This window comes from Camelus ferus, chromosome 1, assembly GCF_009834535.1.
Source record: "Camelus ferus isolate YT-003-E chromosome 1, BCGSAC_Cfer_1.0, whole genome shotgun sequence".
NCBI classification, from domain to species: domain Eukaryota; kingdom Metazoa; phylum Chordata; class Mammalia; order Artiodactyla; family Camelidae; genus Camelus; species Camelus ferus.
In genome coordinates, this window is record NC_045696.1 from 14,753,421 (window position 1) to 14,825,509 (window position 72,089).

The window sequence follows — 72,089 nt, forward strand, 5'->3', positions numbered from 1 at the left end:
AACTAAGTAAAGAAACTTTTGTTCAAGGAAGCACTTAAATGTGGAGCACAGTGTACCATGTTCTGCTGATAAAAGTAACAGCTATTATTTAATATTTCTACCGTAATATCAAATAAAATATATTTGACAGGAAAATGAGAGGTTTTTCCTTTTAAAACTTAAATTGATTAGGTTTCCACTAAGGTTTCAAATTCCATTCATACTCAAAAGGCTTTATAATACTTTTTTTTTTCCCCAAGTGAATACAGCTATAAGCAAAGCTCTACTCTTCCTGAAAATGTCTGTATAATTACAAAATCCCAATTTCATTAGATTAATTGACACCACTCGGCAGATTTTAGATGGAAAGACACTTTGGGTAGGGAATTGGTTAGGAAGGTGTTAGAAAGTCTGGAGGAGCAAAGGGAGGAGTTTTACACAGAGATTAGGAAGGTACGCCCATCTGTGGATGGCGGGTGTCAGCCTTGGGCACTGAGCTGCAGGTGGCACCGTCCTGTCCTTGCTGCTGAACAGAAGGAACTGCTGACGGTGCTGGCACCCACAATCCCAGCTACTGCACATGCCAATGCCAGAAGCATAATAATATGTCCGTTTCCCCCACTTCTAGTTTATTACAAGTATTTCCACAGGCCAAATCCAGCTAACTTCCATTTTACAAGGGAGACGCGGGAATTTAGTTTTCAAGCTTCTAACCCCTGTAAGACTTTGAAGAGCACAGAAAGGTTAGATTGGGACTCAGTGCTCAATGACAGACAATATCTAGCATACACTGTCTCTCCAAAAGGGAATGATATTGCGCTTGAAGACACAAAAGGACGATTTTAATGATACAAGAAATGTTATAAAAATACAATGTTATAACTGGCTGCATGTTTCCTAAGTTGTGAGATTCGGCTTTATTTTTCTGCCTTTTTTCATTATATTTTTCTTGGTGGCCTAATCCAGAGCTTTTTTGTGACTGCTGAAACACACACACATACACACACACACAAACACACCTAAACACATCTATTTATCTATCTACCTACATATCTATTATTTATTTATGTGTCTTTATATTTGTGAGGCAATTCATCTTTTGAGAAACTTTCTGAGAAGTAGCTTACTTACACAAGGGCCATAGTTTAGATTTGATAACTCTGTTATTTAGGAACCATTTATGGATAGTTTGCGATGTACATTTTACTAGGTCCGATGGGAAATAAAATCACCAATGATGTCAGCTAACATTTACTGAGAACTGATTTTGTGCCTGGAGCTTTTCTAAGAGGTTAACATGCAGCATCTCAAGGCATCCTTACAGCTACCCTATGCAGTAGACACTCGTTATACCCAGGCCCCAGGTAACAGCAAAAAATAAAAACAAACAGCAGCCAAAGAGGAAGCACAGAGAGTCCATGTAGCTTGTCCAACATGACTTTTCATCAGTGGTACAGTCAGGACGATAAGGACTTAATAGCATTGTAAGGAAAATGCATTACACATAAAAACATCTTAATAGAAAGTAAAAGCTTCTATGTATCATAAGAATTAAACAGAATGCATTGAGCAAGTACTTACTTAGAAACAACTTTTTTTCCATGTCAGTATGAATTACAGGTGTGTAGTTGACATTCAAACATCCTAGTTTACCTTCAAATCTATTTTATGAACTGTTCTTATTAATATCACCTGAAAGGCATGTGATGGAGCATGTCCATGTGTGGATGTGTGTATGTTTGTGTGTATGGCAGAATATCCATATTTTTTCAGGATCACTTTTCTGATGTGCCTACTTGAGAAGTGATTGGAAAAATTTGCAGGACACTTTTAGGACAGTGATATTATATTTAATGCTGAAACCACTATCGAATCTCTAAATTTAGAAAAAAGAAATGTTTTTGTATACTTTAAGGTAGTTAAGATTTTGCTGTGTGGTGCAGAGAACAGCCACAGATGAGCACAGGGTACCTAGCACTTTACCATTTTGAGAGTCTCCTATTCTCTGTAGGTTTCTCCATGCTGAACTTGAACGTCAACTAGCTTCCAAATCACCATCTTAGACAGGAGGAAGTTGTTTGATTTAATTCTTTTTGACAGTTCCTTCAAACATCACGTCAGGATGTCTCAAACAAATTATCCAAATAGTATTCAACAGTAATTTTTCTGATTAAATCACAATATTTAGACAATCAGATTCATGCAATTTTAAAACTAGGATCATAATTTATACACCAAATCATGGAGGCAGATTTCTTTCTTGTTATGTAGACAAAAAAAACAAACAGAAGCAGTTATTTACATATATTAACCCTATAGAATCAGGTAATTTTGGTTAAGAATCAAAATGGATAGTAAAACTTAGAAAAATTGTGGAAGAGAAAAGAAAGTGGAGGAGAAAATGGTAAATCTAGGATTTTTGAGAGAAGATGGAATGGGGGTGGAGGCAGATGTGTGCACGTGGGTGTGAGGCAAAGAGTATGTGCAATAAAACATTCAAGCGTGTATATTTGTCCAAAGATTAAAAACTATGAGTAGGCTTGAAAATGAGAGAGGAAGGGAAAGTGAGAAATTTCCTCTGAAATTTTGATCTGATGTAACTGGTGTTTTGGTTTTTCCATCATCTCAGAACTTGGGTTACATCTTACGTATAATGCCTAAGAATGAATCATTAACTTGGAGGGTTTCTAACCTTCAAAGAAAGGACCTCTTCCTTTTAAGGATAATAAGATGGGGTCTGAAGCATTTTTGACCCATAGAAGGGCCAGGAGAATCAGTATTAATGTCTGTTCTATTTTATATATTTCTCTGGGGAAACTTCACATCTGTTTTTCTAGTTTATCCTCACAATAACCCTGCGAAGTAGGAAAGACAAATATTACACTCCTCATTTTATAGATGGGAATCTGGGGTCCATTAAGGTCAAACGACTTGGCCAAATTTGAACAACCAAGATTAGAACCCAGGGCCCCTAAGGCTCCATCTAGAACCCTCTCTGGCACACCCTGATATCCCCTATTTAGGCCTCTTGAAAGCAGCTTTGTGACATAAGTATAAGTCAGGTTTTCTTCTTTTGGACAAGTTCTGTTCATTCGCTTTATTTTTCTGAATTAGGAATTTTGAGAGCGCTAACACCTTAGTGTATGTACAATGGATTTTTCCTATTAGGTAACGCTGCCCTTTGCTTCACCCACCACACAGCTGGGCTAAGTAATTCTAAAGGAATGCTGTCATGCCAAAGACTCAAGGAAAAGTAGGTTGAGTAAAAAATCAATTTATTAAAACAAATCCAGGTTTTTTTCATTGGTTACACTTTTTAAAAGTCCCTTGCTTAAACATTAAGGTGTTCTTCCCACAGAAATAAATAATAAGTTTATGTGTTTGGATAAATAGCAAAAAAGTAAAAAAGATTACGCTTTCTGAAAATGTGACTATTTACCAAACCCTAGAATGTGTACTTTCAAAAAGCTTAGAAACCAAACTCATAAAAACAAAAACAACAGTGCTTTGACACATAGAAGTATTAGACTGTAGAAGAGAGTTATTTTGACTATTAAATAATAATGCTATAGATTTTTTTTTTCTCTCTTAATGACTGACTTAGTTGATTTGTTTGGGAAGTTCTACCAGACAGCTCTCAGAGACGGATTTGTTCCAGGTGCTCATTTAAAAGAAAAGATATTCATCAAGCAAAGATTAAGGTCTAGTTTTGTTTTCCTCTGGCCTAGAACTTGGCTTGTTTTGCTCCACATGAGCTGAAACTCATGGCATTTTTTTACCCCTGCAGTCAAATCTGTTAGTGTCCAGGGTTTCAGAGCAGTCAGTTCTAAAAGATCTGTTCCTCCCAACAGATGGTTCCCTTTAAATAGAATCCACTTGAAATGACACTGGGGTTTATATTTCACTTGTGGCAGATAAACATTGACAGGTTTGAATTAGTGGACTAGGTTTTCTTAGATGTTTCGGTGAATTTACAAGGTTGAGGGAACCTAAAACCTAAAAATGGAGAGAATGATACTGCTTCTGTAACAAGGAAACAAGGTGTGTCCTTTTAATTGTCCGAGGATAAGTGGTAACATACAACAATTTCCAAACACATGCTATGACTCTAGGACCAAACTATCTACCAGGTGGTATATTAAGCTTTAGCATTTGGAGAGCTGGGTCAGTAGACAGCTTTATCCAGGATGCCCAGAGAAGGGAGTGATGGACTGTAAGAACAGAATGTAGACAAAACAAAAACTCAACAAACTGGGAAATACGGTGTGGGTCTGTGTGTTTGTTTTGCTTTGGTTGATAAATATGTTTATGTTCATGGAATAAATGAAAAATAGTGAATTGAGGCACTGCAACTTGGTCTTCTATTTGTTTGCATGGGTAATAGGTAAATGGTGAATTTTGTAGCTCATAGCACAAAGAAGGTTTGGAAGCATGACAGATATCCCTTGGGGATAATACACTCCTAGAGAACACTACAGCTTGATAGATGCAAAAGAAATTTCTATTCAATATGTAGTAGGAAAGAATTCTCAGCTTTTGTTATTCTCAGAAGTCATAACTGGGGATAGTTTCTAATAAATCTCTCTGCTCACTTGACAAGAATCTTAGCTGGAGATTTTCAATTTTCCCTCTTCCTCAAGTCATCCCAGCAGCTCTGAGATGTCAGCAGCATAATTCTCTGGTGGAATAAAGACAGTTTTCCCATTGATGGCTCATCTTCAGTTTCCTGGCGTTTCTCTCCACTCTTGAAAAGATCTGTGTATTATACCATGAGATTATAGTGGCTTGGGTAACAGGCACTTCCACTTGAGTCATTGCATGGAGGTCAGGAAAATGATGGTAACTCACTTAATCCCTCAAAATGACCCCATTTTGCAGAGAAGGGAGCTGAGACACAGGGAAGTTGGGGAGCTCGCTCAAGATCTGACAGTTAGTAAATGCTGGAGCTAATGCTTCCTCCCAGGCAGTCTGGTACTAGAGGCTCTGTTCATCCCCAGTGGTCTACAGCCTTGACTGTAGAGGTTTCCAACATTCTCCATAAATGCAAAACAAAGGAAGACACTATGCCCTCAGTAAATGGAACCCAAGTCGTAGGAGGGAAGAGGAATTTGGATTAAGTTAATTCACCCTGATTGAGAAAAATTATGCACAAGCTTGTATTTGTTTTATCAAAAGGAGCAAGAGTTATTAAATTAATCCTGAATTGATTGCATTTCAGGCCAGCTCTACGAAGTTTAAAACACATAGGAATATTAGGCTAATAAGCTATATTTAGCAGCCATTTTTAAGACGAAAATGATCAAATATCAGCTATCCTTTTTGGTTCAAGCTGATAATGTAAGATCAAGAAGGAGTTTCTTGCAGTACCCTAAAACCAGCTACAGCCAATCAGATTCACCTGATGACATGGCTGGAGGTTAAAATCTGTCCAGGCACAGGCAGAAGCCTATGGTGCTGTCTTCAAGGTCCTCAGGTGTTTTGGGGAGCTGCCGTTTTGTTGTACACACCTGCTTCATTAGCCAAGGGAGAGAGAAGTGATTATACGCCTGGAACTAGCTACCCCACCAGCAGGAGGCTGCCTTGAGAAGGGGTTTATGAGTTCTGCTTACAATGCTGAACCCTTGTTCTGATCAGAGAGACACTTCCTCAAGAGACCGCTAGCAATAAAAGCTGCTATTTGCCCAGCTATCTTACCTGATCTGTTGGAAATGCCTCCAGTGGCATGTGGATAAATTTGTAGTGAAGATTATACAGGGATGTTTGTAAATGTGTTAAAAGAGAAAAATATTTCATAATGTCTGGCCCCAAAACTGAGAGGTAGACATTCATGCATCCAGATGTTCAACACCCCAACCAGACTGTTCTGCAGTTTGTACAATGATAATCTAGCTTCAAGAGAGTAAAAAATGGTTTTGAAAGCCTGTTGAATCACCGAAGAAAAACTAAATTGTATGCCATAAGACTTAAATGCTAATTCTATTTTGAACAACAGGATTTAGGGTTTTGAGAGGATTAAATTTTCATCTACTTATTTCTGTCCCTGAATCATTCTTTTTTTCTTTTTAATTCTTTTTTGGTAAGGGGGAGGTAAGTAGGATTTTTAGTGGTGGTACTGAGGATTGAAAACCTAGTGCATGCTAAGCATGCACTCTACTCTCCCCCTCTGAATCATTCTTGATTCAAGAGCCTTTTGTTCTGTCTTTTTCCAAAGGTAACTAGATTGCAGCTGAGTATTCTGGGTATGGTTTCCTGACATCTTCTTTTGGCCTTAAGAAGACTGTCCACCCTTTATCTTGTGGAATATGCTTCACTTTGACTACAGGCCACAATAAGGAACAGATCAAATACTAGTAGTAAACTCATAATTCCAGAATAAACTAATATCCACCCAGACGAACTTTTAAGAAAAAAAATCATAGGTACAGAGTCAAGAAAATAATCATAAGTTATGTTTTTTTATACATATACTGCTCTAGTCAGCCACTCCCTCGAGTCATGTTGGTTTCTTTTAACATTTTCTAGATGATTTCTCATGAAAAACATTCCCAGTGCTACTCGGCCAACACGACCATCTACCGAGACAACATGAGGGGCCATACAATTTTTTATTTTTTAAATAAAGAAATAGCTCATTCCAAACATGTAATTTCTCAAGGCTTATTCAAAGTGGGGGAAGTGTTCGCTTTAGAGGAAAGTAAGGGAAAATCTCTGACTCTGCCTTTTTTTTTCCCCCCCTGCCCTGCTTTCTCTACCAAAATGAGCATGTGGTAAAGTGCTTGCTGCCAGAGACACTGGCCTTTTCTTCTGGTGGAAAAAGGCGCTGCTGTTTTACGGTGGCCTGGAGGCTGGGAGCAGCGTGCTGCCAGGGGCTGCTGCTTAATGGCTTCACCAAGCACGCAGCACCAGCCGGGGAGCCCAGGGGGCGGAGTCTGCGCACCGTTTGTTTGCTCGGTAACCCGGAGCGCAGGCTCTCTGCTCTCCAGAACCTTCGTCTCTCTTTCCTCTTCCCTTCCCTCTCTTCCTCTGGTGCTTCTTAATCAGAGACTTCACAACTAGTTTATCACAGGTTTCCCATTGCAGCTGGAAAGGACAGTTTTCTTGCATTTATATTAGACTTGACATACCTGGAGATGTACATACAGATGCACCAGGTTATTTTATTTAAATCCACAGATTTTTAGGCCACATTAAGAACTTTGATTGATCTGCTGGTGAGGCAATTTTATTATGAGTATTTGCCATAAATTTAATGAGAAAATTATTTACAGGAGTGTCAGGCTCTGAAATAAATCTTGGTTCTGCTACTTAAGGATTTTGTCAACTTTTCTGGGTCACTGTTGCCACATTTGGAAAATGCAGGACTAATATAAATACAAAATGAATATGCATGAAACTGGATTATATCTGGCACTCACACATCTTTGTTATCTGTGTGATTATAAAACTGGCTGTATGATATGCTTAATAAAAGTGGAACTATACTGTGGTTCTTTTAAAATATTAACTAAATGCATACAAATATCTAACCCATCTAAACTCACTTCATTTTACGATGTTAAAATATTAAATGAGGACATATTTTAGCAATACTTGAAGAAGTAAAGGTTATTTTTAATTAGATTAAACTTGGAGGTTAAAATATCAAATAAATAATTTCCTAAAATTAAAAAAAAAAAATCTTAAGTGGATTTTTTTTTTTTTTGGCCCTAACTCCAAGCAATTTATATCTATAATTTGCAAACAGATTTTCAAATTTGGAAATTTATTTAAAAATCTCAGAAGCTAAGAATGTGTTTCATATTACCAGATCCTTGGTGTTCAGAATGTGATTCCAGAATCAGCAACACTGGCATCATCTGGGAGCTTGTTAGAAATATATTATTTCAGGCCCAAATCAGGACCCAGTCCTCAGACTCTGCAAGTCCCATCGGTGATTCATATGCACGTTCTTCAACTAAGTACAATATTAGAGCGTAAATGGGCACTGATTCAGCATTGCTTGAGTATAGCAAGTGATGAGAAAGTCTTCGTGTCTTGAGGCAACTCATATCATTAATGGATTATTGGAAATTTCCTTCATGCTTGTCAAAAGGATAAAAATGTCTAGCCTTCTGTGACTTTGACTAATTTAGTTGTCTTCTTATTTCTGAGCGAAACAGTTAACCATCCTATTCAGAAAAACGGCAGTAAAGCATTTTAAGAGAAAAACAATTACAATTTCAATTAGTCTTTTTGGTTTACGGTAGAATAGGTAAGCTACTGCCCAGTGCCAGATCTGGCTGGCTGCCGACTTTGTAAATAAAGTTTTATAGAAACACAGCCACACCCATTTGTTTACATACTGGCTCTGGCTGTGTTACCATGGCAAAGGCAAGTAGGTGCAACAGAGACAGTGCAGCCCAGAATATCTAAAATATTTACTAATGCCCCTTGAGAGGAAAAAAAGAAAAGATTCCGAACTTGGTCTACACAAAGCATTGCCATTTCTCCAAATAAAATTTTTATCGAACTTCACGTGTAAGTCAGTAACTGTGCTCGAGGTTAGGGTTTCAAAAACGGAATGAGAACCTGCCTTCAAGCAGATTATCCTCAGTGTAGTCTTCCTTTTATAACTATTACTTGTGAATGTTATTTTAAATATGATGCCTAGGTTTAAACTTCAGATGAGTATAAAATAGCTGTTATCTCTATTAAGACACAATATGTACAGAAACAAGTATCCATTCTGATTTAAATTTGCAACTTCTCTTCTTAACATCTAGTACTATTTTTGTATATTTAGCTTGTATCCAAATTTTTGAATGACCAACATTTCTAGTTGGTAAATGCATGTGTATGTGTGTGTCTGTGAAATTCATTTTAAACCAGTTCTCTTTTATCGTATCTTTGTGGAATTATCTTTTTTTTTTAAATAAAAGCAAAATAGTTAAATGGAAAGAACCTGTGGAATCAGGTAGATCTAAACCTGGGATGAGGGTTAACTGTGCCCCTTGGCATTTTTCACTTTGGAGGAAAATACTTAACTTTCTAAGAAATCAGTTTCCTAATCTGTACAAAGGGAATAATGTTAGTAACTTCCTTACAGGATTTTGGAAAAGAGCAACTGAGATGGTTCCCACTTGTCTGAACTACCGCCTGGCCCTAGGAAGACTTCAATAAACACAAGTGATCTTAACATGTTCAGACATTCTTTTTTCCTATTCTGTGTAATAACTGTGGATCTTGAATGCTAAGTCTGTTAGCTTTGGATGCCAAACTGGATGAGTTTGGTTCCTAAATATTCAATCAATTTAGCTATAAATGTTCACTGAAAGGACCAAGAGCAGAAACTTAAAGTATATCAACTATTTATTTCTTCTAGCCGGTGATTTTTTTTTTTAACCTTTTGTTTTGATATGATTGTGGATTCACATACAGCTGTAAGAACTAGTAAGGAGAGGTTCTATACCTATTATCCAGTTTCACACAATGGCAACTAAGTATAGGACAGTATTACAACCAAGAAATTGGTATCCATTGACTTACTCAAGTGTCACCAGTTACATGCATTTATTTAAGTATGTGTTTATGCCTATGTTTAGTCCTACGCCCTTTTACCCCATGTATAGATTTGTGTGATTACCCTCAGGTCAAGATACAGGATATTTTCATTGTTTGCTACTTTTTGTAGTTGCATTTACTTCCCTGCCACCCCCACTTCCTTTTTAACTCCTGAAAACCACTGATCAATTCTTCATTTCTATAAGGTTGTCATTTCAAGAATGTTGTGTAAATTAAATCACACAGTAGGTAACTTTTTGAGGTTGACTTTGAGATCTATTGAAGATGCTATGTGTATCAATAATTCATTCTTTTTTATTGCTGAGTTAGACTGGTGATTTAAGAACACATTTTCCTCTTATTCAGAAACTCCAGTTATTAGAGTTACTCCCCTGGGTGGTGCTCGATAAAAGGCTTTGAACCCAGCTGAACTGCTCCCTCCTAGCCCCTATTCAGGAGTACAGCACTCCTAGACAAAACAGGATAATATCAACTGCTCTAGGCTAATTAAGATATATTTCATCTTGAAATTAAGAAACACAATGCCTACAGTATTCTCTGTTTCATAAATTTAATGACTCTCTTAAAAAGGTGGGAAAGGTTAGTTTGTCCTGACTTTTTCTTGGTCAACCCATCCCGGATCATAGTGACCTTCGTATTTCTTTCTTCAAAAAGAGGGTTCAAGGGATCATGAGAGAGGTCCTGGAAATACTCAACATTGCTCAGCAACTTGCCCAGAGCGATGCTCAAGATTTTGACTCCAACTACAACATGTGGGGATTTCCCCCACACCATCAAGCAAGTCTCTAGCACCAACTGGGCATCTTACAATTCAACCCAATTCTGACACTATCTGCCTGGGGGCAGCATCATAATCTACAAGGCAAGAGTCCAGTCCTACAAGACCAGCCTCCACTTTAGATGCAAGTCCAGGTTCTTATCTGTGCTTCTTATCAACTGTTTATAAATCGGAAGATTATATGACCCCCTCCTTGGGTTCAAGAAATTTGCTACAGCAGCTTACAGAACCCAAGGAAACCAGTTTACTTATATGGCCAGTTTATTACAAAGGATATCAAAGGATACAGAATCAACAGCCTGATGAAGAGATACTGTAGGGTGAAGTCCTGAACAAAGGAACCTCTGTCCTCATGGAATCCTGGGGCTGCCATGGTGGTATGCAGAAACATTCTAGTTCACCAACTTGCAAGCTCTCTGAGCCCATCCTTTTGGGGTTTTATGGAGGCTCCATTACATAATATTGATTGATTAAATCAATGGTCATTGGCAGTTTATTCCACCTCCAGCCCCTCTTCCTTCCCCAGTGGTCAGTGGATGGGAATGAGAGTTCTAATCCTCTAATATAAGGTTAGCTCCACTGGCAGCCAGCCTCAATCCTTAGCTAGTTTCAACAGTCACCTCAGTAAGGTAACAAAAGACAGCTTTATCACTCTCATCATAGGAAATCCCAAAGACTTTAGGAGCTTTGTGCCAGGAACCATGACTATGACCAAATAGATATTTTTTATTATAAATCACAATATTGCAGATGCAGAAAGCAAATTAGTACATCTAATTAGGCTCAGTAACTTAATCTATAAATGGTGGAAATAATTACTGCTTTATGAGGTTACAAGGATCAGAAAAATTAATATATATGGAACCAAATTATTGGCTAAAACTTGTAATAGAAGTATGAATATTGATATACATAGCAATAGTAGTATCTCTTCAAGAACTGTATGTGCTTACACCCCCAGCTTACCTCTGAGCCCCAAGCCAAGTCCCCCCATCCCCTGCAGGAAGGGGATTTCCTTTCCATGGTCCAGGGCTCGCCTCCCTCTTCTCCACGCCTGCCTTCGTCTATTCTTATCTCTCTGCCCTCCTCCCTTAAAGGCTGGCTGTAGAGTGACAACCTATGTCTTCAGTTTCCTCTCTTTGCCAATCCCAAAGGAATACCTAAGAACTCATGTTGTTTCAATAGTTGTAATTTATAATCAATCCCAACTGGGAAATAGGCAATAAACTACTGGCAGTATCTACAAATGTAGTTTCAAGTTTGTAGAATCTTCTGAAATTGTCTGCATTATGGATCCTAGTTCATAGTTCTTGAGTTCTTTTTGAAGCATCAAAAGGGACCCCTGTCAGGTCTGTCATCCCAGTTGTTTTATTTTCCTGATGGTACCACTTGCTACATTAAGTATCCACCCATTAGAGAAAACCATTGCCTGAATAGGAGTTAAATTAGTTAAAGAGGTAAAAACAGATTATGTTCAGGGATATTGTAATAGGGGAAAGCACCCTCAGTGCAGAACTGGGATGAATTTTGAATACAGCAAGAGCAAGAGGGGATTTATAGCCAAAGAGCAGATGAGGGTGAAAGTAAGGGTCAGTGAATGGAAAATGACTAAGAGGAGGCATCCAGGGTAGGAGGGAGTTCTTGCTAAACTGACCTTGCTGAAGGCAGAGCAGGGTGACCAGCTATGGCAAATGCTCAGGTACTAAGAGTTTTCTATAAGCAGATTTAGCAGGATTCTTGCTAAAACAGTCTCTGCAGGCCCAAAAAGGTTGGAAGCTAAGGTCAAAGCTTAGTGGACAAGTGGGCCCAGAGGAGCCTGACTCAGGTTTGTTTGGTCAAAGAGAGAGTCTTCATTACAATGCAATCTAATTGTACCCCTTGCCAGAAGCTGAGGCTGAAGAGTGAATTAGGGGAAATAATGGCCAACCTTTTGTGTCACCCAGATAATTTATAGTTCTAAAGGTCTTCAGAGTGAGGGACACCAATCTAAAAGTGATAGTGGTGTTGTTGCTTTATGATAACTCACACAAAGGCTAGAGGGTTTATTAATTATGACTTAAAAAAAAGAAAATTAACCTCCCTTTAAAAGGGTCTAATATGGATGTACTGAGCAACACAATTCATCTCTCAGAAACCTGAGCTATGAAAGAGTATTATAGTAAAGTGGCAAAGACACATAGTTTGGAGGAGTTAGCTAAATAGGATTTATCGTTTTCTAAATTATTATTGGCAGCTGGCTATCAGCACGTAGTTATATCCCCAAATTGTATGTTAACAGGCATTGAGCTGCTTTTTACTGATCTACTACATGCGCCAGATCCATCCTACTTATTATCTCATGACTTTTACAAGAACCAAGTTAAATAAATGCCATCTCCATCTTACAGCTGATGGTAATGAACAAAGCTGGCATTTAAATCTAGGTTTATAGACTCTGAAGGTGGTCATCTTATTTTCCTAGGCTGTCCTCTCGTCATAGATTGGGCGGCTGGACCCAGCACCTCTCTCCTCCCGTCCTCTGCACCCGTAAAGTAGCCTTGTTGTGGCAGAATGTGATTGTTCATCTGTTTTGTTCTCATGGCTTTCGACTTGGCTGTGTGACTTGCTTTGGCCAATGGCGTGTGGGTGGAAGTATTAACGCACGGTGCTGAGCCTACGTGCTCAGAGGCTTTGTGTGCTTGTGCTTGCTCTATTATACCTCTGTCTGCCAGGCACTCTTCTGGTCCAAGAAGGATGCGAGACCCAACTGACCCAGAAACCTACAGCGACGGGCAGAGGTGCTCACTGCCTCAGGATAAAGCGGAACCACCTAGCCCAGCCCAGACATGGTCACCCGAAACTCCAGCTGGTCTGCCCACGTGTGAGAAATAAAAACTTACCTACTATCATATGCCACTGGGATTTTGTGGATGTTTGCTGTAAAGTATTGAGAACAACAACAAAGTTATATACAAGAATTTGTATTAGTATGTTTTATTAATATTAGGGATATATATATATACCCCCAACTGGTTCTGTTTCTCTGGAGAGCACTGACTAATCACATGCTTTTAAACAAAATAATGTTTTATTCAATCAAAAGCCTTTAAAAAAAAGCCTTTGCATAATATATGTTCTCTCTCCTAATTTCAAACAAGGAAAGTCTAATAAATATTAGTTCAACAAAAGGATATTTAATTTATTCTCCTCTCTAAAATCCACAAGAACAACCTAAAGAAAAGAAAAAATAAGGGTACAAATAATAAATCAATAAATCTAGGAAAATTCCAAATTTTCTAACATTCAGATGTAATTATCTTCAAGAGAGGAAAACTTGGACTGAATTCAGACAGGTTGTCTATCACTTATCCAAGTTCACTTGTAAAAGACTAGAAAAGCATTATGAGTTGGACAGAATTTATACATCTTTTTAGCATTTGAAACCTTTCTATTTGGGGTATTCCCCACTTATTGCAGTGGACACTGAAGATTGACTTTCACTGTAGAAGTTAAATACAAAACAAAATCAAACAAGAAAACAAAACAAAAGAGACACTCATTTCTGCACACATGTATCCCCACTTCTTGCAGTTGAACATGGTCAATTAAACAAACCTGGCTCAGATTTAGAATAGGGACCTGGGGTACATAGAATTTCTACTCTAACAATGATGACATGGAAGCAACAACTCCTATATTATGGAGACTGCCATGGCCATGATGCCCATGATGGAGTTCAGTGGTTAGAGACCAGTGACCAGGGCCAGGGTCAGACGTTGGAACAACATGATCTGCAGTATCTGGGTTTTGGTCATGGTAGTCATGATGTCCTCAATGAATTTGTCCTGGGGCACCCTTCTGCCTGACCTCTCTGGTCCCTACCTGTGTTCTCAATCTGTCTGCCACTAAATTTTCCAGCCATTCTGTGAGCTGTTCAGTATCCTCTTAATAAATTCCTTGTCTGCTAAAATTAATTTTGACATTTACAGCTAATAATTTTACATCTTCTCATGAATGGCGACAGAAAGAAAAAAATTTCCCTCTGTAACTGCTGTAGTTGATGTCATAATTGATGTATGCTCAATGCACCAAAAAGCAGGAAAAACAAACAAAAAAACAAGTGAAGTGTCATTCCATAGTCTGAAAGACAGGTAGTTCCCAGGGACTGGATGGTGGGTAATGGGGATTTGTTTAATAGGTATAGAGTTTTGTTTTGCAAGGTGGAAATAATTCTGGAGATTAGTTGTACAACAATGTGAATGTACTTAATATTACCAAATTGTACACTTAAAAATGGTTAAGTGTAAATGTTATGTTATGTGTATTGTACCATTATTTTAAAAATTAAATTAGAAAAATATTTGAAAGACCAAATTATTGTTATTTAAAAAATATGTAATATATATTTTTTCTAGAATTAATCAACCAGAAATATGAACAACAAGGGACATAGGACAAGAGATGAAATATCTAATATAAACAGATAACTATTCTTTAAAAAATAATAATTGGCTAGATAATATAATGAAAAAAATCCTATTTAAAATAATACCCAAAGAGTTTAAATACCTATTAAACCTGGTGAACTGATAAGGTAAAACTCGAGTAAAGCAAAAAAGAGTCCTCATTCTTATTTAGATTCATTCTTAGGTAGATGATTCACTATAGTAAAGATAGCAGTTTGTAAATTATGCAGTAAATTCAGCACCATTGCAGAAAGACTACTTACAGATGCTTCCTTTTGGAATTTGAGAAAATAATATTAACATTGTTTAAGAAACATGAACATGCAAGGTAAATAAGAACTTTCAAAAAAAGAAGAAGAATGGAGTCTAAGTAGGCAATAAGCTATACTATAAAGCTATCAGATTAAAACATGTTAACACCAGTGTAGATGTAAACCAGCTGACAATGAAAGAAAAAACACTGATCAGAAATAAAAACCTGTGGGAATTTAGTATGTGATAAAGATAGCATTTCAAATAAGTGGAGAGGGAACATATTATTAAGTAAGTGATATTGAGGCATGTGATTGGACATTTCAATAAATCAAATATTTACTTGGAAAATATGAGGCCATAAAATTGCTAGGGAAACGTAAGTAGTGAGTTAAAAAAAACCCGTAAGGGGAAACATTAATAAATATGACTACTACAGATAACAACAAACAACTTGGAATAATAATACTATAAACAACTCCTCCCAAATGAACTGACAGCTGATAATCCAGTATCTATAACATATATCCAGGCAAAGAGCTGATTTTCTTTACCTACAAAGAGTTAATACATACAACTAGGGAGTTCATATAAACATGATTTCTAATAAATATACAAATTACTTAAACTTATGTATCACTTACTATAATATCCATAAAACATGCGATATTATTGTATAGCATCTCTGAGAACTGACAAAGATGAAAATGTCTGCTAGTCTCCCGAATCAGGAGTGTGAGAGAAGAAAACCTTTTTATACCAAGTGATGTAAAATTTTGAGAAGGAGGAGGGAAAATTGCATTATTCATCACATTAAAATTTTAAATTTTGAATACTCCCAATGCTAATTTGAGATACCCACAAATGTACCCACACAAATTCGTCAAGTTGTAGGAATAAGGCTGTTCACCAGCATAGTCTGTATTTGCAAGGAACGCTGATCCCACCCTGTTCTCCATAACAGAAATGAATGAAAGAAACAGAAATGAATGAAAGAAACTGACATCCACATGCTGCTCCTGTTAAAAAGAGTGAAATGTATCTAAAAGATCAATTTGCTAATATGCCAATGACATATGGTTGAAAGAATAAGAAGCTTCAGAATAATAAAAGTGTAACTTTCTGAAAAGATAGACAAAAAAATGAGAAAGCTTTGGGATTTGCACTAGATTGACAAAAGAGTGAATTTCCTTTTTATGGTCAGTACATTTAATATTGTGTATTTTTCCCAAGGGGCTGTATTATTTTTTTCATGAAAAACGTTGATGTATGATTAATTCTTTTAAATAATCCTACAGTCACCTAATTACAGTGCCTGAGTGGTAGTCCAGCAACATGGACTGATAATCACTTGTCAATGTTTGCAACACGATTATTATAGAAAGTTTTAAAGATGGGGATATATTTGCTTTCTCTGTCTCAACGTATCATAGTCTGTCTTGTGGATCACTTGTAGAGCATTTTTTCCTCCTGTATTTCATGTGCAGTAGCTAGTACCACTTAGAGCCATTGCTCAGCAGAGCACCACTTACCTTGCTGAAAACAGAACTCATGTCATAATACACATACTTCCTTTGTCAATAAGTTGAACTTGTTGTTTGAGTTTGTAAGTCCACTGACAGTTATTTGTTCTTCTAGTCTTTGAATGAGATCTGAATCATCTTACATTCTTTCCCCGCGTATGTTTTTACCACTTCTTGCTCTGGAAACAATTCTGAAAACAAACTTCTGACCATCAACATCTTTGCTTCCAGTGCCGTTATAATATTTCTTTTTGTTGACATCTTGAACCCTTTAAGATGTCTGCAAGTAGTATATCTTTTCTTGCTGGACGTTCTTCTTCAATTTATGTGAAGTGTGCCTGTACAAATCCACCCTTCTATACTTGACTGTGATACTAGCCTGGCCTCTGGGAACCTCATTTCTGCCTTGGCAAGCGGCTCACTACTAAGGTCGGCCAGTAGGTGTCACCGGAGAGAGACATTGAATTGGTTGAGGAGGCTATTTGTTTACTTTTCCAGTTTTTGCTTCCTATTTCTATCAGCATCACCCCAAGAACACTTCCTCATCCTGCAGTGGCTGTTATTCCAATAGTAGCATTGTGGTCTTTCCCACACTCATAACCATACCTCCTTGGTTTTCCTCTGAGACACATGCACTGGCTGATGATCCTCCTTCCTTGGAGATCTGAATTTCAGTTTTCTGGGGCACTTTCCCCAAGATCCTAAATTGTAATAATTTCAAATGCCTCTCTTTGCCCTACAAGCCCTAGGGGTAATACTTTCTTCCTACAGCTGCTGTCTCTGGAATACTTTTAACTTTTTACCTTTCCAGTTCTTCATAACCCAATGAGCAGCTCCTTATGTTAACTTAAAACACACACACACACACACACACACACACACACACACACAAGCCTTTTTTGGGGTATGAAGAGCTGTACATATTTAATGTATACAACCTGATAACTTTGGATATAAATATACATCCAAGCAGCCATCACCACAATTAATGCCATAAATATATCCATCACCTCAAAAGTTTCCTCCTGTGTCCTTTTGTTTTATTTAGTTTTTTTTTTTTGTTTTTTTTTTTTGATGATAAGAACTATCCCCAAAGATCTACCCTCTTAGCAAACTTTTAAGTATACAATATGGAGGTGTTAAGGAGAGGCACTCTGTTGTACATAAGACGTCTAGGACTTACTCATCACTTTCATCTTAGGCTGGATTGCTGCTGGGCCATCCAATCTTGTGACAGAGTTAGGCTGATAGAACACACCTTGTGTTGGGCAGCTCTGATTGAACAGTTCCTTGCTTTCCATGGACATTTGGTCTCTACACATCCCAGGAGCATGACAAAAGTTACTTTTCAAGTGACACTTAGTTTTCTACTGCTTATAGCTTCTATGCATATGTTAAGGTTCTATATTTTTATTCCCTTATTGAGACTAGGCATAAACTCCCCAGGGTATCCTTCTCCACTACAGGGACCTCTAGAACAATAGAAACTCCCAGGTCTTAAATGACTGGTTGGCAGAGATGCTGGCCTACAATCCACTGCAGGGTCTTTTCTTGCTCTGGTTTACTCAGAGCCTTCCATTGCCAACCAAAAAAATATCCACAGAAACAGCACATTCAAATGCAGCATATGGTGCCTCCCAAACTCTAGGGTACCTAGAGTTTACATAGGTACAAGATTTAGTCTTCTTTTTTAGTGCTGGTGGGGACAGGATGCAATAATCTGTTCTTTTCTTTGGAAGGTATTTCTTGGAATGCCCAAGATCACTTAACCCGAAAAAGTTTACTGATATGACAGGGGCAGGAATGGATGCCTCTGTCTTAAAGGCAGGATCTGGGTGACATACTAGGGCATCCACTACAGTCTTACAACTTCCAAGGTTGTATTGTAGATTCTTGTATGTTTCTTATGTCCTTTACTTGATTAAAGAAAGATTTGTTTCTGATTTACTGGAGAATGTACCAAAATGTTTAGAATATATTTTCTTATACATGGTAGGCACTCAATGGAAATTACTGAATTAATATTAAACATCTTCCCAGACAGACACTTAACTAAATAGCCATGAGTTGTTCTGTAATTAGTATATATAAAATGAGAGATCATGTAAATATATGGCCACAGCCAGATAGTTTATTAGATATATGCATACTAATGCTATAGAAGTTGAGATGAAGTTAATTTAACTTTGTTTTCGGTGAGTATACTTGTCTGACTATTATTTTTAAAATACTATTTTAGGACTGACTTAGATTTACAGAAAAGTTGTGAAATAGTACAGAGAGTTCTGATTTACCCCACATCCATATTCCCCTTTATTAACATCTCGCACTAGTATGATACATTTGTCATGATTAATGCATGAATAATGATACATTATTATTAACTATAGTTCACATTTGATTCAGATTAATTTCCATAATTTTTTACCTAAGTCATTGTCTTTCTGTTCCAAGATCCCATTTGGATAGGCCGTTTTACTTAGTCATGTCTCCTTAGGCTCGTCTTGGCCATGACAGTTCCTCAGATTTTCCTTGTTTTTGACGACCTTAACAGTTTTGGAGAGTACTAGTCAGGTATTTCGTAGAATGTCATGTGAATAAGCATTTGATGTGCTGAAGTGTAAAAATGATGACCCAACTCCTGGTTTCCCATTCGGCAACTTTTCGTCAATCTTCGTGCTCTCTGAGTGGGGATTTCCTGTTTTATTTTGGCTCTGTTAACATTTCTGGAAGTGGTCACAGTGAATAATGAAATAAAAGCAAACCAGCTGTTACACTGACTTCTGCAGTCAACAAGAGCGTCTAAATCGTAAAGGAGTGAGAAACTTTGAATGTTGTGCTCTCTGCCCCAGTTGATGATCAATAAATGTCTACTGATTTACTAAATAAGCAACCCTTTCCCGGCGTCTCAATTCAAAAGCCAAAAAGTGACTTTCGTTTTTTTTAAAGGGGCTGCCCCTTTTTTTGGTGACAGTTACAAAGTGAAAATTGCAACCCTTGCACAACTCACATTGCTTGTAAATCCTCTTCCATATAAAATAATTACTCAATATACTCATATCTTACAAAAACTATTTCAATCTCTTTCTCCCATTGACCTAAACACCTTCTTAAAATATGTTTATCAACATATTTCTTCTCGCCATTGTTAATATGCTATTTTTAGAGCAGTTAGCTACTTTGTACACAATTTTTAAATATTCTAGTTTCCACCAAATAAAGAACCTTATGTTTTTGGAGTGCTGGTTATTTATTATCATATGACATTTCAGGTGAGTTTGGAAGTGGAAGCCTACTACTCATGTGCCTTTCTCTCCAGCGTATATAGGACCATGGTGTTTACAAGTAAAGAACTGTTGTCAAATGGGTATTATGGCATAAGATTTATTCACAGTATCCATAGTCTCTGTTACATTGATCCCTTTAGCAACAAATAGATGGAGGAATGTGATGGAGCTTCAAAGCTTCCAACCAGAGTTGGATTTAGCTGACCCATTGTCCTGAGGTTTGCCCTTCCAATATGGTGAAGTTGGACAAGGTGGGCTTGCTGAAACACATCCTCCTTATTCTGTCTGCTGTAGAGAGAACCCAGCAGCCACATTGCCCGGATATACCTGTGAGTGTGCTGTGTATGAGTAATGACCTTTCTTACCTTAACTCTGTCCATTGGGAAATGTGGCCCCATACCAGCCCAACATTGTAGTACACAGTTAATTCCCTCCCCCAGGGTTGTGGAGTGCTCAGCCTGCAAGGCCATATGCAGAATCTTAAACCATATAGTCATTACTTAGGAATAACTAGGAGACTGACTCAAGAACACAAGTCTATGTAAAAAGATTTATTTTACTATAGTTGAATATTAGATAGGGTTATTAATACCAATACATTTGAGCCAATAAATTAGAAATTTTGGATGAAATAGGCAGATTCCTAGGTGACACAAGGAGAAATAAAAATGTGAACAGTCCTAGATCTATTTTAAAAATTGAGCTCATAATTTAAAACCATTGTACCAAGAGCATTCTAGACCCAGGTGGCTATATCAATACATGCTTCCAAATATTTAAGGGAAAATATAACATCAGTCCATACAAACCAAAATCTTCCAAATAAGAGAAAAAAGAAAATATACTCCAATATATTTTATGAGGCCTATACTTCTTAAAAACAGACATAGATAATATAGGAATGGAAAATTACAGTTCAGCTTTTTTTTAATGAACATATATGCAGATATCCTAAACAAAATATAAGCAAACCAAATGCAGCAATATTAAATCAGTAGTGTCTTTCAGTATTAAATAGCATTTATTCAAAGAATGCAAGGTTGGTTTAACACTAGATAATTAATTTATGCAAGTCACTGCATTCACAGAATGAGAAAAGAATCATAAGATTGTTTCAATGCGGCAGAAAAAAATTGACAAAATTTTACTCCCATTTGTTGTAAACTTATATAATAAATTGGAATAGAAGAGAATTTCTTTAACCTGACATAGGTAATTAAAAATAAAGTAGCACAAATATCATACTTGCTATTAAAATATTGAAAATTTATCAAATTACATAGCAGTCAAGGATGTCTTCTGTCATCATTCACTTTTAATGTTGAAAGCTCTTCAGGGCCAGACAAAAGAAAAATAAATGACTTATAAAGATGGGAAAGCAGAAAAAAATATTGTCATTTTTCAGAGGCGAACTTCAGTTTTACCTAGAAAATCCAAAAGAACCTAGTGATTCATTATTTGAATTAGTGAGTTTTGCCATCTTCAGGATACAAGATTAATTAACAAGCATCAATTGCACAAACATATTAGAGGTCTATTACAATTGCATCAACCAATTAAACTATTACTGTATATAGTAAGAAGGAAAAGTTTCACAAACATAATTTTATCAAAAAGTTCTAGACAGGAAAGTAGTTTAATGTTGCATGCTTTAATTTGCAAAACATTTTAAAACATGCAAAACCAATATATGTTGTGACAGGTCAGCACAGTGGCAGTAGCGGAAGAGATACTTACAGAGGGGAAAACAGAGGAGGCTTTAGTAACACTTTTTGGTTCTGGACAACTGAGAAACTCATGGGTTCAGTTTGGAAAATCTCCTCTAGTTAAGCATTTATGATCTGAGCAGTTTCTTGTGTTTGTGTTAAACATCAGACAAAAATTTTCTCAAAGAAATGTATGTTCTCTCTCTCTCTCTGTCTGTCTCTTTTACTCTCTCTCACTACTTTCTTGTCTCAATATATTACCCAAAGCAATCTTGTTAAACCACAAATCAAGTCACTTTACTCAATTGTTCAAACAACCTTGGGATTTCCCATGTCACTTAAAAACCAAATATCTTACTGCAAGGCAAAAGACCCTCCATGATCTGCCCCCATGCTTTCTGTCCTCATCTCTTTGGACACTGACCTTGTAGCTGTTCCTCAAACCCAGCTCCACTTGGAATTTCTTTCCCCAGATAGCACAGCATCCATCCTTTCTCTTTTAGTTCTTGACTTAGACTTCAACTTCCCACTCAAGTGCCACTAAGGTCCAGCACTGTACTGTGACCCGCCACATGTGCTGCCCCAAATTTCTTAACACCCTATTCCCTCACGTTTTTCTTTTACCATTTATTATCTGATATCTAGAACTTACAGTGTTTATTTTCAGTCTATAACATAAAAGTACAAACTCTGTGAATACAGAGTTTTGTTTTGTTTTTTTCCTGTTGTGTTTTTGTTGTATTTTCAATGCACCAGGTACAGAAATGTTTAAAAAGCATTTGCAAAGGTTAACCACTATATATAAAAATAGATAAACAGATTTCTTCTGTATAGCACAGGGAACTGTATTCAATATCTTGTAATAACCCTTAATGAAAAAGAATATGAAAATGAATATATGTATATATATGCATGGCTGGGACATTATGCTGTACACTAGAAACTGACACATTGTAACTGACTAGACTTCAATTTAAAAATAAATAAATAAATAAATAAAAATTAAAAAAAGCATGAGTTGAATGAATGAAGGAGGAAAGGAGCAGAACAAAAGATTAGACACGGGCTAATGTTAAGAGTGTGCAGATGATTACTTCCAGATGTTGTGATAAAACACCTTACGGGCAGCCTCAGGTTAGAAGCATTCTAGAAACTCAAGCAAGAATAAAGCTTTAACTGAATCATTTGTATACTTTTTACTGTTAAAGGAAAAACAAGTGAAATGTTTTGTTTACAGCTTTTAACTTTATTAGCTACAGGGGAGCCTCCTGAAGGGAAATTCAATGGCTTAATTTTACCTTTTAATAATAAAAATGAGGATAAATTTCAATTCTTATTAATCTGGGATTCTAATTTGCTGAACTTGTTTTGAACTTTAAATGAAAATACTCACCACAAAAAAAAAAAAAAAAAAAAAACAACCTAGCAAAATTACCCTACCTTAGAAGACTGCCTATTCTTGGAGCTAAATACTCTTTTCACACATATGACAAAATCCCAAAGTAATTGAATTACTAGAGGGATTTTTAGTATTAAAATGATATTTTTTCCAGGCTCCAAAGTGCCACTTTGAAAAGAATTGATAATATAGCTCGAAAAGTTCTTTGCTAAGCAGAATCTTTCGAGAGTGGTAATTTGGATAGGACTGAAGCAGAATTTAGTCGCAACAGGAGTTAGGGAAAAAGAGCCAAAAGCCAAATAATATGAGCTTTACTGGAATTTGGTTAGGGAGTAGCTGAGAAGCTTGTCTGATTCATTTCCAGTTATAAAAGAGATTTTTGCATTGCCCTTTCATGGAGTTTAACTTCAAAGACTTTATTAGCAACTGTCACCGGGATGGTGAGGGAGAGACCCGTGTTCACACTGTCGTTTTCAAGAGTATGAACCCCTCACTGTTTCATAACAATTAATTAGATTGTTAGAACAGGAGCTTGGCCCCTGTGTGCATATTTTACATGTAAAACATTCTTTAGAGCAGTAGTTCTCAATCCAAGATGCCAACATGCACACTTGGGGAAGTTAAAAAAAAAATTTGCTGATGGCCAGCTTTCTACCTCTTTTTCTGATTTTATATTTTCCGGGAATAAGGCCCAAGTATTAGAATTGTTCTCAGGTCTTTGAACACTTCAAAACTACAAACGTTGTTTTTATTTATTTAATTATTTTTATGTTCAGCACTTCGAGTTCTTCAAGGTTTAAAGAAGCATCAGAAATTGAAATCCACGACCTTCATGAGAGTTGTGATTTCCTTTCTGAATAAAATATTTGATACTCTTTGAGGGTTAAAAGCCAATTGTGGTCAATACACCTGTATGTGTAAAGGATAAGATGTAATGATATGTGATGATAAATCTATTACATTTTAATGTAAAATTCTAAAGAATCTGAAGTTTTCTCAAACATGTTAGTAATTTCAGTGTATAAAATAGTTTCTGTCTATTGACTTTTTAATGTTTGTCCCCTAAAACAGTACATAATCGGTTTTTAAAGGAGATGATGAGGATGATTTGTTTTTGTAACAGTTTAAACATTTTCTTTTCTCATGTATCATCATGCATTCTTACTTAGTAATGAATCACTTTATTTATGAGAAACATTACTTGAGTCTTTTCCTAGAATTATTATAATTGATTAGGACTAGAATTTAATATAAAGCAAATTGAATCAATGGCACAGAAAAGCTACCATTAGTGATCAGCTAGCAACCTTGTTTTCATCAGAAATGCAGGCTGTAACTGAAGACACATGTGAGGAAATGCATTCTTTCTTGGTGGTATCTTCATAACAAGGCTCTGCACTCTTGAATCCTTCCTAGTAAAACGGTTTCATCCTTGTTATTAAATTTCTCGTCATGAACACATTACTCAGGGCAAATCTGTCTCTTCAGCCAATGGAAAAATCCTCTGAATAAAAGTCTTAATGCCTTTCTATGACATAAGACTCTCTTTTGGAAACTGCTTGCATTTTAGATTTCTTTCATGTCATAGCTCCTCCGTGCCAGCTCTTAGGCCACGCGGTTCATTAAGGTTTTGAGCGTGATTTACTCTTCCATTCGCTGGCACCCGTGCTTATTCTTCACCTGGTGGAATGCTTTGCGTTGTGAGTCTAGTTTCTGTCTCTGCCTTGTCCTTGGACATATAGTTGCTTTCTAAAAATCTCATGAGAAGTTGGATGGAAATTGCTATTTTTCTCTTCTGTGAAGGAAAGTTTGGTATGTAGAGCAGAATGTTATTATTTAATTTGGAATTTGGTCAGACCTCTGGGACTTGTGACCTGGTTTGAATGAAGTGTTGAAGGATTTTTTTTTTTCCCTAATCACAAATAGTCAAAGATGATTCATATAACTCCTGGAGTGCTCTTACAGCATGCTAGGGATCTAGTTTAGTGCTAACTTGAATGGGAAACTTTCAAAGACAAGGTTATACATATACCATCCCCTAGAGGAGTGAACTTTGCTGTTTGAGTTAGGTGTGCTAATTTACTACCCCTTATGGGATAATTGTTCCAGCTCAAGTATCGTAGGTGCCCGGTGGCATCTGGGGAGTCTAGGAAATGTATATTTATTGGTATCTACAAAATTAAAACAATTCAGTTATGAATGAGACTTATGATCATGAAAATAATACTATTGAAGAGACAGTCTGTGTTTTAGTATAATTCAGGCAACATATTTGTGTTACTGTATACATTTACTCAATCTAGATCTCTTTCCAACTTTAATTACCTGGAAGATTAGGGCAATGAAATTAATTGTAATAATAATGAACACTAATTTTATTGGGCATTATGATAAGTGTTCTGCATTATTACTTCATTTATTCTGTTAAAGAAGTCCCATAATAGATCTTTATCTGCATTTAAACATGAAATTTTTTTTCTGCAAAAAGATAAAGGAACTTGCACGATGTTACACAATTAAAAATGGATGATATGGGCTGAGGATGGCTTATCTGACTCCAAAGCCAATGCACATTTCACAATGGGATTCTCCCACTGTCTTATGTCCTGTTTCTCATGTTGCCAAGGGGGTCTAAACATTGAGTGTAGAGACTCCTCTAATCCTGGGAGCATGGCATTTTTTAGTGAAAATCTGTTTACAGAACACAAAATCCATAATGGAATGTCCATTTACTGACATATGGTATATATTCAGTAACTGATTGGACAAACGATTAATTAGTGGTGAAACAGTGTCAAGCAATTTACTTGATAATGGTAACCGTGATAGTAAAGAGCCAGAACTAGAACCCTGAGTCATGACTTTTAGCCCAGGACAGTATTAATTTGGATAAGTTTAGTTTGGTACATGAGACTATCAAGTATTGGCTTAAAAAAAGGTAGACTTGTGGTTCCCTGTCATGTAAGTGTCCAGATAGAGTGTCCAGGGCTTTCTGGTGTCAATGACAGGGCTCTTCTATGACCTACTCTATTCTTATCTTTGGAAAAGTCAAAGGTGAGGCACACACCATCTGCTGATTCAGCATTACAGACTGCAGGATGGAGAAGAGGGGCCACGGAGGGTACACGCTCTTTCCTTTAAGATCAGATCCAGAAACTGAACATCAATGTCATTCACATTCTAAAGGCCAGAACTATATCACTTGGCAAATCTAAATGCAAGGAAGACTGGAAAATTTTAGACCTTAAAACAACGAACTATCACAAATAGAATGAAAGATACAATGGATATGAAAGCAAACAATTGTCTCTACTGAAAAGCTACTTATTATATGAGGCATTTACTTTGATGCATTTATTTTCTGATATTTGTACATTCAAAAGTACCACAGTTATGGATTGTGGCTAGAATGCAAAAAAACAAGTCATTCCCTTTAGCATTCCACCCCCCCAATTAATTATCTTCATTGCTTAGCTTATTACCAAGTGGAAAAGATGAGGAAAGCAAAACTTGTGAGAAGACTGATAAAATTTCATGTCCAAATGAAGGACACATTTACCATCTACCTTACCTTAACATGAGTTAAATTAGAGTATTGATTTCAAATAAAATTGTAGTTATGATGCACACGATGTACTAGAATCAAGAATCATAAAACAACTAATTTCTGGAAATTTTGTATGTTCACTTATGTGTGTGTAATACTTTCAATACATTTCTAGATTTTATTTTGTAAGAAACTTTTTTTCTCTCTTGTCTGACATTCCTTGTTCTTGAGTATCAGTTTATTTGTTTATTCATTTATTCAGTAAATATTTATTGTGTACCTCCCATATTCTAGGCATACTTCTAAACACTGAAAGTTGTCTGTACACAACACAAAACAAAAATCCTTGTCCTTATGAAGTTTACAATCTGTGAAAATGTAAGATATATTCTATGTAGAAGGTGGTAAGTGTGTGGAAGAAATGTAAAGCCGTAAAAGGGACTAGGGAATGTCAACAGTAGAGGAGAAGTTAAAATTTATAAAATATGTGTCAGGGAAACCCTCACTGAGAAGGTGACATTTAAGAAAAGATCTGAAATAGATTTGATATCTAGCCATGTGAATATCTCAGGTAGAAAAAACAGGTTGAAAACGCTGAGGCTGAAGAAGATCTGGAGATGTCGGGTCCACAGTGGAAAGAGCCAAGGTGGAGAAAAGGGAACATGAGACCCAGGAGCAAAAGGAGAGTGGACTCATGTGCCTAAATCATACTGTACATTTGTGGTTTTTCTTAACTTTTAATTTTTAAGCTTTTTTCTATTTTATTGAAGTATAGTCAATTTACAGTATTGTGTTAATTTCTGGTGCACAGGAGGATGTGTGTTTTTGATTTGAGTAAGTGAGAAAGCCACTTGCAGCAGAAGAATTACTCAGGCTGACTGGTATTTTTGAAAGTTTACTTTCTCTTTTCCATTGAGAATAGGATGAAAGAAGGAAAGATCTGTAAGGTGCTGAGAGGTGATGGTGATTTGCACCAGGGTGGTAGTAGTGACCACGGTGTCATGTCATCAGATTCAGGACTGATTTTGAAAACAGATGCAAAGGAATTGATGGTGGCAAAGGAGCAGTCACAAAGTCTGGAAGAAAGCTTTGAAGGAATAGTAACAGAAGCTGCGGGAAAACAGCATCTCACAGAAAAAAAAAGTCAAGAAAAAGAAGTAACTTGGAGTAATCAACAGTGTAGAGAGAAGCTAAGAAGGACATATTGATCAGTATATTTAGTTTTCCCTCACTGCACAGTTAGAGGTCTGATTTGCAAATCAGTCAGATCTTAAAGATTGTGTGAGCGAGAGTGTGTGTGTGTGTGTGTTGTGTTGCATCTGAATGGCTGGGAGAGAAAGACTAAACATTAAATGTATAATTTTGACAGTGATGGGCCACTCAGGAAACAAAGCTGGAGTACAGAGGAATATGATCCAATTTTAGGGAAGTCCTTAGCAAAGCTTAGTGAAGAGCTAACATTTAGGCAGGTCATGAAGGGAGAGAGAGGTGTATGTGACTGTCAATCTGAAGGATGAGTTTCCAGGCTGAGGAAGTGGGCCTCTGCAGGGAGTCCTATGGGTAAGAAGATCTGTGTGGCTGGAGTCAGTGGGGAATCACATGAGGTCTGAGAGGTCGCTTGGGACTAAAGCACTGCAGAGTTTTGAAGTCTTGGTGTTATTCAGAGCTGGATTGATTAGTCATGGGAGGATTTTATGGCTGGTAGGTACGTGATTTTGTTACCAGAGGGTAGGTTTTTGCCTCACACAATAAAGAATTTAAGAGTGAGCAGTAGTAAAGCGAAAGCAAGTTTATTTGGAGAGATACACATTCCATAGACAGAGTGCAGTCCATCTCAGAAGGGAGAGCAGACCCAACCTGTGGGAGTGGTCTGTTTTTATGGTCTGGATAATTTCATTTCCTAACAAGTGGGAGGATTACTCCAATGTTTTGGGGAAAGAGCAGGGATTTCCAGGAATTTGGCCCCCCACTCAATTTTTGGCCTCTTATGGTCACCTTGGGAACTGTCATGGCACCTGTGGGTGTGTTATTTAGCACGCTGAAGTGTTACAATGTGCCTATAGTGAAGCTCAAGGTCTACTGGAAGCCAAAACTTCCACCATCCTGAACTTAGTTGGTTCTAACTAGTTTTTGTTGTATCTTCAACAGCTATGTCATTCTTTTAATGGTTGTGCCCTGCCCCCTTCTCTCCTATCTCAGTTTGATGTACAGAGTTAAATTAAAACTAAAAATAAAAACAACTGAAACACACTGATAAGCATCTTGGAAATATCTTACTATCATTTTATTAAACACACAACTTCAAACTTTTTTTTTTCATGACATTTGAATTCTTTGTTAAATGCTCAAAAAATCAGTTCTCTGAAGGAATTAATTTTAGTTATTAGTGAATGTACATAGTATACTATTACCAACAGAACATAGAGAGAACTGTAAGAAATGGTCAGTTGAATGATTTTGGAATTTAATATGCTTCTAAGAAAGATATCTATCGCTTGACAGATACGGTCTTCTGGACCGAATTTTTTTGTAAGCAATTATTTGTTTAAAGGACAAGAACATTAATTTTAAGTGCTAGTACATCAACGCATTACCTGAAGGTAATTAAACTGTGTGGTAAGATTACTGATGAAGTAGCCTACTATTAGAAATACAATTGATCATTTTTCTCTGAATCAGTCTTTCCTCCTGTTCTAGAAGCAACCTCCTTAGAGTTTCCGTCCATAAAAATATGCAAGTCATGCACTGTAGTTAAATTTTCTAGTTGCTTAATGCGCCAACATTTTTCCTGGCACAATTCAGTTCCTCTTTTTCCTCTTAAACCTGACAGAAATATGGCAGAATGATTTGATCAAATATTTGATACACTTATTAAAACTATCTATTGTACATGTATGCTGACAATTCAATTTGGTTTTTGCTCCAAATCAAGAAGGTACATAATTAAATAATATATATAATTTCAAAATATATATAATTTTAAGCCTGTTAGTGTGCCATCCATTCGTAATTTTAGCACCACCTGTCTTTTATTTACTTCCTTTAGAATCAGTCTTGGTTTGCTTTATAACTAGGTGCAAAATGTTACTTAACTTTCACAATAGATGACTCAAATTCAAAATTGAGTTTGAACTCTGCCAATTGATCATTCGCTTTCAAAGCATATGACTGTGGTCTCAACCAAAGGCATTAATGGAATTAAACAGTGGCATGAGAATGGTGCATTCAAATCTTGTCAGCAAAATAAAGTTTGGAGCTGTCTGTCATAAAATGCTAGGAAAGCGAAATCATATCCTTCACTGATTTGACTGCTGTCAGTTTGTCCTTGTATTAAGCTAATCACACACTTTGTCACTGTGATCTCATCTCTTCGTAATTGCCTTTACTAAGTTGTAAGCAAATGTTCTGCTCTTTTGTATTGCAAGCCAATGCCTTTTTTTAAGCCACTAAAGAATGTAGCAAATATTAACAGATAGAGAAGTCTATCAGAAAGGATAGTGAACAATTTTTAAATAAGACACTATTTTACAGGTACATTTTAGAAGGAACACAACAGTTGAAACCATTTTAAAAGATGAAGCCAGTGAGAGCCTGCATCAAACATGAAGTTATATGAGAAAGTGAGAAGGCACCCTGGACATCGGGTCACAGATAAGGAATGGTGGTATGTAGTATATTAATAGTTTAGATTGTCAAAAAGGAAATATTAATGAATAATAATGGAAGAATAACCATCTGACTATTTGAAGTGTCTTACATTGCCCCTGTAATACAGGGGGGATGGAAAAAGAACTTTCTCTAGAAAAGAAAAAAAAAAGCCTAATATTTATTGATTATTAAATTGTTTACTATTTTTACCTCTTTGACCAGCATACTCATCTTTCAACTAGAAAGAAGTTGAGTTTTCTCCATTAAAAGAAAATAAATTGGAAAAATGCTTTTTAAAAGCAGTTATATTGTGTTAATTTTCTTTCATTCTGCTATCCTATTTTATTTTTTGTAAAGTATCTCCTATTAGTGGTTTATTTCTAACAACACTATTTTGGCAAAATGTATTCTCACTATAACTCTTTAAAATTTGATTTCTACCCAAAGCATTTTGTGGAAATCACACTAACAAAATTCAGCAGTGGTTCTTGAATTCACTAATGCTCAATCTGTTTCAAACTCAATACTCTCAATTAAAGAATGTAGTCTGGTGCAGCCATTATGGAAAACAGTACAGAGATTCCTTTAAAAACTAAAAATAGACTTACCCTATGACCCAGCAATCCCACTCCTGGGCATATATCTAGAGGAAACTCTAATTCAAAAAGACACATGCACCCCAATGTTCATAGCAGCACTATCTACAATAGCCCAGACATGGAAGCAAACTAAGTATCCAACAACAGATGACTGGATAAAGAAGTTGTAGTGTGTGTGTGTGTGTGTGTGTGTGTGTGTGTGTATAATGTATATATATAATGTATATATACACACATATATATTATATATAATATACATTTTATATATATACACATACACACACATATATATAATGGAATACTACTTAGCCATAAAAAAGAATAAAATAATTCCTTTTGCAGAAACATGGATTGACCTGGAGGTCGTTATACTAAATGAAGTAAGCCAGAAAGAGAAAGAAAAACACCCTATGATATCACTTATATGTGGAATCTATAGAAATGACACAAATGAACTTTACAAAACAATAATAGACTCACAGACATAGAAAACAAACTTATGGTTATTGAGGGGGCTGGTGGGGGTAGAGGGATAAATTGAGAGTTCGGGATTTGTAGATGATAAATACTATACATAAAGTAGATAAACAACAGTTCCTACTGTATAGCACAGGGAACTGTCTATATTTAATACCTTCTAGTTTCCGATAATGAAAAATAATATGAAAAAGAACATATATGTATGTATGTGTAACTGAATCACTATGCTGTACACCAGAAATTAATACAACATTGTAAACCTACTGTATGTTAATTTAAAAAATGTGGACTTCTTTGGCTCTGTGAAATCTCACTGTGCTTATTCAACTACTACTCTTTGTCCAGTTTGTATTTGATTCATTTATGAGCTCATAATTTTGCTACTTTCAAAAGTCTGGTTAGTCCTGCACTAATTTACTTTCCACCCTTAAAGAAGTACATGGTGAAATTCACCAGCATATGTTTTCAGGAATTTAAATGCATACCTCTACCTTCAAACTCACTGAAACTGTGGTTTCATATTTCCCTCTACCTATGAAATATTCTACTTACATATTAATAAATATCTCTTTATATATTTATTAATAAATAGTTCTATTTATTACCTTGATCTCATTAAATCTGAATTGAATACACTACTTTTCTACTCCAAACCATTTACCAAAAAAAATTTTACTATTTCTGATGATGTCACTACTAATTTTTCAATATCCATATTTAAAAACCTTGGCATCATTGTGCCTCCTTATCTTTCTTCTCCATCCTCCAACAATACCATATGTTCTAGCTGTGAAGATCATGTCCGGTACATTCCATAATGAAAACCTGGAAAATATTGATGGATTAATAATAAACTTCATATTTGAGATTAATAGTTGTTTTATTTTTAATTCTATGACACTGGCTAATAACAGCCTCTTTTCTATGGAGAAGCCAAGATTACAGACTTTCAGTTGCAATTTTGCGGTTCGTTTCAGATTCAACACTCCTTATATTTTCGGGCCAAGCTCACTAGGTGTTGGGATCAATCCAAAATTCTTGGATCATTTTAGCCTCTCATTATACATAAAATCATGACATTTGGGGGTGTGGTGGTAACCAGGAGGGGGTTGTTGTTGAGCACATATTCCCAAGAAATGTCTTAAATGACACATATTAATTTCTGGATTTGGGACATGGAAGTTGCCAAGTACACCTATGAGGCATTCCAAGTTCAATACCTGACCTTAATAATTCATAACAGTGTTACTACTTTTAATGTAACAATGCAGGGGTGAGCAGCTTTTAACTGCTCCTTACAGTTGTTTCAAGATGGTCTTGAGAACAGAGCAGTTTCCAGATTCCAGCACATTTTAGCAGGCAAACTTCAATCAGGATTTCGTCTCTCCACCGGTACCACCGTACCGCTGCTCTACAGAGGTATAGATACTCACGTCTCTTAAGAACACTAATAGCAAGATTTCCAGAAGGAAATTTTTACTTTAGACTGTTCGATTTGATACCTTTCCTATCAAGACGTTGAGACGTCATTTTAATCAATTGCAATCTGTCCATTTATTAGCAGCATTTCTGACTTCACAGTTTACGTTTGCCATATTCTTTCAATCTTCCTAAAATTTTCTTTCATTTAAGGATGTTAAGCTTTCCCACAGAAGAAAATATGAAAAGCCAAATTTGATTTAATATCTCCCATGGGAAATGGTGTGACTACCGAAATTAACAGCAAAAAGAAAGCAAATGGTGTCATAGGTAACTTGATCTATCTACTCATTTAATTTTAGCTGAATGAAACTATAAATAAAATTCAAGCTTTCTTCTAAATTAGGAAAGGAAATGAATCAGACAACTAAGATAAAGTTGGATTTGAGAAAATTCAGGAAGTGAGAAACAAGTCTATTTCCATTCTTATTGTTATTTGAAACAATATGTTTCTTCCCACTTTGGACTTGTATCATTCTCAAAAAAAAAAAAAAAAAAAAGGAGCACAAAGCCCTTTTATATCAAAGAGTTTAAGACAAAAGCAGGACTCATTTGAAGATTTCTATGAATATGTATTTACTTCCAGCCTGAAATCCGTTCTTGAATGAGCAGTAGCTGGTAGAAAGCTGGCCCGTTGGAACCAGGAAAGACAAGAACTCTTAATCGATTCCAACCTTGTAATGTACAGCCTGTGTGGTCTCATTTGCAAAACCCATCCTGGATCTGCTTACCTACATCAGACAGGATTCACTTGTACTTGGAAAGTGCTTGAGGGAGTAAAATCGTAATTACCAGGGTCATTGTTTTCTAATTAACAAGCTTTTCAATTCTCTTTTTTCAGTAAAGCAATGATGCTCACAAAACTGCAGAACCTAATTTTTTAAACAAAAATATTTTTATCATTAACCTACAGAGGAGAATATTTCTTCAAAACCATTTTAGGATATGATGACGTCTCTTCGTAATCATTTTCTTTAATTTAATATGACCTGATTATTCCCTACAGTAACAATGTGTCCTCTTAAAATAACAATGGCGCCAGAGAGATCCTTTCGTAGGAGTAAACTCAAAAATAAGTTCTGTATCTTGACTGGCTGGCCTTCCTTTTGAACCTTGTGCTGTCCTAAAGGGTTCCTGTAGGAAATTATAAAAATAACTGAGGTCCTAATGAGAAAACAAGTCTTTAAAGCATTATTCAGAGATTGTCTTCCCCTGTGTTGTATTTATACGTGACAGGGTTCTATTGTTTTATGTCATTATTCATGATCTCAAACTGTCTGTTCTAATTTCCAAGAAGTGCTAAGCAAAGGGAGGGTTTCAAATTCAAGAAGAAGTTTTTCCCCTTTCACTGAAAATGGAATTGTAGATGGAAATATGGTTGATTAGATAAATGGCACTTGTTTACTTGTGAGTTTCTATAAATGTAGCTGAGCATTCTTTGTTTCAAAGATGAAAAGGTACAATTTGGGCAAAAGTTAGTCACAAGAAATTCTCCTCATACTATGAAACAGATTAGAAATGTTAAATTTCTGTTGATTTCACATTAAACCTTTTGTTTTTAATGTTATCGTTGCAAAGGGCATGCATCATTATTTTTTATGTATATACTCAAGCGACTCTGAATAAAGAAAAATAAGGTTGCATTGTAATGTGGGACATGAGATTGTATTTATTATTTTCTGTGTTAGCAATTAAAGAGCATTCTGGATTATTTCAAGAATATTTACTCTTTTAATTCCAATTATTGCAGAAAAGTATATTGGTATAAATTTGGCAGATATTAGTATCAGACTGTGAAAAACAATGGGACAGTGCTAGTCAGCATTATGCTCTTTGTAGGAATTTTAATGAGTAAAAAACATACTTCAGTGAACATGGCCCTTCAATTTTACAACATCTAAAGCTTTGTTCTATTGGTAATTTTTGTCATTCTGGGCTGGCTCATTATGCTGAAATTAATTTTAGTTACATGTGGAGCCTTGGGGAAAGAAGTAAGGAGAGCATCATATTGTGCATTCACTGGTGTGCAAAGCTACCTGGTGACATATTTTTACCTGTCTTCATGTCTAATTTGTCAAATCACTAAATGGCCTCCAACATTCAATGTGCTGGAAAGAAAGACAGTTAGGTAAGCACATCACCCTCCACAGATAGGTTTACATCCAGCCTGAAGTGTGCATTATCCAATCTTGGAAGAGTCAAGATTTATTTTAAACAGTATTCAAAAATTAGAGTGACTTTTTTTTTTTTTTTTGCATCTTCAGACAGAAACTAGCAAAATACTCTAGGCATGAACAGTCAGTCACAAATATTTGTAGATTAATATGTGAATGAAAAATTATGAATGTAGTTCTCTCAACTCTGACAAAACACAAGGCTTCTACCTGAGGGGTGGATGTTTACACTTTCTACTCTGTGTTACAGCTATAATAGATAAGAAACAGAGTCCTAGTAATGATATTAACTGCAATGCTTTATTCAGAATGTGGCCTGCAGTCAATTAAAATAATTGCAGATCTTTGAAAACACTGTGTAAACCAAACACAGTCATACCCATTAAAACTTCAGTAGTAAGTTGGTGGCTGCCATAAGCTGCTCAGAGAGGGGTTGTTCATCCAAACTTTTGAATTCAGGAATTGTTGAAATAGCAGTAAACATGGATAACACTTTCCCTGTTAATCCTAATGGCAGTGAAGCATCTCAGTTAGTGCGTAGAGAAACTCCCACAACAGAAAGCCCACCAAATGTGTGGGCAAGCCCCCCAAGATGTGTGGGTCCTTGCTCACAAACTGATTCCATAACGGGAAAACCCACCAAATGTGTAGGCAAGCCCCCCAAGATGTGTGGGCCCTTGCTCACCAACTAAGAAAGAATACTCAATAGAGGCAGAGGGACAAAGTGAAAAAGAAAGCTGCTTTATTACTCAGAAAGGGAAGGAAAAAAAAATGAAGAAAGAAAAACCTCAAGTGGGGAGCCATTAGCCAGGTAGCTGGTCTAGACAGTTCCATCCCCCAGTTGGGCCATGGAGTCTCTTATTGGAAGACTCTGCCATCATTATCTTCATTCTGGTGGTGTCATTCATTTTCTATTACAAGCTCTTTCCTCCCATGGAACCCAGCCCTAAAAACAGAAATTTCAGCAGGAGAAAGAGATACTGGCATACGTCCTTGAGATCAATGCAGCGATTGTGGGACATAGGGACATAAAATGTCTTGTTGTATGGCTGTGTCCTTGGAACCAAGAGGCCAACTGCAGGATAGAAAAATGTCCTGTTTTTCAACAGCCTGGCATTTTCTTCCCCTTCTGGTTAATCAGCCAGGGTCAGTAAGCCTGTCTAATCACCTCTTTCATTTCTATCCTGATACGTCATTTATAAAACAATGATTCTTGACGTTTACTTAAGACCCTGTCCGCCTACCTCAATTTCCACTTCTGACTTGGTGACAGTTGGTTCATCAGCTTATACTGAGTCCAGGATGACAATCAATTGGGTGAAACTATTGCTAGGCTGTCACTTGAAACATGGCTGACATCCTGTGTCCCTTAGCTGTGTACTTACAATAATGGAAGTTCACTGCTAGTGATCACCATTGTGACAATTCAACTTTTTCTTCTGCTAATTTAAGAGAACGTTTTGGTCTTGCTCCTTGACCTTTGCTGCAGCTCTTTTGTCTCCGGGTTGGGCTCCATGCCTCCAGCAGCTAGTGAGCTGATGTTATACCCCCTTTCTCGATGATAACTGTCCTCTGAACTATCTTTCTTACTGATGCTTTGTTCACCAAATTACAATTCTTAAATTAGCACATAATAAAGTAGCCAGCCTCTCCCAACTTCTAATGTTTAAATATTAATGCTCTTTTATTTATCTTGTTCTGTCCAGATATGGGCTACTTCATAATGTTGTTTCTAAAAGTTCTCTGTAATCAGAAATTAACAGTGACCTTAAACTGAACATGAACTGGTGACTCTTCCATCACCCGTGAACTTAGCAGTTTTATCTATTTCTTTAACCTTAGCTATTAGCACCTTGTCTGGCTCCTGCCCATATTTACTCTGCAGTGTGAGTCTGATTCCTCCTGTGCTCCCTAGTTCTTCTGGACCATTTCTAATTCCGTTGTGGACTCGATCCCACTCAGACTTCTACTTTCCTCCTCTTCAGTCAAATTCTGACCTTTTCTCTGCATCTCATGCTGTCAGTGCCTTTGGTCAGGTGCGCCAAAGAGCAGCAAAGCTTTGAAGATGGCACCTGATTTGTGGAAATGTTAGTTACCATTTGAATTTCCTTTATTTCACTATGTTAGCATTCTTCACCCAGTTTATAGAGTTTGACATTATCTAGGATTGAAATGAATACCCAGTCTATCAGACATTATAGGGGTGTGTGTGTGTGTTCTGCATACCAGAGGTATCTACAAAGAAGTATTTAGATCTGTTTACTCTTGAAATAGGTGGTTGCAATGATGAAGAGTATCTGAATATTTACCTTTATAAATGTAGCCAAAAGACTTCAAGCAATTAAAGTACTTAGTATAAATAAGTGATGAGAAAATATCATGCCAGCATTATCTTAGAGTTTTAATGAAGCAAAAATACCCATTTCCTTTTAAATAAATGGTGTGCATTAGATTGGACTCTACCCTTTTGTTTTTCACATCACATATTCATGCATCATTAAATATCAAGTGAGTTCGAATTTCCATGATGGATGTAGAGATTGTCCAAGAACCAGGAGTGTATCAAGGTAGCAAATGTAGACATCGAAGACATGGTGTGTCGGGAGACATGGCTTCCAGCCTGACTCTCCTTTCCCGGGAAGCTGGCTGCTTGATCTGAGACAGGTTGCCCACCTTTTGGTGTCAATATTCTGTAATCTTGAAAAAGTGGGGCTTGGATTAAAAATCTATAAGGCCACTTACAAACCACTAAGTTTGTAATTTTTTCATTAATTTTGTTGTAATAACATGAAGCTTACTATCATAATCATTTTTAAGGACCCAGTTCAGTAGTATTAAATATATTCACATTGTTGTGAAACAAATCTCTAGAACTTTTTTTGTATTACAAATCTGAAACTCTATACCCATTAAACAATGACTCCATTTTCCCTTCTTCCCCCAGTCCTTGATAACCATCATTATACTTTGTGTCTCTTTAAACTTGTCTTCTTTAGATACCTTATACAAGTGGAATCATTTAGCATTTATTTATGTGGCACTGGCTTATTTCATTTATCATGAAATCTTCAAGGTTCATTCATGTTATAGCATCTGTTAGGATTTCCTTCCTTTTTCAGGCTGAGTAACACTTCATTGTATGAATATACCACATTTCTTTATTCATTCGTTGGTAGAGCCTTGAGTCACTTCCATCTCTTTGCTATTGTGAACAGTGTTGCTATGAACATAGACATGCAGATATCTCCTCAAGACTCTGCTTTCAATGTTTTGTGTATGCCCAGAAGTGATATGTCTGGATCATATAATAGTTCTATTTTTAATTTTTTGAGGAAATTCCATACAGTTTTCCATAGTAGTGACACCATTTTACGATCTCAGTGTGTCATCCTTGCCAGCACTTATTTTCTATTTTTTAATTTAAATTTTTATTTTTAATAGTAGCCATACTGATGGATGTGAGGTAATATCTCAATGTGATCTTTTTTTAATATTTTTCTTATTGAGTTATAGTCATTTTACAATGTTGTGTCAAATTCTAGTGTAGAGCCAGTTTTTCAGTTATTCATGATCATACATATATTCATTGTCACATTTTTTTTTCACTGTGACCTCCCACAAGATCTTGTATATGTTTCTCTGTGCTATACAGTATAATCTTGTTTATCTGTTCTACATATGCCTGTCAGTATCTACAAATTTTGAAATCCCATTCTGTCCCTTCCTATCCCCCACCCTCTTGGCAACCACAAGTTTGTATTCTATGTCTATGAGTCTGTTTCTGTTTGTATTTATGTTGTTTTTTTTTTTTAGATTCCACATATGAGTGATCTCATATGGTAGTTTTCTTTCTCTTTCTGTCTTACTTCACTTAGAATGACATTCTCCAGGAACATCCACATTGCTGCAAATGGCTTTATGTTATCGGTTTTTATGGCTGAATAGTATTTCATTGTATAAATATACTACATCTTCTTTATCCAATCATCTATTGATCGACATTTAGGCTGTTTAATATCTCAATCTGATTTTGATTTGCAGTTTTCTCTTAATTAGTGATGTTGAGCATTGTTTCATATGCTTGCCAGACATTTGTATGCTATGTTTGTAGAAATGTTTATTTAAGTCCTTTGCTCATTCATAAATTGGGCTGATTTTTTTTGTTGCATTGTAGGATTTTTTATAAATTTGGATATTAGCTCCTTGTCAGATACGATTTGCAAATATTTTCTCCCATTCCATAGATTGCCTTTGTTAATTGTATCTTTTGATGCACAAATGTTTTTAACTTTTATGTAGTCCCATTTCTATATGTTTGATTTTATTGCCTATTTTTGGTGCCATATCTAAGAAATCACTGTCTAGTCCAATTACATGAAGCTTTACCCCTATGTCTTCTTCTAGGAGTTTTAAATGTATAATTTTTAAAACTTTGTCTTTTTTTTTAAATCAGAGAATAATTTTCTAATTAAGTGTTGGCCATGAAACTAAAGAGTAATGTAAATTGACAATGATTAAAATTGTTTTATAGTTTTGTCTCACTGGTCATGGCTGTAACAAACTCATCAATCCATTTTGCTGTGCATGTAGAAAAATTATTACTAGAAATGTTGATCTTTTATTTCAGAAATGGAAAAATGCTTCAGTTAAATTATATATGTCAAATTTGATCACATAAAATTATTGATTATCTTTATAAGAATTTGTGTGCCTTTTTTCTGTTCTTCTGTCAAACACTCTCCAACACCTCTCTGCTTATTAAGCCAAGCTTTCTTTTAAGGCCCAGATAAATCCCCATTCATAAGTTTTCTACTGCTTCTTCATTCCGTGTTGATCCCTTTTCTCTCCGAGTTAGTTTATACTTAGTCTTTCTTTGCTTTAACTGTCTGTATTCTAACTGCTATTGTTACAGTTCTGTTTGCAAACAAAGAGGAAATAACACAAAATGCTAACATAAGTTATTTCTAAATTATGAGTTTACACATGACTTTTAATTTCTTCATATGAATCTCTATTTTTCAAGCATTCTACAGTTATCCTGTATTGTTTTAAAAGCCAGGAAAAAAGTTAATTTATATATACAGAGTGCAAAGGAATTATAATAACTGACAGTTTTTTTTTTTAATGAGAACATAGAATCACGTTGTTTCTCTACATTGCAGGAAATAGAAATTTTTGTTGAAGAGTGGTATGGAAATGCATGTGTGTGGGTGGGTGTGTGTGTTGAAAGTGAAGAGTGGAGTGTCGGGACAGGAGATCACTAAGATTTCAGTGATTGTTTTATGCTAGGAAGGGCTCAGTCACTGGATTTTCCTTTTCTGTCCTTATTAAACTGGTGTCTTGGGAATTACCAGTTTAAATCTCTTGAATATCTTCATGTAGATTGCAAATTCTGAAAATTAAGATAGAATTAATTCCTAATAATTTTTAAACTCTAAATACCTAGAGTCTAGAGAAATGGATTTATTAACTTATTTTACAAATAATTGTTGAACAGCACTGTATCAGCCAGGGTCCAATAAAAGCAGAGAAAACAACACACTTGTTTGAACAGAGAGAGTTTAATATAAAGAATCATTAACTATAACAGAGGATTGGTGTAATAAAGAACAAGGTAGTAATAACTCAGAGAACTCTAAAGCGTATAGAACTAGCAGATGCAAGGGGTGAGGTGCTTTTTATGCCTTCTTTAAAATGAGAAAATTTAACATGTTCATTAACACAGTCAGAAAACAAAAACTCTACTTTGCTTGGAAAAATAAGAAGCAAAAATATATAAACTTAAAATTATGCTTAATAATTGATGCTTTGGAATTCAATCCACTTGGACAGTATCCAGGTGGCCGATAACTTAATGCTTAATTAAGCAGAGTTTCTGGCACAGACTTTCGTATTGCTATCACTTCGACAATTTTCAGGCTGCCACAGTGATTCGCATCAGGACTTCCTGGACTTGGTCTGGAAGCAGATGCCCTTTATGGGAAAAGACTGCTGACCCAAGATCCACTGGAAGAAGTAGGATTGAATAAATTAATGAGGGGGATTTACTTGTTATCTGTTGGTCATCTGACATTGTTTTAAATAGTCTACTATTTATAGGTATTTGAGAACGTTCTTTTTCTTCTTCACCCATGTCTAACCCTCTGTCTAGCAGGCTATGTGTTTAGAAAGTGAGTAGTTTCAGTAATCATATGCTCATTGCAGTAATAACTATGTGAGAAATAAAGTGATGGTTTTATGATAGTGGCAGCAGGTATACAATGGGAGAAGAAAATATAAAATACCCTATTAATGTAGATATTGTAAAATTAATAATTAATTCAATACTTAAAAGCTTGATTTCCCTGGACTTCATTTTGAACTATATTATCTGTATAATCCTTGAACTTTATAAAATTCTATGACTCTGTGATCAAAGATGAAAGAGAATTTTAAGTGCCTAATGTTTCACATTTTGTGGGAACAATAAATTACATAAATAAATACATGTTTAAAAAAACCAAAATAATGGAGTGGTGGTAGGAAAGAAATAGAAATACTGAGTATAATTTTGAATATGAGTCTTATTTAGTTAAGTTGGGCCATCTAACTAGGAAGTTCTGGTAGACAGTTGGACTTACAGGATTGGGTCTTAGGCAAATTATTAGTTTTGAAGATATGCTGCTTGGTAGTCTTCTCAAGTTGTTTTTTCAATTGTGGGGTTCTCTGTAACAAAATTATAGGCCAATGAGCACAGATCCCATTAATTTTTATTTAAAACAGACTTCACATAAAGTGGAGCTGGGCACAAATGGAGTTGAAATGAATTACAAGGGGGTCATTTGGATTCAGTCATGGAGTGTTTGAGTTTACAAACTGGCACAAATAACCATCAGACTTGATTTGCTTGAGCTTTGGTTTACTACCAAAACAGGAAAAAAGCACTGCTTATGGTATAGAGTAAAGAATGAGTATGAATAAACAACTTATGGGGCAATGCCATTAAAATGAGGGAGAAGTCACCTTGTCATTCAAGAAAAATCCCAGCTGCTTCTCATTTATATACTTGAGGCTCCTAAGTTGTACTATGACACTAGCCATGACCTTCAAAGGGTCATATAAAAATAAGACCTTCTGATATTCGTACAGTGATAATGTCAAAGCATCTTTACGAATAAATGCATTTGAGGTTCTGGTTCAGAACATACTTCTGGAGTCAGACTGAATGAATTTGAAACTCCGCCCTGTCATTTACCTGCCTAATGACCATGGGTAAGTTACTAATCTTCTCTGGGGCTTAATTCCTCTTATGTGTAATGAAATAATAATTGTACTTTCCTCAAAGTGTTGCTAGGAGGATAAAATCAGTTGAAATTTATAAAGATTTTAACAACGCCTGGCATAAATGAAGTCTTGAAGAAATGTTTACTATTATTGCAACATATAACCCAGAGGAATAGGCTGTAGCTATTTTACAGATAAGGAAACTGAAAAAGGTGTTATGCACACCCCAAGATAATGTAGATTTAAAGTTAACAGGCAAAGCCAGGAAAACTCAGAGCTTCTGGGCCAGATGATTTTGCCTTCATAGCCTCCATCTTTGTTGATCAAAATTTATTCATGGGTTTGTATTGAAACCTCCAGGGAAAGAAATAGTCGAAAGATAATAACTCTCTCAAGTGCAGAGAGTTCCACATAGTATCAACCCAAAGAACACTTTGAGGCACATAGTAATCAAATTGACAAAAATTAAGGATAAGGATAAAATATTAAAATTAGCAAGAGAAAGGCAACAAATAGCACACAAGGGAACTCCTACAAGGTTATCAGCTGATCTTTCAGCAGAAACTCTACAGGCCAGAAGGGAATGGCATGATATATTTCAAGTGATGAAAAGGAAAAACTTACAACCAAGAATATTCTATCCAGCAAGACTCTCTTTCAGATTTGATGGAGAAATTGAAAGCTTCACAGATAAACAAAAGCTGAAAGATTTCAGCACCACAAAACCAGCTTTACAACAAATGTTAAAGGAACTTCTCTAGTCATCAGACCATAAGAAAATAAAACAAAAAGAAGAAAGAGGGGGAAAAAAAAGACCTACAAAAGATTGCAGTCCCATATAAATTTTGGAATTGTTTGTTCTAGTTATGTGAAAAATGGCATGAATATTTTGCCAGGAGTTTCATTGGCTCTGTAGATTGCTTTGGGTAATATGGGCATTTTGATAATGTTCATTCTTCCAATCCAAGAGCATAAGATATCTTGTCATTTCTTTGTATTATCTTCAATTTTCTTCATCAATGTTTTACAGTTTTCAGAGTATAGGTAACTTCCTTCATTAAGTTTATTTCTAAATATATTATTATGCCAGTTATTAAATTCTGGTTTTAGAAGTGACAAGAAAAAAAAGTGAACGAAGGGCCACAAATGGCAAAATATCCTTCTTTCTTCTGGGTGAGTTGTATTCCATTATATGTATATGCTGCGTCTTCTTTATCCGTTCATCTATAGATATGCACTTAGGATGCTTCCATATCTTGACAATTATGAACAGTGTTTCTGTTAATAACAGGGTGTACGTATCTTTTTGGATTAATTCTTTTTTTGTGGTTGGCTTTATTCTTTTGATAACTATGTAAGTTTAAAAAGCTAAAGCTCTAAACGTTCTTAGGAACAATGAACAGTACATATATGTAAATTTTAAAAATATGTGCAGTGTATTGTGTACATATATATAGTATATGTACAGTCAAACTGTCACAATTCTACCTAATAAAACTGAAAAATGAAAAAAAAAAGATAATGAAAATCAAGACTAATTTAATTATGAAGTTAATTGTACAATCATAAAATGTACAAATTTGTAGTTTGGCACAAAACACTCAAAAATCAATTTAATCAATATGGGTTCTTGAATGTGGTGTAGAATACATTCTACTATGTTTTCAAAGCCTTTACATTCCAATGACAAGGTCTAAGTCAGCGTAGAACATGACATATGGCTCTGATTAGCACATGATAATGCAGAAAGGGAGTTAAGAGGAGCGGGCCATTGTTTTAATTTAGGAGAATCAATATTGGTATTAGGTTTTGAAGATTGAATAAACATAACATGAACAGGAAGAGGAAACAGCATGAATATACGTTGGCTGCATACAGGGAGAATATAAAAATATAATGAAGACGTATAAAGGAACAGAGAGGAAGGAATAAGTTGAAAAAGAAGAGGGTAAAAGAGTAATGGATGGAATTTAAAGAAATAAGAAGAGAAGCTTAGAGGAAGCAGGGAAGAACTATCTCTTGGAGCATTAATCCAAGTGGTTTTCTCAAATGACACACTACCATTATTGTAGATGGTGTAGACATCGATTACCACTGCCTCTTGAAGAGATCATTAGCTAATGAAAGCCTCTTCCAAATTCTAGGGTTTCCATTGTATCTTAAGTTTTAGCTGTTCCTCCTTGAATGGGAACAACCACTGTAGTTTTCAGAAGGAAATATTTTCGTTGACCACAAGGATATTGGCTAAGGTAATAATGAAACTTTGTGGCTTTTATATTTCTGCTGTCCACAAATAATATATAATGGGCTGGGTCAAGACTTTCCTTACCCTTTGGATATTGCTATAAAGCATCACTATTTTATAAAGCATCACTATTGCAATGTGAAGAAAAGGTGAGCAGATAATCACTGTCCCCTCTGGAAGTTGCATGCCTTAAGTATACATGGAATACCTAGATATTGAATATATATTTTATTTTACTTAACAGAAAGAAAAAAAAACTGGCCCAAAACAACAAATAGTGAGAGCATGAAATCAGGAAATCATAAATGTACTGATCTGACTTTGTTTTAGACAGTTTGCCATGGATGCAAGTTGTGGAAAACTCTGACTAAACTGGACTAACGTTACATTAAGGGGAGTTATTATCTCACATAACATGATCCCCAGGTAGACAGAAGCTCCAGCCATGGGAGGTGAAAGGTCAGCTCCCTTTCTCTCTAGTTCTCTTGGCTTTTTCTCCTCAACGTGTGGTCTTCAACTTCAAGACGATATCACTTTGGCTCCCACTGCTCCAAGCATCAATTACAGACATTCAATACCCAGAGGAAGAAAGGGGAATGTCTTTTCTTATGGGTGAGAAAATCTTACCTAATATGGTCCAGCTCACATATACTCAGATTTTTTTGGTCAGAACTAGCAAAGGAAATCTGACTAAATGACTGGCTTAGCCAAATCAGGACTCCATCTGCACCTTTCCTCCATACTTTAAAGCAGCCTAATATGTATAAATACATTTTCAACTAGGAAATATATGCCCAAATATGATCATGGCCACCATAAGCTCCTAGCTAAAGATTCCCCAGCCTTTCAGATAAGCTAGGTCTCATGGCTGTGGCTAACTTTGGGCTAATTTTTGATAAAATATATAGTATAAGTAATTTCTGGGAAGTTTTCCTAGAGTGGTTTACCCTTCTCCTATTATTTTCCTTCTTTCTGTTGGAAGACAGTGACATGATGGATGGAGTTGAAGCAGCCATATTCGACCATGAGGTGAGAGTTGTGTGCTTAAGATTGTAAACAATAGATGTCTCCTATTTCCCTATTGATGTACAGTGTCCACACAAGCTGTGGACAGATGGGACTTATGTGAGAGGAAAAATATAATTCTGCAATTTAGCTTATGTTACTTGGGGTTTTCTGTCATTGACTTCCAAGCCTAATGTTAATATTTGTGAATATATCAAGGAGAAGCCAGGAGGTAAATGACTAGCTTCTGCTTGGAGAAAACAAATCTTTAGTACTTCTTGCAACTCACAGTTGAAAACTTTATTCACTATACATACACTACACCATTTTTGGTCACTTTAATTTATTGTTAAAGTTAAAGCAATTCTTATGGGAAGGCAGTATTATCTTGAATAACATTTATTCCAGAAATCAGTGATGCAATGCAAAACATTTTAAATTGTCACTTTATAAGGTCATCTTTTAAATTTGGGAAAATATCTGCTGTTTCTTACAAATGAAAACATTTTTAATCTCAATGCAGTTATGTAGTACATTGCACAAGAAACCTTTTTCTTGATAATTTCTTGATAATTTTAACACGCCTCTTCCCTGAATAGGCTCAGATGTTGATTCTGGTCTTGATTGCAACATAGTTTGCTTATCACTTAGAGCAAGCTATGTAGGTATTTGTTTTTTAGTTTAAGTATAAGCTAATAAATGGTTTAAAATAGCTTAATAACTTAATTTTTACTCTATGAGCAATGATATAAGCATAGTAAATTCTTATTCCTTCAAAAATTTCAGATTGCTTTAAAAGAAAATTTTAATTGTTTCTATATTATTCTTACATATACAACTCTGGTTATGTGATAATGTATTTCAAATATTGTGTTGTGGGGCAGTCACTCAGTACCTACTGTTATATTTATGGAAAATTATGTCTTCTTTCTAAAATAAAATTTCATAAAATTCTCTGATTTAAATCAGTATGTTTTATTACTGTAACAGTTTTCAAGAAATGAGACAAATAAATCACAATTTTCAAATGTGTGTCCAGTTGTATAAATGCTATTAAACAATCGTGAATCACTTGAAGGGATAAGTGGGGTACAACTAAACTAGCCAAATTTAGCAAATAAAAAATCCTTTTTTAAATTTTATCAGGCAATCCTAGAGGGGAGGGACAATATAGGGCTAAGGGGAAAAAAGAGTTATTATAGGATTATATGAAATAATGTGTGTGAAACCTTTGGAAATTGTAAAGCAGTATAGAATTTAAAGAATATTTTATTCAATTAAAACAAAAAACAAAAAGAAATGAATTAGCTCTCATGGGGCCTTTAATTGTATGGAAAACACAGAATAGATTTTTATAAACACTAGTAAATATGATTGTAAATTGTCATAAATGCTTTGAAGAAAAACTATGAATCAAATGAGCAATTAAAACATAAAGATTTGATCTAGAAGATGTCTAGGAATCATTCCTTAGAAATCTTCTTAGAGAGTGTCATTTATTCTGAGGTCACTGTCATGAGTAGCATTGGTTAACCAAGAGGGGGACGAACAGTATTCAAGAAAGAGTCAAGAAACAACAGAGATGAAGTGAAATACTCTAATAGATTCTGGGGTTAAAGACATAAAAGAGCTCATGTAGATTTATTGTGGTGCATGAGCGTGGGGAAAATAGGCATTCACTTTTATACCACAAAAGTTGTATACACAGGCTTAGAGTTTTAAAAGAGAGGAAGTTTGGAGATACACATTACAAAGAATAATTATATTGAGCAACAGATCAAAAACAAGTATGTATATTTCTAAATTTTAGTACAAAATCTTTGACAAAACAATTTTAAAGCTTTTGGAAGCCTTGTGTTTATTCCTCTAGCTTTCCAGAGTAAAGCCTTAAGCAGAATCATACTGAGCCTGAAAAGTTAGGTCAGTCCAATCACCATGAGCAATAGAATGGATATTGCTAAATCTCTATCCCATTATTTGAGATGAGCTGTAACACATCCAGTAAATCAGATAGTAGCTTGGTCTCTTTGATCCCTCCATGTTTCCCAAAGCCAAGGCTGCATGATATGATGTAACCGTTTAGTCTAGGTTCAGATATGTGTGACACTTCTCTATACAGTAGCAAACTAATATGTTTGAGGAAATAAACAATTGCATGGGTGGCCCATCTGCATGTTAAAACTGGAATTAATATCCCCAGAGTTCTTTGAAGCTCTGACTTTAATAGCATAAACAAACAAGGGAAGACATCAGTGGTTGCAACCAGTAAAACATAATGTAACTTAAAAATGACCAAAGAAAGTTAAGCTGTTTCAATGCATATGCAATGAAAATAAACACATGAAATTAAGTGAGCAAAAGCAGCCAGATAAATGTCTTTTTATAATGGTTTATTATCAAATACAGTCAACACATACTTACACATAAATTCATAGACATACAGACACACGTATGCACACATACATGTACAAGCAGCATTTTTAGCTGAGACTTGGAACAGTCCTGGGTGTGACCCCCTCAAGGAGAGGAGAATTGTGCAGCATGGAGGATGGAAAAGTTTAGAATTAGATTGGCTCATGGATTGGGTCACGGCTCTGTTAGAGGTTATTAGTTTAAAGTTTAGTACAACAAGTATTGCTCAGGGTAGCTAACTTTAGCAGGCATGAAGTTCCAATTTAGCGAGAGGCTCTTCAAACAGACAGTGGTATCTGTAAGTTGATTTTCCACACAATCAGACCATACCAGGGATAATTATCATACCAGGTAGCAGAATGCTAACTACCAGATGGACATACAGGATCAGAACTTTATTACTAGGAGGAAACCAGAAAGAATAAGATGCTTTGACTCAGGCTTAAAGTAACCAACGGAAGACCAGGGAGCAGAAGTACGATGTGAGGTGCAGATGTTGTCTCTGGAAATAGCATTAATACAAGTATTAGAATATAGCAAAAGGTAAGGTTACAGGACCACCAAAAATAGGGGCTAAGTTTGAGTTCTTCATTTTCCTCCTGAATGGCCATAGCATGGAGAGAACCAAGGCTATAAATGGAAGTTCCACTGCTCAGCTGTGGATGAAAAACTTTACAGAGAATGGATGTAAATATGGATGGAAGTAGTAGCTTATATTCAAGTGAACAGAAACTAAAATAAAAAGATATGAGAGATAAATTGGGAGCTCAAGATTTGCAGATATACATATATATATATATATACACAAACACACACACAATAAATGACAAGTTCATGCTGTATAGCACAGGGAACTGTTTTCAATATTTTGTAGTAACTTATGGTGAAAAAGAATATGAAAATGAATATATATATATGTTCATATATGACTGAAGCACTATGCTATACACTAGAAATTGACATAAAATTGCAAATTGACTATACATCAATAAAAATATCTATAAGAAAAAGGATATGGTTAGTTTATTCATTAATCAATCTTCATAGAAGCAATAAAAAAACCTCCCTACAAATAAAAGTCCAGGACCGGAAGGCTTCACTGGGGAATTCTACCAAAACATACAAAGAAGAACTCATGCCAGTACTTATCAAACTCTTCCAGAAGATTGAAAAGGAGGGAATACTCCCAAACTCATTCTATGAAGCCACCATCACCCTGATACCAAAACTAGGCAAAGACACTACCAAAAAAGAGAATTATAGGCCAATATCACTGATGAACATAGATGAAAAAATCCTCACCAAAATATTAGCAAATAGAATCCAGCAGCACATAAAAAAGATTACACATCATGATCAAGTAGGGTTCATCCCAGGGACACAAGGGTGGTTCAGCATATGCAAATCAATCAGTGTAATACATCACATCAACAAGAGAGAGGACAAAAATCACATGATCATCTCAATAGATGCAGAAAAAGCATTTGATAAAATTCAACACCCGTTTATGATAAAAACTCTCACAAAAGTGGGTATAGAGGGAACATATCTCAACATAATGAAAGCTATATATGACAAACCTACAGCCAGCATAGTACTCAATAGTGAAAAACTCAAAAGCTTCCCACTAAAATCTGGGACAAGACAAGAATACCCACAATCACCACTCCTCTTCAACATAGTCTTGGAAGTTCTAGCCACAGCAGTCAGGCAAGAGAGAGAAATCAAAGAGATCCAAATTGGAAAAGAAGAGGTAAAAGTGTCACCATATGCCAATGACATGTTACTATATATAGAAAACCCTAAAAGGTCCACACAAAAACTACTAGAGCTGATTGAAGAATTCAGCAAGGTAGCAGGTTACAAGATTAATGTTCAAAAATCAGTTGCATTTCTTTACACTAACGATAAATCAACAGAAGAAGAAAGTAAAGAAACAATCCCCTTTAAAGTAGCACCCAAAGTAATAAAATATCTGGGAATAAATCTAACCAAGGAGGTGAAAGAATTATACACAGAAAACTATAAACCATTGAGGAAGGAAATTAAAGAAGACTTTAAAAAATGGAAAGATAGCCCATGCTCCTGGATTGGAAGAATCAATATTGTTAAAATGGTCACACTGCCCAAGGCAATCTACAGATTTAATGCAATCCCTATCAAATTACCCAGGACATATTTCACAGAACTAGAACAAATCATAATAAAATTTATATGGAACCATCAAAGACCTAGAATTGCCAAAGCATTACTGAAGAGAAAGAAAGAGGCTGGAGGGATAACTCTCCCAGACTTCAGACAACGCTACAGAGCTACAGTCATCAAGACAGCATGGTACTGGTACAAAAACAGACATATAGACCAATGGAACAGAACAGAGAGCCCAGAAATGAACCCACAAACTTTTGGTCAACTAATCTTTAACAAAGGAGGCAAGAATATACAATGGAATAAAGACAGTCTCTTCAGCGAATAGTGTTGGGAAAACTGGACAGCAGCATGTAAATCAGTGAAGCTAGAACACTTCCTTACACCACACACAAAAATCAACTCAAAATAGATCAAAGACTTAAACATAAGACAAGATACAATAAACCTCCTTGAAGAAAATATAGGCAAAACATTATCTGACATAAATCTCAGAAATGTTCTCCTAGGACAGTCTACTCAAGCAATAGAAATAAAAGAAAGAATCAACAAATGGGACCTAATGAAACCTACAAGCTTCTGCACAGCAAAGGAAACCATAAGTAAAACAAAAAGACAACCTACGGAATGGGAGAAAATTTTTGCAAGTGAAACCGACAAAGGCTTGATCTCCAGAATATATAAGCAGCTCATATGACTTAATAAGAAAAAAACAAACAACCCAATCCAAAAATGGGCAGAAGACCTAAACAAGCAATTCTCCAAGGTAGACATACAAATGATCAATAGGCACATGAAAAAATGCTCAGTATCACTAATTATCAGAGAAATGCAAATCAAAACTAGAAAGAGGTATCACCTCACACCAGTCAGAATGGCTGTCATTCAAAAGCCCACAAATGGCAAATGCTGGAGAGGCTGTGGAGAAAAGGGAACCCTCCTACACTGCTGGTGGGAATGCAGTTTGGTGCAGCCACTGTGCAAAACAGTATGGAGATTCTTCAAAAGACTAGGAATAGACTTACCATATGACCCAGGAATCCCACTCCTGGGCATATATCCAGAATTAACCCTACTTCAAAGACACCCGCACCCCAATGTTCATAGTAGCACTATTTACAATAGCCAAGACATGGAGACAGCCTAAATGTCTATCAACAGATGACTGGATAAAGAAGTAGTGGTATATTTATACAATGGAATACTATTCAGCCATAAAAACCGAAAACATAACACCATTTGCAGCAACATTCTAAGTGAAGTAAGCCAGAAAGAGAAAGAAAAATACCATACGAGATCACTCATATGTGGAATCTAAAAAAACAAAACAAAACAAAACATAGATACAAAACAGAAACTGACTCATAGACATAGAATACAAACTTGTGGTTGCCAAGGGGGCGGGGGGTGGGAAGGGACAGACTGGGATTTCAAAATGTAGAATAGATAAACAAGATTATACTGTATACCACAGGGAAATATATACAAGATCTTGTGGTAGTTCACAGTGAAAAAAAATGTGACAATAAATATATGTATGTTCACGTATAACAGAAAAATTGTGCTCTACACTGGAAATTGACACAACATTGTAAAATGACTATAACTCAATAAAAAATGTTAAAAATAAATAAATAAATAAATAATCAATCTTCATAGATCAATAATAAAGACACAGATATGCATATAAATATACAGATACCTTCTTTTATATTTTAAGCTATTTGATTAAATGGAAATCATTTATTATAGTCTCCCAGGTATTAACTGCTATTTTTATGTCACTAATGTTGAAAATGTCTGTAACAATACTTTTCAATTGGCATGAGTCATGTTCTTTTTGGCTCCACATTTGATGCCAGTGTTCCTTTGACACGGGCACACGATTGGAGTCCCAGTTAATATCACTTGGTATTGAGGGAGTCTTTAAATGGGGTGTACATGTGAATATTGTGCAGGCAGAAAAATAAAAGAATGCATCATACCTCTGGCCCAGACTTATGTTCTAAATAGTTTTGAATTTTTTTTGTAGGTAATCATCAACTTTTAAGAAAAATCAGTTTTTATCTTCATTTTTGCAGCAGATAATACACATTCATTAAACCCCTCCTGGACATCTTTTCAATTGGGTGGGTCATATGACTTAGTAGTGGCCAAGGGGTAGTCAACAAATGACTAGAAACAAAGTATGATGCTCACAGATCCATTAATATTCCCAAGCAGTCCCACATGTGTGTTTCTGTCTGCCAACAGACCAAAAGCACAGCAAGGATACAGAGCAAAGGGTGAAAGGAAACTCAAACCCTAAATTACCACTTAGAGAGAAGACTCTCAGAGGAGTTGTTAAACCTCAGGCATTAGCTCAGTGTTGAACCACTGTATAAACAAGAAAGGATCTTTTATCTTGTCAAGCCATTGGAATATCAGGGTTACTCAGTCTATCCTTACTTCTAAAAGTCTTAAACTTTATTATTATCTAAACCTAAGTAGACAAAAGATTTTAAATGCTGTTATAAAAACTTTAATAACACTAAAGGATGTAAAAGCAAGCAAGTCGTATGGTCCTTTAGTGATCTATATTTAAATGTCTAAACACTGAGCTTTGTGTGGAGAACACCACAAAAACATTACAAGAGTGAGTGAACCTAAAATGTTTATTACATCTAAATTCTCAGCAAATATACTGTCTTTAATTTTTCTTTAATGAGAACAAATGTATCCCTTTGTATTTGAAAGGCAGTTTTTAAATAAAAGTTTTTTGTTATAATATAGGAAGACATCAATTATGGCAAATAAAGTAGCTATAAATTCTAAATGTCCAAGGAAGCAATGTCTTTCAAGTTACAAATTGAAAAAAAATATAGCATGTAAAAATTTGTTAGCTAATACAATGTCAAAAAGCAACACATGAAAGACAAAGGATTAAAATCACCAATAAAATTCTTTCTGTAAATGGTTAAGAGACACAATGAATGGAAAGTTAGGGAAATGATGTTTATCACAGCAAATGAAAGGCAAAAACCTCAAATGTATGAAAACAAAATTTCAAAGGTAGCCGAAGAATGAATTGGAAAATGAGATACCATTTTAGTTTGCCATCTATGTCATGTGGAGGCAGGCTCCTCATGTATATTAATAAGTAAATAAAAATGAACATACAGAGAGAAGTGAGAAATAGAATCCTCTTTGTAAAACATAACACAAAACAAACAAGTGAAAACATGTCCAAGTGTATGTGTGTGTGTGTATGCATGTGCGTAGGTATATGTGTATTCATCCCATGGTCCTTCAGGGTCCTGTATGTTCCCAGTAGTATTGGAATGCCTCAGTGAAACAAAAGAATAAGAAAAAAAACACTGAATCTGACAAGCTGAGAGGAAGTGGAATAACAATAAAAATAATGAAGGTAAAATGTAGAGGCGATTGGAAAGAATCATGTGCTGTGGAAAGGACACAGAGTAGCCTAACAGGGTTGTAAATTTGGAGGGCGGGTAAGTCACTATTTTGAATGAAGTGATGAGGATTCATTTCAGGTCACAGTCCCTAGAGGGGTGGGGCCCCCTAAGACACTGAGAAACAGGCAATGAAAGCCAGATCAATAAAGATATGAAAGCTTGTCATAGGCACAGATCACTTAAAATGAAGATTCTGGATCCTTCCTTAGTAATAAAGCAATGACTGTATATTTCAAGAAACTGCTTGCTCAAGAGCCCTTAAAATAACTGAAGACTCTCAGAAACAATTAAAATTAGCAAGAATAACTAGAATCTGTAAATTTTATTTTTGGAAATATGGATAAAAAAATGAGAATTATTAAAATATTACAAAATGGTAAATTTTTATTTGTTTAATTTTGCTGTACTGATTTTTAATTTGTCCATTTATGTTGAACAGTTTCAATTGTCCTTTTATTTAAATAGGAATAGATGATAGCCATTATCTAAAGTTAACTACATTTTATATCAAAACCTTTGGAATAAAATTTCATCTTTCCTCTTACTGAGGAAATGAAACAGATAAGTTAAAAGGTCAATGGAACATAATATAGGAAAGTAAATAGGTTAAAATATTCAAGTTTTAAGTAAAAAAAAATCCAACTCAAAGTAATTTAGCCCTTAAGAACATATGTTGTCTTACTTAACGTCAAAGTCCAGTTAGGTCAGGCTTCAGGCAGGGTTTGATCAGAGCTCTTGTGTTTTTCTCCCATTTCTTTCTCAGTATTTCTCTTCTTATCAGGTTGAATTTGGCCCCAGCTCTGCTTCTCTCTGGGAAGCAAAATGGTTGAAGTAGGTGTGTAATTTTTAACTGTAAATTCCAAACACTGCCAGAAGGAAGAGTTCCATTTCCACAACTTGACTTCAGTCTGATTGACAAACCTCAAGACTCCTACATGGTAGGGGGTTGTCAAATGGACAGCAAAAAGTCAACCAACTGTGCCCAATAAAATCACCATCAGAAGCAGTAAATAACAAAAGCAATGTTGTGGGAAACACAAATTAAAGAGAAGAAAGACCAGAGAAACTCTTCCAGAGAACAGAAGGAATTAATTGGAAGTAAGAGAGCATTTTGTCCTTAGAAAAAATAAATCACATAGAGGCAATCTACAAATTAAAAAAAAATACACAAAACAAAAATGGTAATCTACAGCATCATGGAAGAAAACTTTCCACATTGGAAAGGGAACCAACTAGAATACGGAAACAAACATAAAACACAGCATGGTAAAACTGGTAAATCTCAGTGAGAAGGAAATGATCAAATACCTCAACAAAAAATTGTTCCCAAATGAGCTGAGATTAGACACTACACAATATATATTTTCCACAGTTGACCTTACTCAGTTTCAACCCTCACTATTATTAAACTGTAAGAGAAGTCCTATCACCTCCACTTGATGCTTGAGGAAATTGAAGCTGCAAAGGATGTAAACAATACAACTGCTAGAGTTACCAAGCTTCCATTTGAACCTACGCCCCTCAAAAACAAAGTCGGCATGTCTTCAGTTGTCCCATTTAAAGAAGCAAAATGAAAGGGCGGCTGCCCAGAAGTTTGAATAAAAGTGGAACTCTGTTACAACACTGTTGCTGTTGATGTGAATTTTCAAGGACCATGGAAACTAAATACTCATTATACAGATAAGGAAATAGGAGCACTGTCCTCTCCTCTCCCCACTGAGTGACTTTCCACTAACATGAGCCAAAGCTGGGTTTTCCCCAGCCCACGCTCAGCAAACGAACAGTGTCCTAAAGTGAAAGAGACTCCCCTCTGTGTTCCTGGTAATAGATACACCTAACAGACAGGTAAATATTCATAAGCTTTTCTACAACTAATAAAAGGATATATTCAGTCCTATTAAAACAAGTTAAAACATGGCAGTGGAAAGATATTTTAGCGAAACTATTTCTAACTATTTCCAACTGCCAAACCACTAGCTTCCTTTAATTTGGGCTTGCCCTTGTTAATGCACAACATTCTTAGTGGTTGGAAAATCATCAAAGAGAAACCAAGAGAGAAAAAATAAATAAAGCAAAACACTTTTTAAAATTTTCTTTAATGCCAAAGCATATGAAAAACATAGAGTAAGTTCTGCAAATGAATCTGCTTTGGCACAAACGGGGATAAGATATTTTATTCTTTCTCTTTCCCAAGTCTACCAGGTACATCACCACATTGGCTCGGGAAGGAAAGTCTTAGCATCGGATGCAAAATAGTTTGCTTGTTGTGGTGAGTTACCCACTGCTGACACTGACATTGAATGAGGTTTTTTCCCCCCAGAATTACCACTCTGATTAAGCAAACATTGTACACAGACTGTTCATCAAAACACAAACAAAAACCAAACAACAACTTTATTCAACAATAATTGTATATATTGTGGCTTGAATTTGTGTATCTCGTCTGCCCCAACCGATGGATATGTCAAAGTCCTAATCCCTAGTACCTCACAATGTGACTTTATTTAGAAATATGCTTTGCAGATGTAATTTATTGAGTGAAGGTGAAGTCATAGAGGAGTAGGGTGGTCCTCTAATCCAATACAACAAGTGTTCTGTTAAAAGGGGACATTTGGAGACAGAATTTAAACTGTCCAGAAGTTTGGACCCCCAGGGAGAGCATCCTGTGAAGATTAAGTCAGAGATCAGAGTGATACAGCAGAAACCAGGGAATGCTGAAGACGGCCAGCAGGCATCCAGAACCTGGAGAGAGGCACAGAACTGATTGTTCCACGTAGCCCTCAGAAAGGAACAATTCTGGATATCTTGAGCTTGGACTCCTAGCCTTTAGAACTTGAAATAATATATTTCTTTCTTTTTTTTTTTTTGACAACATATTTCTATTGTGTCAGCCACACAGTTTGTGGTACTTTGTTTTGGCAGGTCTACAATATAGTATGTAATACACCATCCCTTGGGGGGACGCTTATACAAAGATGATTGATATATGTAAGCAACAGACCACAATACAGGTGTAAACAAGATACATACTCCCTGGGAGGAAAAAAGAGAGGGAAAACCCAGAGGAAGTCACAGAAGCCAGGAGCTGTGCCTTTTAGGCACAGGCTGGACTTGGGAGCACAGGCATCGCCGATCACTTTAAAGATCAGGCTGTTCAGGTTTTGGGCACTATAGCCTCGGTGAACAGAGCCAAACAGCTTTTCAGGGGCCCATAGGAATAGTTGAGGTGGTAAAAAACAAAGTGAAACAAAACCATCCTCAATCTATTCAAGTACCATCACAAAATAGAAATTAAAAAAATTTTAATTAAATATCCACATAAATAGCACGTGAACTTGATTAAGAAGGTAATATTGAAAAGAAGTTTATAATATTTGAAAAGTATTTAAAGGTTAGCTTATGTTTAATTTGGCATGAACTTTCAAGACGGCATGATAATCTTCCAGAAATAAAAGCCAAGCATAAATTAACATAGTTCAAATAGCAACTTCAAAAGAAAAAAGATATACAAAATTCTGTCAGTATTTTAAAGCATACACTGATATTTAACTTGAGATGTGGCTATGTTTTTATATGTGCATATATGATATTACAAAAGATCTCCAGGTGTTACAATGCCTAGAGTATGATGGCTTTTACAATGCAGCTTATTGGGGTCAAATGGAATATTTGGCAATGAACCTGTGATTAGTCATCTCATAGGTTTGTGAAAATCAAATTTAATTTATTTAATTTAAAAATGCTAACACTAGCTATCTAGATTGTGCTGGTGGTTTCATAGGTCTAAATACATTTATCAAAATTCATCAAATTGTACATCTGAAATATATATAGTTTACTGTTTACACCCCAATAAAGGTGTTAAACAAATAATCCAGATGTTCCAATTAAAAAATAAATAAATAAAAATGCTAACACTTACTAGCAAATAAATTATTAGCAAACCATAAATTGTTCACTTTAGCCTATATAAGAATTTTAATATTTTCAATTCAAAAGAGACTGAAAACATGAAACATTTGCATAAATTTTAAGTAAAAAAATGAAAATTTTCGTAGTTTTTTTTTTAATATTCAAAAAGGGAAGCACCTCAATAGCTCTACAGATTTTGAGTCAATGTGACATGTGGCTAAAATCGGAAATCAAGATTTGTTTCCTAGAGTGATTTTCAATGAAAAAACTGTAGACAAAATTAACAGAAAAGCCAAGAGATATCGCAAACTATTTCAGATGAGTGAACTTCATGTTCCTTGAATGTTTCGTGTTACTAATATTTTCATCAAATCAAGTATTTTGACCTGAAGAATGTTGTTTCTGTCTTCTTTCCCAAAGTGTTTGCTTAGATTAAAATAATGCTGATTATGAGTATTTTGAATTGAAAAAAATGTGTCTCTGATATTTGGATTGGCTCTCAATTCCCATTTCATCTGCCTTGTATTTGAAGAGGCTAGAAGGATTAAACCATGTTTCCAAGACTTCTCTGAAGTCTGGGTATTGAAAGTGAATTAGGGTCATAGAACCAGAGGCATTCAAGCACAACTGAAAGGCAAATATGAGTTATAGACAATCACCCTGTAATTTCTTAACATTGATGCTGCTCGGCAAGGTTGAGGAGGTAATAGGATTTATTCTTCAGAAACCCTGAGTGTCAAGATAAAGAGACTATTGATGTGGCTCCCTTACTTTTAACATGAGGCTTTGGAAATCCCTTTTTTCAGGTTTCTGATGTTAAAGACAGTGTGACTTCAGTGGTGGCCACAGACAAATAATTCTCCTTTTGGATTACTTTAGAACTTGTTCCTTGGACACTTTCAATTACTATACATCTGCATTATACAGAGTACCTACATTATGTCCCTCTTTCCTTAAAATATCTAACATGGTTTATATTTTCTAAACTGAATCCTTACTGACACATAAGTTTAAATCAAACTACATCAATCAGGATGTTAAAAGGTTGAGAAATATAGTCTCCATATTTAATGGAACAACCTTCTGAATGAGTTTAAAAGGTGACATGAGCTGAGAGTGCTTGATTTTGGACCATCTGGTCTGTGATGTGAAAATCATGGATAAATCTTTAAAGATAATGATGAGTCAAAAATGATGGCACGTGATAAACGAAAAATATTTTCTAAAGACTTAAAGAGTTATTAAAAATCTATTTTCATATTGATTTAATATATCTTCCAGAAAATTATCAAGGCATTACTTACAGAGTCATGGGATTTCAGTCTTTGTGTGGGAGAGTAAAGCAGAGCAGGGAAAAGAGGAAGAAGAGTACATTTCTACCATACTTTTTTCTGTTAAGAAAAAAAAAAACATTAAGAAGGATCTCTTGTGACAAGAGTTCCAATTCAATTTCAGGAACTGAAAAATTCAGTAATTCTGCATGACCCTCTCTTCACATATGCAACTCAGTACAGTGTAAATGCTCAAAAATAATGATTCTTAGATGTCAATAACATGCAATAAACCAGCAAATGCTAATGTTGGTGGTTGACCCTAATGATCAACTTGCTCAAGTCCCTTATTTAGGACAGAAGCACAAAGAATCTGAGATTCTTGGTCAAGACCAGAGATCTATTTAGATTCTAAGACCAGACTAGAATCTTGATTTCATTCTATTAGTCACATTATTTTCTATGGTCAGTGGGATCTGTTTAATTAATTAGAAAGATCCTTTCACGAATGAGCCTAGGTACTCAGTATAACATTTAGAGGCACAGCGATCTTTCCAGCATCTGGAAAACAATGAGTAAATATGAATGTAGGGAAAGGAAACTTCCACATAGATGACTTGGAAAAAAAATCAAAACTGTGGTTGCCTTTGTGCTGCATAAGCCCTTCTGTGATTATGTTTAACTCACTTCCAAGTTCAGGAGCTCTCTTAGTGTTCCCCAGTGAGTATATTCTTGAGTCACTCTTACCTGGAGCTCAGCACCTGAGTTTCCCCATGGGCTAAAGAAAATAATTTTATTGCTGTCTTTCTCCCTTACCAAGTCTAAAGAATACTTCTCTAGTGCTTGTTCTGATTCAAATCTGGGTGTTTTCCAAGATGACTGGGGTTGAGAAAATTCCAATTCTTTTCATGGAAAATAGCCCCCTCTACTTACAGAAGTTGGCCTTGTCTTTGGACTTTATGAATATAATCCATCGGAACACATGAGTTCTAGGGGGAGGGTATAGCTCAGTGGTAGAGCATGTGCTTAGCATGTAAGAGGTCCTTGGTTCAATCCCCAGTACCTCCGTTAAAAAAAATTAGATAAACCTAATTACCTAACACCCCCTAAAAAAGCTTAAAAAAGAACACATGGATTCTATATATCACTACATTTATCCATATCTGAATTATTCCAAATAAAAATAACTCCATGAGTGGATGTTTAATTGTAGATTCTACAGTAGATATCAGGGATCTCAGGCTAGTCAACTTTAAGGTGCCTCAGCTGGCATGGGATCCACATACATCACAACACTGTTGCTTTCAATATCTTGAGCAAACACCAGAACAAGACCACACACACAATACACTTGCCAAGAAACAATAAATATGATTAACAGAAGTACAGTCCAAATCCATATTTATAAAAGAAACTTTTTTAAGTGGGATACTAATCTTCAGACATAATGAATGAAGTCTTTTACATTATTTGGGAGCATGGTTTAGTTTCCTGGAGCCAGAATGTCTGGAGAATCAACATCCCAGAATGGGAACTTTTCCTAAACGTTGCATAATTGGAAGCCCATTAAAGTGATTATCTGCAAACAATAAACTTCCCTTCTCGGGAGGTAAATTCAAGTCTTAAACCCAAAAATCATAAACCCAGTTTATAGCTTTCAAATATTAAGTATTTTCTCTTCTCCAATCATCATTTTTTTTTTAAACCGTGGTATCTAGAATCAGGTGTTGCATTCAGAAACTTTAAACTTTTGGAGATGGTAAAGTATTGCAAAAGAACAACCAGGCCGAAGGGAAAGGATCAGTCATAAGACTGAGACAGCAGAAGTAAAATGAATTGACCTGGTGATGGTTAAGCCCTCCTAGTTTTTCAGTCATGGTTTAGTTTTCATTTAGAGCCTGTGATTTGCATATTTGGGAAATTCCAATTGTCATATCTTCTTATTTAGTGTGTCTTCTCGTGTCCTGCTTTAGTCTGCTAGGGCTGCCATTGCAAAGTACCATGGATTAGGTGGCTTAAAACAGAAATTTGTCTTCTCCCAATTCTGGAGGCTGGAAGCCTATGATCAAAGTGTTGGAGGAGCTGATTCTCTGAGGCCACTCTTAGGACTTGTTGGCTTGCAGATGCTACCTTCTCTCTGTCTTCACGTGGTCTTTCCTTTGTGCCTGTGTGTCTCTATCCTAATCACCTCTTTATAGAGACACTAGTCATGTTGGCTTAGAACTCACACTAATTATATTATTTCAATTAAATACCTCTTTAAATATTATCGTTTTAAAATTTATTTACAAAACAGAAACAGACTCATAGACATAGAAAACAAACTTACAGTTACTGGGGGAAATAGGGTGGGAAGGGATAAATTGGGATTTTGAAATTTGTGGATGATAAATACTGTCTTAAATACAGTCACATTCCAGGTACTCTACTATGTGAGAAACATTTCAACTCAAAACATGTTCCCCGTTCTAGTTTGATCCTTACCCTTCTAGCTTCCCAGGAAATGTCTGCTCTCTGTTAGCCAAATCAATGCAGGCATTGAAATGAATATTGTGATGTATCTTCTCCCAGTTTATGCAATATAAATACTTAAAACTTTATATAATGTTTTATAATCTGTTTTGTGTCTTGTGGTCTTTTCTTTCAAAAATGAATTATGAGAATACCAAATATCAGGAAATATTGCTCAGGAAATTGGAGTATAATGGGTATATATATAATCTACTGCATGAAATCAATGCATTGAACATTTTTATTACCCCTTATTTTGAACACCTAGGATGTACATAATATTTTCTACTATTACACATAATAACATATTAAATACACTTATACAGAAATATTTGTGAGCACATTTAATTATCCTATAAGATAATTTCCTAGAGAGACAAATCACTGTTTCTAGGTGTGTGAACATTTCTGAGGCATTTAAGATTTTCTTCCAAACTGCTTTTTGGAAAGAAGTTACTGTACAGATCACATCACAGTAAACCACCAGTAACAAAAATAAATAACATCAGTTATTTTCATAGTGATATACAAAAGTGACTACTGTTGTTCAAATTGCATTTCTTCATTTAGTTAATGATACTTCAGCCTTTTAGTTAGTTTTTCACCTACACATATCCTTTGTCAATTTTCCTATTGATGTATTTGTGTTTATCTAATTGATCTGTCCAAGTTAACATAAAGGTCAGTTTGATTATGGTGGCTTGTCCACATTTTCACTTCAATAATGGAAATTTCCCTACTTGAATTATACATATTTTGTCTTTCAGGCAACTGCATCATAGACTATTTGAAATATTTTCTGTAATGGAAAAGAAGTGCCTAAATGTAGAATCCATGTACCTATGTTATGTATTTGTGTGAGTAAGAAAAACAAAATTCAGATAGTTGAATGAAGTGTGTGTCTTTATGATTTGCTTTATTTATTTTAGTATAAAATAAATGCAATTTGATCATTTTATTTTTCTTCTCCTTTGCTTTATATCAGGGAACTCTGCATTTCTTTTAAGAATAATACAAGAATGGAGTTGCTTTATCATCATCCTCCTAAATGATGGTAGGTCCACTCCCACTGTCATGAGAGAGCTCCTTTATGGGATGCTCATGTCTGGATAGTATCAGGGCAAAGGAAACACCATATAAAGATTAGCTAAGGGAACTAACAATGTATATCTTGAAGGGGAAAAAAGGTGTGTTTCATGGGTTGGAGGCTCCAAAAATTGTGTAGAAAAGTTGGTGGAGACAATAGAGTTGTGGAAGAAGGTGATGGTCTTTAATATTGGAAGGATTGTTTTTTGGATGACTGGTGAAGCTTATGCTAAATGATTGCATAACTGCTGATAAGAGTACCACAACCATCAGTAAAAAGTAAAGGAAGGTAGGAACTGGTTCTATAAAAGATAATCCTTTTAAAATGAGAGCTTTTAAAATAATAGAGTGTAAGGACTTCCTTGTGATGTAATGAAACACCTATCACTGGAAAATGCAAATTGTAGCTCTATTGTAGTCTGTCAAGGGATATTTCAGAAGATATGCTTATAGTCCATTGTATTGGCTAAAATCAGGACAAATGGCTATTAAGCTCTCCTGCAGTTTATTGATTTTCATCATCCTCAGATAATTTGGTTATGTTTTACTATAGTTTCATGAAGAATAACAGGAATTATCTTATTTATTGTCACATGTTAAAATATAGAATTAGTGCCAAAATAAATTTTATAATATGATTAGATGCACTTTCCTTTTTGTAATTACTGAGATCTTGGTGACGTATTTTCATTAAACCTGAGGATATTGATTTAATTGAAGATAAGGTAATTATTATATTAAATTCAAAAGAAGCACGTAAAACTGACTTTTGTAAAATAAATGTTTGAAGGGTGCTTTTAATGGTGAAATTTTATTACAAATAATATATATATATGTAATAAGGTTGAAAAAACGGGATAATATTGAATCTGTGTGTGGCTCCAAGGAAAAATAATTGTTACAAAAATAATGTGTTGTAAATACCAAGTTATTTCATTTTGTTCTCTCTTCCAAACCTGTCCCCCAAGCCTTCCACATGCACATGGAAAGCTGAGTCATGTGTCCCAAGTATTCCACGACAGCAGAGGACAAGTAATGACTGACTTTGACAAACAAACAACTGAAAAACAATCAGGCTTGAAAATTCAGGTATGGTAGATAGAAACCTTTTTCTAAATTTCTTTGAAATACTGAGAACTAAGTCTAGAAGTTACAGGTCATGTGTGTATAGCTGTATTTCCTAGTGTGAGGAAGATGCTGCTTCTATAATGATGTTAAAAATAATTTTGCAGAATGAACTTCATATTGGTTTGTTCATATCAATAATACTGTAACATAAATCTAAAAAATCATTTCAATTTTCATATTAATATGAGATACTTTTTAACATTGCTGTTATAATTAGTAAATATCCATCCATTTAAGTAAATGTTCAAAACAATCATTTAATTTTGATATGTTTATTATAGCACTACTATTTAAAATTTCATTTTTTGAAGTAAATGTTTCTTTCTTGTTGTAATGAGGGGAGGTGACAACTTGGTAAAGATGTAAAGTCCAAATCTTCACTCAAGTGTAAAAGAACATACTACTCAATCACTTTCTTAATATCAACTTCAAAGTTTTTCTAAGCCAGCCACCTCCAAGCTTTATTGAAGTAGCTTCTTCACTTAAAATTTTGTGACAGCACTATAATCATAGAAATTTGTAGCTAAAATAACTTGGATATAATCTAAGCCATCTAGATGGAGTAGAATTCTTGAAAAAAAAAAAACTTATACCAATATAAGGAGATGAGAAAGAAGGTAAATTTTGTACAATCTCAAGAAGTGAGTTTCAAAAGAGTTATCAGGGAAGATCTCAAAGAGTAAGAGCCTCGGTAGGAAATTAGTTTAATGAATGAAATAACAGAAATGGAACTATAATTTAGTGTGGTAGAAGTTATTGTAAGCTGAATTGTCTTTTCCTCTATCTCCTGCTCCTCCTTCTCTAAGAACTACCAAATAATGTTTTAGAATTTGTTTACTATTAGCATATTTAATATTAAAATATTTTATATATGTCACCAATGTATTGCCTTGTGCTTTTCTTTGGAGGAAGGTTGTTAATAACAAATTCAATTGAGTTAATAGATATAAATATAGAACTATTTGGACTTTCTATTTTTTCCTATGTCAGTTTTGTTGTGTTTTATTTCACAAAAAAAAAAAAAAATGTGTCCATATCATCAGAGTCTTTAACTTCGTTGGAATAAAGTTGTTCATAAACATTCTCTTATTATACATGTATTGTCAATAGAGTTTGTAATGATATACTTTATATCATTTCTGATATTAGTAATTTTCTATTTTCTGACATTCTTTTTCCTTGACCAGCTTGTTTTCTACTGTTAGGAAAAAATCTACTTATTGTCATTATCTGTGACCTTTATTATTATTTTCTTTTACTTGATTTGTGTATAAATTGCTCATCTTCTTCTAGTTGTACAAGATGGAAAACCTATCACTGATTTCAAATCTTCCTTCTTTTCTTAAAACATTTACAATTATGAATTTCCACTAAGTACAATTTTAGCTGCTTTCCACAAATTTTGACAAACTGTATTGTATTTATAATTAACTTCAGAACACTTTATAATTTTCTTGTGATTTCTTTTTTATTTATTTAATTTCCAAAAATTTTGGACTAGTTGGGCTAAAATTATAATAGATATCAAATTTAATTTAATGGTTATCAAAAATACTCTGTAGGATTTCAGTCTTGTACTACAGGTATATAAATAAGTATCTTTCATTTATCACAAGCTATTTACAGTTAGTATTGTACAACTTAATGTGAAATGTGAGAATGTTGAAATAATGTTACATATACATCTCCATTCTACATATTTATGGTCATAAGTTTTAAATCTAATTATTTTATAATCTCACAATTCAATGTTTTATTTTAATGTTAGGTCATTGATTTTCATTTTAAAGACATTAAGAGAAATAATATAGTCTTTTTATGTATCTACAACTCTCATTGCTGGTGATCTTTGGTCTTTTCTGTAGTTCTGTTTTTCCACCTGGTGTTATTTTACTTGTCTGAAGAATTCCTTTTAGCATTTCTTATAGTACAAGATTTGAGAACTTAAAAATCTTCTCAATTTTAGTTGCCTAAAAATATGTTTATTTGGCTATTGTAAGTTATTTTGATTGGATATAAAAATCTGGGTTGAAAATTTTGTTCCTGTTTTTATTAATTTAAATATAATTTAAATTTTGTCTTCTTACGTTCATTGTTTCTATGTGAAGTCAACCATTACCTATTTCTTTGTAAATATGTGCCTTTTTTCCTATGGCTGTTTAATATATACATCCATAAGTGACCTCTGGTTTCTATTAGTTTGGCTATGAGGCATCTAGGTAGAGGCTTCATTGTTCTTGTCCTCCTTGGAGTTTACTAAGCATCTTGTATCTGTAGGTCAGTGTTTTTCTCCAAACCCTGGACAGTTTTGGCCACTACATCTTTAAATATCTTCTCTATTTTCTCCTCTTTTTCTGGGAACATGTATGTCAGACAGTTTGATATTGTTTGACAAGTTCCTGAGGATATATTTTAATATTTTTTTCTTGGTTTTTAAAATTGAGTAATTTCTATTGATCTTTTTAAAATTCATTAGCCCTTTATTCTACTATCTCTAATCTATTGTAAAGCTCATATATATAAATGGATTTTACTTTTTAAAGCAGTTTTAGATTTACAGAAATAAATTTAGAATATGGTACAGAGAGTTCCCATATACCTTTTTACACAGTTTCTGCTATTATTTACATATTATATTAGTATGGAACATTTATTATATTTAGTGAACTAATATTGATACATTATTATTAATGAAAATCCATACTTTATTCAGATTTTCTTAGTTTTCACCTAATGTCCTTTTTATATTCCAAGATCCCATCTAGGCTACAACATTACATGTAGTTGTCATGTCTTATTGGAATTCTCTGGACTGTTATAGTTTCTCAGACTCTTTGTTTTCGTTGTTCCTGACAGTTTTGAAAACTGATTAAGAATATTGAAGCATGTTCCACTCTTGAAATTTCTCTCAGGTTTTTTTCATGATTAGACTGAGGTTATGAGTTTTGGGAAAGAAAATTACAGGGGTCAAGTGCTATTTTTGTCATATTTTTGTCATATAACATCAAGACTGTATGATCAACAAGATTTGTAGGTGTTACTGTTGCTCTCAATCACCTGGCACCTGCCTGAAGTGACATTTTTCAGTTTTCTCCACTGGTGAGGTGAGAGAAATTTCATTCCACTTCCATACTGTATTCTTCAAAGGAAATCTCTATGTGCAGCCCACACTATAGGAGAGTAGAGGCACGTGACTCCTCCTAAAGGTGGAGTATCTACATGAATTATTTGGAATTCTTCTGCTTACTGGATTAGTCAAGTTTCTCTCATGTGTTAATTTATTTTATCATTTATTTATATCAGTGTGAACTTTTGGATATGTATATCATACTTTAGATTATAAGCTAATCTACTTTATTTTCTGCCCAAATCATTCTAGCTTTAGGCATTGGAAGCTCTTGTAGTTGATTACCCAATGTATTTATTTTTTCATTGTGTATATTTCCCTTTTCAGTACCTTGAAGTCTGATTCTCCTTTGAGATTCCTTCTTTGTTAAACAATTATGACCATTCCTTTCCTTACGTCTTGACATACTTGTATAATAGTTGCTTTAAATTGCCTGTCATCTAATTCTAACATCTGCATCATTTCATGACCCCTTTGTATTGACTGACTCATCTCTGGATTAAGTGTCACCTTCCCATTCTTTGCATATCCAGATTTTTTTATAGTGTAGAAGATATTTTGTGGAGACTCTTGGTTCTGTTATTTACTTCTGAAAACTGTTAACTTTTGTTGCAGTTTGTCATTTAAATTACTTTCTGGTTAGTAAGAGACTAGTCACCCTTCCTTTGAAGGCTTGGCTTTATATTTTGTTAAAGTCTATCTCTTTCAAGTTTACCCCATGTCTCTTAATTTTGGCACATAGTATTTTTTCTACCTTCTGGAACTTTAATGAAAAGGCTGAGATCTTACCAAGATCTTCTAACTTAGCAGGACTCAAACGTGAGACTTTAACTCTCTTCAGTGGGCAACAAAAGAAAGTTCTGTATTGCATTTTCACTTTCTAGCTTTGGTTATTGCTGATTAATTCAATTATTACTGGATTTCCTTGCACACATTCAGTCAAGGGTCAGTCAAGTCTTTGAGAAGGGTTTATACGTAGATTTTCAGGCTTCCCTGTCCTGCGACTAACCTCCTTTCTGGGATTTATTCTCTCAATTTGAAGTTACTCTAGCCCCAAATCTGTCTCCTGATACCTCAATTGAAAATAACAGTGGCTGGTGCTGTTTGGACCTTGGGATGCCCTCAGGGGAAAGGATGTATAAATGAGAATTTCAACTTTGCACTCCCTTTTTTCACAGACCAAGCCCCATCCATTCTTTACCCACTCTTGTTTAGTCTCCAGGGCCTTCATATATCACTTTATGTTACATTTATGAAAAAGTTTTAAATTACCTGCCTACAGAGTAGTGACACAAGTTACTCTGCAATTTTTGTAATCAGAACTATAACTTGATTGCTTTTGCAATGATACTCAGAAATATCTTCTAGAAAATCTAGGATATCTGGTGAAAGTATGGACAATTAACTTTTGTCATAGGGGCATTCAGTAACAAATGCAAAGCATTTTTGCAGGAGAATAAAGTGGTGTGGATGAAAACTTCTGATGTATGTTTTGTGAGCGGGCATGAGAGAGCTTGCTAGCACAGATTTAGTAGCTTTGGTGCTAGTTTTCCATCTTCTTCAAAATGCAAAATGTTTCCCTGTTTTTATTAAAAGCTACTGACTTTGCTACCTTTAGCTGATGTAAGGACTTCAGTATGTAAAGTGCTTTTGGTTCAGAAAGGAAGAAATTGGTATGCTGCAGGGAACCTGGCTTTGGATCAGATACATAGAGTTTGAATCAGAAATCTGCTCCTTGCTAGTTCTACAGGCTCAAAAAGCTTTTAAAGTCTCTTTGAACCATACATCCATCATCTTTAAACAGGAAAAGTAATATTTATGGCATAGTTTTGAAGAGAGGAGTCAGTCCTAGAATATAACTGGTCCCCTATAATTGCAAATATTCCTATTGCCAAAAATAGTTAATAATGTCTTCTTCTGAGCCTACCTGAAGGCATGCAAAGAATTAAAACTTTAAAAAAATCTATATGATTAATTCCAAAGAGGTTTGACAAGCAATGCCTTGCCTGTGTTGCTAGTCTTGCTGATGAATGCTTCAGAAAACTGGGTGGGCTTAATCTCATAACTGGGTCCCAGCCAGCTGCTGAGGAAGCAGGAAAAAAGTCCAACTCCCAGATTTGGAGGTTGTCAAGTGGAGGTTCAATGTCTACTACTTGGTGGGGAGGAAAGTGATTTGGAGAAAGAAAAGCCTGGGTGAATAATGAATATTGAAAATTATTCAAAACATAATAAACTGCTAGCATGGCGACACATTTTTTGTTGGAAATTCTAATTTAGGAGTCTCTTACACAACAGGATCTTTAACCAAGGAAGATAATTAGTGAAAATACTTTCAAAATAAGATTTCACATGGCTCTTTTGCATACCAAAATTAGCTAGAATATATCCTAAAATAAGCCAATTACCTCTCTTCGGTAAAAATGTACAATCTAATAAATAATCAAAAAAAAATTTCTGGATATAAATTCATCTAAGGTGTGATACAGCTGTGGAAGACAAAATAAAGCTGAACCAAAAGAAAACTCAAGGGTAAAACAGTAATTCCAAATTTCATTGAATTATTCAGTGCATTTATTAGAAATAATGCATTAATATATTAATACTCCATAGAATTTTTATATGTTACATATTCACTGGTTCAAATAGAGTTGAGCAATGAGCCTTATGCATTTTGTGTTGTTTTTTGTTGGGGATATTTTAACTATAGCAGCCACTTAAACATACATACCAAAGATAAGGATTCTATGTTGGTTTAACAAGAATTTATTCTTGGTTTGCGATACATAAAAGTTAGGAAATGCCTGCTACTCTCAATTAAAAACATGTTTTCAATCATTGGTTGAATATGTTTAATTGAAAGGAAGGGAAAAACAATAAAATCAATAGCCCAATAAATTATAAGTAGATGAGTATGAGTCACATCCTTATCTAGCTCTCTGTAGGGTATTCAGTCCTGGCCAGAGTGCTGGAAATATAGAAGAATGTCAAGGAATATTTGCCAAATGAAAACAAAAATGAACAAATAAATATGTATGGTTTCTGTGTGGCAGAATCATAAGTGCTGTATTGATGAAAAATTAATTCCTCCCTCTGTCCCCGTATTGTGTTTCTGCTCTCTCACTATATCAGCATCAAAGAAACTATGGTGATTGCCCTAAAAGCAAAGCTACAAACTGTTAAATCCTAAACTGAAAACACACCAATCTGAGGATGAGTTATCCAGATCAGCATGCTGTTATGAACAGACACAACTGTGTCATCTCTCTTTCCTGGGGGAGATGGAATAGCATGGGGTACATGAGAGAACTGGGAGTGAGAGGGATGAAGAACCACATTTCACTCTCCATCCCTGGAATAAATCCCACAGGAGCAGAGCGAGGAAAATGCAGGAACATGTTGTTTGTCCGAAGGACACTGGATGATAAGTGGACCTCTTTCATCATGACTCACACCCATTTGGGGAGTGTTCAGATCTAAAGCCTAATAGGTGTGTCTTACACTGGCAATTGTATGATTTGTGTACAATTCTTCCCTCCCTTCCCACCTGGCTCACTTGGAGTAGAGAATATTCTTAACTTAATTTATGTTGGTGAGTTGAGGGAGGAGAGAGATCCAAGGAGGATGCCAAGTTAGCGGAGGTAAGAGTGAGAGGCTCTCAGAGATAAGTTGAAAAGACTTACATCCAAAGAAGTGGGAGAGGAGCCATAATGAAGTCAGAGGAGACATCTGTTAGAGTGGAATTCTAATTCTAATGTGGGTTGAAAGTTCTGTACTGTCTGAGGGAGAAAAATATGGGACAAATAAACATAGGCTTTTTCTACCTCTCACTCCTCTTTCCCAAGGAGAAATGGTACCCAAACAATGTCTGCTAGTGAGATTGGAAACGAGAAATCGTCTGAGTATGAATCCTCCCATTCCGGGGTCCTTCCGTTTTAGCAATGCTTGTCTAGTATCTTCTTCCTCATTACAGAATGATGACAATTGCTGGCTCAAGTTTTGAGGCAGGTTTGCCTAGAGAGCCATGATTTCTCCAGTAAGTCTAATTTGGAAGAAAAGATGATATTTTGACCTACTATCTATTTGACTCTTGTTTCTACTTCCAGCTGGATTTGAATTTGAGAGTGGGGTGGACATAGAACAGGCTGATTACATGTCCCACTTGTATTGCAGTATTTGTCTAATTTTTCACCACCCATTTTTGCCATACGTCCCTTGGGGTAGAATATACTTCACTGTCCCATTTAAGCTGGTCTTGACCATATGATTGCTTCAGTGAGTGAAGTATGAAAGAAGAGGTAGTGGGCTGTTGGGTGTTTCTTATTCTCCTCCTGGTTTTCTGCCATCCACCATGAGGAGAGCAGATCCCAGTTACCTACTGAAGACACGAACTCATCATACTTTCTGTGCTGGGCTGCCCCAGCTGACCCTGAACATTTATGAGGAAAGAAATGTTTTGTTATTTTAAGTCAAGGAGAATATAAGATTGTTTATGGTGCAATTAAAACTCCTACCAAAAGCCCAGAACCTCAGAGGCAATACCAAGGAACTGCCAGGGAATCAAATATGTACTGACAAGCTGGTATAGTTGCTATTCCTGCCAAAAAGCAAATAAGAAGAAGAAGTGGACCTCTCTTTTCGCATCACCAATGGGTGAACAGTCACTTCGAAAAACCAGAGTTAGGGTTAGTTTTTCTAGGGCTGGAAATTTATGAACCTCAAAGGCTAAGACAGGACTGGGAAGAGGAGAAAGACAGACATGGACTTGTGAGCCAAACTGCCACTGAAAATTATGATTTGATCTAGGAATTCTCAGAAATAAAAAATGGAAGAGCATAATAAGCTAGTTTATAGAGTTCACATTAGGCAAGTGGAGGCCTTAAGTCAGAAATTAACTTCGAATCTAGAAATAAAGAAAATATATTACTTAGACACACCCAAATAGTAAACTGTGAATCACATGCTCAGCACATTTTTAAGGAAATTGTAATACCCTGAGTCCTACAGTCTTTAGATGTCCTAAAGAAAGAATTTCCTAATGTCAGATTCAACAAAGAAAATCTAAGGCCACTGACCGTGGCCATGATTTGTTGGTTTTCATATTGCTTCTATGACCTGTTTGCTTCTGCTGGTGTGCTTTTTCTTCCTGGTATATAGATTCATTGTCATCCCCCAGCAAAACTTGGGCATACTCAACTCTTCTGAGGATCTCAGATGTTATCAGCAAATGTCTGAGAAAGTTGTTCCCACTGATCCGGTCAGCGACCATTTTTCTTTTAGATAAATCTATAGCTTTAGGGATCACACTGACATAGGGATTTTTTACTTTATTTTCTGAGATATATTCCCTTTCTGTGCATTATACAGTCAAGGAAACCTAAACTCACCTAATGGTAAGAAAATTAGAATTTCTTAAATGTTGACATTGACTGCTATGGTCTGAGCGTTCGTGTACCCTCCACTAAGATTTGCATGTTGAAATCCTAATGCCCAATGGGATGGAATTAGGAGATGGGGCCTTTGGGAAGTTCTGCCCTTATGAATGGACTGAAGTCTTATAAGAGAGGCTTCAGATCCCTAGTCTCTTCCGTTATGTGAGGACACAGCAAGAAGGCACTGGCTATGAACCAGGGCAAGAGCCCTGCCCAGGATGCAACCATGCTTGCATATTC